At 34.6% G+C, this 66,533-nt stretch overlaps 2 protein-coding genes and 1 long non-coding RNA gene across 13 annotated transcripts; 2 read left to right on the forward strand and 1 right to left on the reverse strand.

The window, feature by feature from the left end:
• The first annotated feature begins 21,207 nt into the window (after positions 1-21,207).
• On the forward strand, positions 21,208-30,215 carry LOC104906950 (CBL-interacting serine/threonine-protein kinase 1). Of its 2 annotated transcripts, XM_010695788.4 has the most exons (12): positions 21,212-21,596; positions 21,772-21,834; positions 27,280-27,351; positions 27,460-27,567; positions 28,119-28,199; positions 28,302-28,481; positions 28,567-28,779; positions 28,890-28,991; positions 29,241-29,357; positions 29,486-29,548; positions 29,685-29,759; positions 29,848-30,215. In XM_010695788.4, exons 1-12 carry the CDS (start codon positions 21,408-21,410, stop codon positions 29,944-29,946), a joined length of 1,362 nt encoding a protein of 453 aa, XP_010694090.2. In that variant the 5' UTR covers positions 21,212-21,407; the 3' UTR covers positions 29,947-30,215. The 2 variants fall into 2 exon arrangements, with proteins under 2 accessions (XP_019108055.2, XP_010694090.2); XM_019252510.3 differs by lacking the exons at positions 29,486-29,548; positions 29,685-29,759; positions 29,848-30,215 and having other exon boundaries at positions 21,208-21,596; positions 28,912-28,991; positions 29,241-29,330.
• Positions 30,216-34,131: 3,916 nt separating this feature from the next.
• On the forward strand, positions 34,132-60,187 carry LOC104906952 (uncharacterized). Of its 10 annotated transcripts, none has more exons than XR_007272600.2 (14): positions 34,132-34,256; positions 34,914-35,147; positions 35,236-35,314; positions 35,397-35,491; positions 36,760-36,864; positions 36,949-37,028; positions 38,160-38,250; positions 40,887-40,994; positions 42,319-42,405; positions 43,622-43,690; positions 43,839-43,994; positions 48,213-50,861; positions 58,134-58,524; positions 59,867-60,187. XR_007272600.2 is itself a non-coding variant. In XM_048641265.2 (12 exons), exons 2-11 carry the CDS (start codon positions 34,914-34,916, stop codon positions 43,968-43,970), a joined length of 1,080 nt encoding a protein of 359 aa, XP_048497222.1. In that variant the 5' UTR covers positions 34,132-34,256; the 3' UTR covers positions 43,971-43,994; positions 59,867-60,187. The 10 variants fall into 10 exon arrangements, 2 of the variants coding, with proteins under 2 accessions (XP_048497222.1, XP_048497221.1); XR_007272603.2 differs by having other exon boundaries at positions 48,213-48,456; XR_007272604.2 differs by having other exon boundaries at positions 48,213-48,451.
• Positions 41,697-42,433, reverse strand: LOC104906951 (uncharacterized). The gene is made up of 2 exons (XR_007272609.2): positions 42,294-42,433; positions 41,697-42,177 (listed from the first exon to the last, which is right to left on the reverse strand). It is a non-coding gene; the product is annotated as an uncharacterized LOC104906951 (long non-coding RNA).
• Positions 60,188-66,533: the final 6,346 nt, after the last annotated feature.

The raw sequence follows: 66,533 nt of genomic DNA on the forward strand, positions 1-66,533 counted from the left end.
ACGTGCTGATTTGCCCCACCTAACACCATCGAAATCAACTTCTAACACCTCGCCTATACCTCCAGTTTTAGTTCAAATGGTTTTCTCAAACCTACTATCCATCAGTAAATTATAAATTCTCGTCCAGAATAGGCAGTTAGTCATGGAAATATTAGAAGGTTAGACGCCCTACCCCCTTCAATCTCCTCTAACATGACCAGGTGATTGTCAAAAGTCCATGGACGACCATTCAAGACTTTATTTTTATCTCTCAGTGACGCAGACTGCACTACGAACAAGCCATTCTCAATCTGCCGAAATAAAGCGCTCTTCGATATTGCCCAAATCTTATTCAACGTGCGCTTTAATGCATCAAAATTAAAAGATCGAGTCGCAATTACTTTCCCAGCCATCGCAAAATCTATTGACTTTGCAACATCGTCATCTAAGGTATCCTCGAGGGACATCAAAGAGTTTTCATCCTCCGTTATTCGTAAATTAGAACACGTGCTAATGATCTCGTCAGCCATACAGCTAATGCAAATCCCAAGGGGGGTTAATCAGATCAAAAATCTAGACAAGGGAGAAAATGCCCTAGACTCCAAACTCAAACCCTAGTTGCCTAGAGAGAGGACTATATTTATTGGCTTTGGTGAAAATATTTTTACTTAACATCTACTAGATAGTTTAAGTTAATCAATAGTTGCAATTAGTTTACAAGACACATATCTTTAAACTGTGGATTATTAGTTATTCCCAATATATATAAAAATTACATAAGGTTGACGTAGAGCGGGTTGTATGTTGGATGAACTAAAATCTGAGATAGAAGTAATAGTTTGATTACTAAATGGGAAAATGACATCCATATAACTTTATACTCCATTTGTTTCCTTTTAGTTGTTATATATACTACAAATGAGTTTATTTTTAAAATGGTAAGAAGAAGGACTATTTTAGACCTCAACCCGCACACTGTTCTTGGTCTAGCATTTGCGAGTCATGCACTTGAAAGAAGGGGATAAGGTAAGGGGAATTTGTACCCCAAGTACCACATTTGGGAGGATTCGACCTTGTAACCTTAAAGCTACAAGGTGAATCCCTAACTAGCTACACTAGGCAAACTTGGTATATACCATAAATGAAAAATTAATTGATAGGAATAATTCCATCTTTACTCGATCTTCTAGAATTGCTCCCAACTTTTCATAATATGAGAATAATCCCAATTTTAGAATAAATCTACCAAAATTAGGTCATTACCTATTGATAACTTGTAAATGCAGGTGTAATACCCTATTTATATAATAAAATTAAAAATTAACTTAAAACCCTAATCATGTTATTAAAAACTAAAAAACTAGAGCACCACCCCTCCTTCCCACCACCACCCCTCCACCCACCAAAAAAAAAGCCCCCAATCTCCTAATCCACCACGGTACCATCTCCTACCTCCCTCACCCCTGCCACCAACAATCCTCGCCTTGTATTCCTCCTTCGAACCCAGCCCTTGCCACCCCATCCCCTTTCTCTTCCACATGGGTATCCTTGAAACAAAACCCCTTACCCCTCACCCTAGCCACCAACCCCCACCTAAACCAAATATTGTGTCAACTCACCCACAAATACAACCCAAAAATCCCTCAAACTTATTTAACACAAAACCAAGTACATTAAATTTTAAAAAACAACAAAAGTCAACAACCTTTTCCTCCATAATTATAAGCAACTTCTTTTGATTCTCTCACCTCTCTCCCAATCCACACACTACAGCACGACTAAATCCAGAATTCAGAATAATGTCTTCTAACCAATAAAATCAAAAACCCACTACATACACAATCAAATCCCACCACCATATCACTAATGTTCGAGTGTTTTTAGCGAAGGGGTGGGTTGGTTCGATTGGGTTGGTGGTGGATTCAAGTGGTGGAGAAATAAAATACTCGTGAGGAGTTAAGAAGAATCGAACTTGATGGTAAAAATTAAGGAAATGAATTTAATTAATAAAATTTAATTTATTCAATAGGTTTTAGGTAAAAAAGACTAATATAAGAAGATAATGTATTCAGAAGGGATTATTTTGAGATTATCGAAAGTTTGGACTATGTTAAGAAGACCATCCAAAGGTGGGATTATTAGAATTAATTTTTCCATAAATGAATTTACAAATCTACTTATCAAATTTTCTTTTTCAGACATGTCGTTCCCGTATTATCCCTTCATATTTTATCATTCCTTTTGTCAACTACTTAGATAAGCCCCTAATTTAACCTGTTTTATATGGATCTATTAATAAAGTAATACCCACGACGACTTTATATTTTACCTAAAACTTTGGAATAAATTGACCAAAATAACCCCTCTTGCTTGGGTTTTTCAAAATAACAATACCTTGCAATAATTTGGAAATAATCAAACCTTTATGGATTATCTTCTTAAATTAGTCCTTAGTGACTTATAACCGAAATAACTAAAAATTCATTATTTTGATAATTTACGCGACCCTTTTCTCTCTAACTGCCACCAGTCTGCCACCTCATCCTCCCCGCCAGATTGCAACCACCACCTTCTCTGTTAATTTTCATAAACATATATATAACCTTCATTGCATCGTAAGCTGAGTAATTCACTTTAGTACACCCATCAATCGGGTTAAGGATTCAAACCATTGAATTCTTCACAAACTCACAACACTCCAAATCATTGAAGCTGGCCAATTTTGACGTGTGTCGTGCTTTATAGGGATATGATGATAGAAATAAACTCATCGACAATGCTTCTGAAGTTGGAAAAAGGTCATACAATGTTGGTTGTGAAAAAGGCACACGCCTCGATGTTGGTGTCGACAGTGGAAGATCTAGGATTTAGAGTTAGGAGTAGCGCAATATTGCTATCAAACGCCAAAAGAAAAATTATCCGCATTTTCATTAGGTATCCCTCTTGAGCATATAATGCCTTGAGATATTTCTATCTTGTTTTTATATTCATGATTTTGAAATATCTTTATACATAATAAAAAAACACAAAATTCACAAATCATCAACTCATTTAGTATTTTCTTACTCGTAGTATAGTTCAACATTCTAATACTAAAAAAAAGGGAAAAAAGTATTTCTTTTGAGGATATAAAAGAGTTATTGTTAATATATGGAATTTTTTTATAATAGTTCAACATTAAGTAAATCATATTGTAAAATGCAAATCTTTGTATTTAGATAGATAATATTCTTTGTATATTGTTAGGGCTTGTTCTCCCCAACTATTTTCAGTTCAGTTGCAATCAGTTCAATTTCACTTTAGTTCAGTAATTTAATTATCTGATAATAAAATAATGATAATTATTATTATCATTATTATAATTACTACTATTAGTCTATTATTATTACTATTATAAATATTAATATCATGATTACAATTATTATTATTATGATAAGTATTTAATTTAGCTTTAGCATTGCAAGTATGTAGTTTGTATTTTTTTAAATTGACAATTGTTAAAATTAATGTACACATCTTATTAAATTGTAACTTTCTTTTTAAGCGTTGGGTGATAAAGTATATTCTATATTTTTATATTCTAATTTTGTTCGTCAAGTTATTAGTTTATCTGTTTATCACTGACTACTCCATCTATCTCACAATAATTTATTATTATTATTTAATAATTTATTAGAATAATTTATTATTTATTTGATAAATTAGTATAATAAACCATTATTATGAATTTATTATTAATTAAATAATATAATATTATATTATTATTACTACTATTAGTTATATTTTAATTCACTTTAGTTTAGTTCAGTTTAGTTGCAATTAGTTCAGTTTATTAGTTTTATTCAGTTGTTATATGCCGAAGAGAATAAGTGATAGGTTGTCGTACACCCGTCAAAAATAATTCCTGCAAAACCTTCTAACAATGTAGTAGGGTAAGTAGGGTCGAATCCACAGAGAGATGGTTGTTTTGATCTAGCTTCTAATATATGGAGAAACTAAACAAGATCAGGAATAATTGAATTAAAGTTCTAAACTAATCAAACAACATAATCAGATTTCTAATTGTAGGTAAGCCTCTAAAGAGTACTATCTCTCGATCTATGACTCGATATAGCAATATTTAATCAGGCAATTGATCAGATTGCAAAATTAACAAGAACAAAACACTAATCAATTACAGAAATCAATAACTAATCAAACCATGAATAAATATGAATAAAATCATAGCATATAAACACAAATTCCCAAACCCTAGAAATAAAAACTACTCTATCATGAAATAAATAATGAAATATAAATCTACAAAGAAAAATATAATCAAAGAAATCAATGAAAGAAACTAATAGAATTCATTAATTAATGAAGAAGAATAAAAACTTGGGTTTACAACTAGAAACTAGAGAGAAAGACTGGAGAGAAAACTAAAACCTAAAACCTAACGTGAGAGGGAGGAGGAGAGAGAAAGAATGAAAACTAATCTAAATAATATTCAAACCTAATATGACTAGGAAAGAATAATTTACAAGATAAGGAAAGTCTTAAATAAATCATTATAGGCGATTAGTATCCGCGCGTACGGTGGCAATTCCACAGAAACAGTGCAATCTTTCGAAAGGCATAACTCCTTGACTAGAAGTCTCCTCGGTACGTGCCACCTATTGTTGGAAAGCTCTTCAAGTATAGTTTTCAAATATGCTGGAATTACTCGATTTTAAGAAGCACATCAAAAGTTATGATAAGAAGAGTAGACGTGACTCTTTCTTCTAATGATTTTCAACTTCGTTTTTGCTCAAACTTGTACTATGACATATCCATACGATCCTTATCATTGTAACTTCTTTCCAAGTGCTCCTAATCCTCAAGCTTAGCTAATCATACTCCAAATACGTTCTCAATGCCTGAAATTCATCAAAAACAAGAAAACATACCGAATAGGAGTAGAATAACATAACTTAAGAATATGATGCAATAATGAACCTACATATGAAACTAAATGCTCTAAAATGCAACCTAAATGCACCTTAAAACTATATATAAAATTGACTTATCAAACTCTCCCAAGCTAAACCATTGCTTGTCCTCAAGCAATAAGACATAGACATGGAAAAGTTAGACAACCTACAATATAGGACTACAACAGGGCTAAACACTTAATTGAAAACACAAGATATATAATCACTACATAAACCAAGCATCGAAACAATCTCAAACAAAGCCACATAGCATGTCATGTATCGCAATCGACTCTCCAATCATACCACAAACCATCTCCCCCAAGCTGGATTTAACAAACATGACAGACCTCACTATAGTTATGTGCACTCAAATCTCTCATGTGTTTAAGGGTTAAATAATGACTCTCAACCTAAATAAGTCGACTCAGATGAAGCAAATACTCTTTAACTTTGACTTTTTGACTCACTTAATACTCAACAATACAATACATAATGATCAAGAGGACTTTTAAGGGTTGTAATGGGGCTGAGGTTAAAGGTATGGAAATAATTTGGGATATGTGGTGGAAAAAACAGAAGGGGGAGCATCATATAACTGAAAACATGACCAAGAAAGTCACAAACAACTCCGTGCAACAACCAACAATCTCCAAATATAACAAACAACCTTTTTCACTCAAGAAATTCAATCATAACCCTTTTTATTTTACTTTATTCACAACTCTTTTTCATTTCATTTTTCCCCTTTTTGTGTTTTTTTTTTCACGAACATTCATTTCAATTTCCAAGCTCACTAAACGTATTTTTCATCCTTCTAACCACAAATAGAGCAATTCAATTCAATACAAACCAAACCAAAACTAATACTCGCTCCCCGAAGCTAGGCTTCGGACAAGAATCAAATTAGGCCAATGGCTTGTAATGTAGGTATCAATCAAACATAGTCAGAAAAGGCTCAGTGGGGCTAGAGGAAGGATAATATGAAAATAAAAATAACTCTGGAGCTAAGATCATCAAATGAAACGCCTCAATCATATCAAAATGTATAAACTATCAGATATTAAGGAGTACCAAGTTAAAGTCAAGATCAATGCAACAAAGAGGAACTAATCACACATGAAAGAATAGAACTGACACAGATACATCAGTTTATAGGCACAAAATGTCACTTAGGTTAAGGTGTCCGCATAGTAATGTTAAATCGAGTCAGAGAGAGATCAATCGATCTTACCACAAACAATCAGTTGCGAAACAATCGTACTATGAAGTATCATGAACAGATGAGTGACACTTAACAAATGTAGTAAAATATCAACAACATTCTCAAAAAGTTTTAGCAGTAGTCCTATAGATGCAACTAAAATGAGATGAAATCTAATATGAGATGAAATATGCTAATGCAACTAAGAAAGCAGTACAATTTTTTTTGGTTACACGTAATCTTCCACTCCTAATAAGTGGTACAAACCGTGCAACAACCTACGAAAACAATTAAATATACATTAAAAAGCAATAAAAGATAGAATATCCCTCCCCCAAGCTAGAATAATGTGCAGTGTCCTCACTGCATGAAACGAGATTAGAGAAGGAACCAGAACCAACCCCGACAAATATCCAACACCAAAGTCACCCACCAACAACCGCAACACCACAAAAACCACACACAAATCCCGACAATCCAATAAGTCAATCAATGTGTTCAAAAAGAATTCTCAACAAGATGACATCCAAAAAAAAATCCAAGCAAAAATTCAGAATGAACATAAACAACGGGGACAGGTGCGAATAGATGTTTACTGCCCAATTAATTGGGGAGAAGAGTCAAATATGGGCAAAAATCATATCATAATGCTTCATGATGGTGAACTTGGACCAATTTGGATTGATGCATACTTGAGAGAATCCTACAACAACAATGAAAAAAATAACTAAAAGTTCATTTGGAAAAAGAAAGTAACAAAAAAAAAATGAAAATCAAAAAGAAAAACAAATCAAATCAAAACAAAGAAAAAAAGAAAAAGAAGAAATAAAAGAACAAGGAGAAACAAAGAAAGAAACGACAGAAAAGAAGGGAAAAGGTGCATGAAACAGGACATGGAAGGATTGGGGTTGGGGGATGGCGGTTGGTGTGTCGAAGGAGGTGATGTGGTCTGGTGGTGCAATGGCTGGGCGCGCGTCAAAAGTTGATAGGATGTCGTACACCCGTCAAAAATAATTCCTCCAAAACCTTCTAACAATGTAGTAGGGTAAGTAGGGTCGAATCCACAGAGAGATGGTCGTTTTGATCTAGCTTCTAATATATGGAGAAACTAAACAAGATCAGGAATAATTGAATCAAAGTTCTTAACTAATCAAAGTACGAAAATCAAACTAAAAAGATCTAGGGTAATGGTTCACCATGTTTATACTTATAAACTATCAAAATATCATCATAGTTCAATTAATCATATATCTAGAGCACATGTTAATTCTTGATCAGGCATTAACGCTCTCATATCAACATATGCTAGTACGGTCGCTCAACATAATCAGATTTACTAATTGTAGGTAAGCCTCTAAAGAGTACTATCTCTCGATCTATGACTCGATATTAACAATATTTAATCAGACAATTGATCAGATTGCAAAATTAACAAGAAAAAAACACTAATCAATTAGAAAAATCAATAACTGATCAAACCATGAATAAATATCAATCAAATCATAGCATATAACACATGGATTCCCAAATCCTAGAAATAAAAACTACTCTATCATGAAATAAATAATGAAATATAAATCTACAAAGAAAAATATAATCAAAGAAATCAATGAAAGAAACAAATAGAATTCATGAATTAATGAAAAAGAATAAAAACTAGGGTTTACAGCTAGAAACTAGAGAGAAAGAGAGGAGATAAAACTAAAACCTAAAACCTAACGTGAGAGGGAAGAGGAGAGAGAAAGAATGAAAACTAATCTAAATAATATTCAAAACCTAATATGACTAGGAAAGTAATTTACAAGATAAGAAAATTCTTACATAAATCATTAATAGGCGGATTAGTAATCCGCGCATACACGTGACAGATTCCAGCAGAAACATTGCAATCTTTCAAAAGGCATAACTCCTTAACTAGAAGTCTCCTCGGGGCGTGCCACCTATCGTTAGAAAGCTCTTCAAGTCTAGTTTTTAAATATGATGGAATTACTCGTTTTTAATAAGCAAATAATAAGTTATGATAAGAAGAGTAGACGTGACTCTTTTTCACATTTCTTCTAATGATTTTCCGCTTCGTTTTTGCTCAAACTTGTACTATGACATATCCATACGATCCTTATTCATTGTAACTTATTTCCAAGTGCTCATAATCCTCAAGCTTAGCTAACTCCAAATACGTTCTCCTTACCTGAAATTCATTAAAAACAAGAAAACATACCGAATAGGAGTAGAATAACATAACTTAAGAATATGATGCAATAATGAACATACATATGAAACTAAATGCTCTAAAATGCAACCTAAATGAACCTAAAAACTATATATATAATTGACTTATCAACAAGCCCTTAGTTAGCATCTCTGATTCGCAGCCTTGACGTGTGTTACTAGTGTTGTACTCTAGTTTGCAATTAAAGAAACAATCAGGCAAGATCCTCAAACTAGTTTGCGAATGGTGAATAATGAGGAATAATGAAGGCGATAAGCGAAAAGGTTGCATCAAAGACCGCGCCACTCAGGTGTTGCCACTGTAGCTACTATTGTCCTCAAATTAGAAAGAGCGGACTAAGCATATGCAACAGCAAATCCATATATTGAATATAGGACAGATGCAATTAAAAACCCATAAATTTTCTGATTTGTAATATCTTGAATAAGTTTGGTGATGTTTCCTGCATAATCAAAATCAACGCGTCAGTGGTCTGCCTCAGATTCTTTAGCCTTGAAGTTTCATTATTACGCTCTTGATTAGGTGCATTAGTCTAAACTATGTTCAATTATACTATTTCCAATGTATTATAAATATTCGCTCAAACATATAGTTTGCGACCGCCTAAGCGGTCGCTAAAATGTTTTGCGACCAAAAAAAGGTAGCAAAAATAAAATTTCTTCCAAAATAGCATATGCTACCCCTTCTTACCAAGTGGCTCTACCACTAGGTGTCGAGTCGAAAGCAACGTTCACTGTCGAGATGGCATTGCGATCATTGCCGAAGGATGATAGAGGTGTTGAGCTGGTTAGGTGGGTAGTGCTAGGAAAGGTTGCTCATGGCTTCGTGGTGAGAGACTTGGGGAAGAGGAAGGATTAATAAATTGAAGGAAAATTTGATTTGGTACCATCGTAGTTTGAGTTTTTTTATTTTGTACCGAATTATTTTTGGATTCTACATGATATCATAATAGTTTGAAACTTTTTCTTTATCGTAACATTCCATTAAATAAAACATTAGTTTTGCGATAAATAGGGTTAGTAGTTTGGCCTTGTGCATCGATAATTGTTCAACTAAGGTTTATGAGTCATGTTGGCTCTTATGGGTCAAAATTGAAGTTGAAATTGGAGAAAGGGACTTAAACCTCGTTTTATGTTTCGAGAAATACCTACTTATTTTTTTTTTAACAAAATACTACCTTAAATTGGATCGTTAAGGACAAAAATAACTCCCAAAACTTTAATTACGCAAAGTTAGACAAACCCCTAACTTTATGTAACCACCAAACCAAAGGTTTTATTTAACATAATGTCATGGACTCACTGTAGAGAATAAGTCCAGACTAAAATGGTACCATATAGAATTAAAAAAAAATTAGGTACCATATAGAAGTTGATGGAAAAAATTGAGGAAATGAATTTAATTAATAAAATTTAATTTCTTCAATAGGTTTTAGATAAAAAAGACTAATATAAGAAGATAATGTATTGAGGAGGGATTCTTTTGAGATTATCGAAAGTTTGGACTATGTTGAGCAGACCATTCAAAGATGGAATTATTATAATTAATTTTTCCATAAATGAATATACAAATCTACTTATCAAATTTTCTTTTTTAGACATGTCATTCCCGTATTATTCCTTCATATTTTATCATTCCTTTTGTCAACTACTCATATAATCCCCTAATTTTACCTGTTTTATATAGAGCTATTAATAAAGTAATACCCACAACGACTTTATGTTTTACCTAAAACTTTGGAATAAATTGACCAAAATAACCCCTCTTGCTTGGATTTTTCAAAATAACAATACCTTGCAATAATTTGGAAATAATCAAACCTTTATGGATTGTCTTCTTAAATTAGTCCTTAGTGACTTATAACCTGAATAACTAAAAATTCATTTTTTTGATGATTTACGCTTCCCTTTTCTCTCTAACTACCACCAGCCTGCCTCCTCATCCTCCCCGCCAGGTTGCAACCACCACCTTCTCCGTTAATTTTCATAAACGTATATATAACCTTCATTGCATCGTAAGCTGAGTAATTCACCTTAGTACACCCATCAATCGGTTTAAGGATTCAAGCCATATAATTCTTTACAAACTCACAACACTCCAAATCATTGAAGGAGGCCAATTTTGACGTGTGTCTTGCTTTATAGGGCTACGTTGATAGAAATAGACTCATCGACAATTCTTCTGAAGTTGGAAAAAGGTCATACAATGTTGGTTGTGAAAAAGGCACATGTCTCGATGTTGGTGTCGACAGTGGAAGATCTAGGATTTAGAGTTAGTATTAGTGCAATAATACTATCAAACGCCAAAAAAAAATTATCCACATTTTCATTAGGTATCCCTCTTGAGCATATAATGCCTTGAGATATATCTATCTCGTGTTTTATATTCATGATTTTGAAGGAGGCCAATTTTGACGTTTGTCTTGCTTTATAGGGCTATGTTGATAGAAATAGACTCATCGACAATGCTTCTGAAGTTGGAAAAAGGTCATACAATGTTGGTTGTGAAAAAGGCACACATCTCGATGTTGGTGTCGACAGTGGAAGATCTAGGATTTAAAGTTAGTATTAGCGCAATATTGCTATCAAACGCCAAAAAAAAAAAAATTATCCGCATTTTCATTAGGTATCCCTCTTGAGCATATAATGCCTTGAGATATTTCTATCTTGTGTTTTATATTCATGATTTTGAAATATCTTTATACATAATAAAAGGAAAAGAAAAATGAAGAGAAAGAAAGTCAGAGAGAGAAAACCTAGTCCCCATCCAATTTCCCCCAAGTCCCCGATAAACCCTAGCTCAAATCCTATGAAAAAATCCCAAATCTCACAGTCTAAAGTTAAATCTTTTCATAATTCCCGCAAATTAAGTTGTTTCTTAGTTCTTCCCATCATAATTTTCCTTCTATTAAGAGGATTATTGAAGAGTGTAGATCTTAATTCAAATCAGCCCAGAAAATTTTCCCAAAATAAGTTGAATTTTTCTCAAAAAAAATTCTTATTTTATGAGAATGATTCTCATAATCTGATTGTTTTAGTGAAGTTATGTCATTCATCTTCCTGTATAGGATTTCAGGTCCAATCTTTTGATTGGGTAAAAGGATTTTTTTTCCTTCCTTTCAAATTCAAAGTTCGATCCACGGCTAGGGTTTTTCGAGGTGTTTTGAATCGGATTCCTCTTTCAATTCTTGGTGTGGGTCAAAGTTTGTCGTTGATGGTGTTGGCTTTTTCGGTTCCCTTTGAGCGGTTGCCGGTGGTTTCAAGTCTTAGAAGTGGTATGGTTTGGATTTTTTTTTCGTTGTTTGGTGAGAATGGATGTCCTTTGAATGTTCTTGATCTTTCGGTGATAAGAATGGGTTATTTGGGGGGTGATGGTGGCTTGTTGTGCGTTGGTGGAAAATTTTATTTCTTCAGTAAAGTCCAAGTTGGTTCAATTACTGGGAAGCTACGTTGTATCTTCCTCTTTTGTTTTTATTCCAATCTTCTCATTTCCATGGCAAAAGGTATGGTGTGCTTCACATCTTATCTTTTGTTCAAGTAAGAAATTGCAACATATTAAAATCCAGTTATCCAATAAATTTAGAACCTTATTCAAGCATTGGTGGTATTATATAATGTCAATTTTGATCCTTTCTCTCAAGAACTTCTTATGTTACTCTATTCTAGGCCCCAAAAGCTATTGGAATGGAGAAAAATGTTCTTCTCGCTCTTTGCCTATAGAAGGCTTCGACTTTTTCTTATGCCAAATCTCTGTTAGGGAAAATGTCAATGATTACCTGCTAATAAATTTTGAATTAGCGTTGCATATCTTTAGTTTGACTGATACTCTCTATTGCTCTCTCTCTCAGAAATTTATGTGGATGTTTAAAAAGTTTCGCAAGCTTGTTCTATGAAAATTTTGTGTCATGCTATGTCACTCCTGTATGGAGATAAGAGTTGTCCCATTTGATCGTTGGTATGATTCTCTCTTTTGCAGCTTCTTCTGTGGTATAATATTACAATTTTCTGTAATGTTTACTCAAGTATGCTCTTGTTTAGTACCAATCTCTACTGCTAAGGTGAGATTAAATCAATTTGTTATTAATTCTTCTAAAGATGGTAGAGATTGCTCCAATTCTAATTGGGTTTTTAACCTGCTAAGCATAATTTTGGTCCTTTTAGTCCAGAATCTTCCTTATTTATACATTGCTGAGAATCTTAGTTATGTTTATGTTCTCTCTCAAAAGATTAGGTGGAAGTTTTCCACTTTAGGAAATTTTGTCAAAATAAAGACTACTTTTATTCTCTGTTGTTCTTGTGTGAGTAAATTAAGAGTGCTATGTTTGGTTTTCTCATATGTAGTTCATATAACATCTCAGACTCTCTTTCTTATAGCTAAGAAAGGTAGAATCTCGTGATTATGAAAAATACTAAGGTTTGTGTTATATTCATAAAAAGGGAAGCTATGAGGGAAAACATGATTATTTTAAGGAGTATCCTCTATAACTTTTCTTGGCTCTTAAAATATTTAGTCATTCTCCTTCTTTGGAATTGGTTAAAAAGCTACTTTCTATCGTCTATGGTTGTTTTAGTTAATAATTCTAGTTATTTAAATATTTTATTATCTGATTTTAGATTGGATATCCATGTAATTAAAAACTCTAATTTAGGTTACAGAAACTATTGGATTGGAATTTTTAACTCCATTCTAGGCCCCAGAAGCTTTTGGAATGGAGAAAAATATTTTTGTCATCATGTGTCAATAGAAGGCTTTGGCTATTTTGTGCAATACAGCTCTATTAAAGAAAAATGCAATGTTTTTATGTTGCAAGCTACTGCTCAATTTTCGATGAATATATACAGTTTGTCTGCTATTCATTATATAATGCAATCATTTAAGGTCAAATGGATGTTTTTAAATGTCGGAGATCTTGCTAATATGAATTTTTTATCATGTCATCTCTGTTTCGAGAAAATAATTGTTATTAGGTCTGGTAAGGGGCAGGACTTAGCCAAGTCTTTCCTTCCATGTAGCTATGTTTTATGATTATTAGTAGTTGGAATATAAGAGGTTCGAGGAGGCCTTTAGCTATGGAAGAAGTGAAAGTTTTCTGTAAATCCAATAAAGTAAAAATTATGATGTTATGTGAGACCAAAGTGCCAATTCCTCCCTCTGAGGGGTGTGTTAGGTATTGTGGCTTCACTCATTTTGACTTTCTTCCTTCAAAGGGGTTAGCAGGGGGGACGTAGATCATATGGAAGAATGATAGTTGTAATCCTTTTGTACTAACACCCATTAGTAAAGCATCTCGTTTTTGGGCTTGTAAAATTGAGCTATTAGCCATTAATTTTAGCTTTATTGCTATTTTTATCTATGCTCCTCCCAATTATAATTTGAAGTATGAATTTTGGGATGAATTAATTGATTTTACTAGAATGCTCGAAAGCCCTTTCATTATATTAGGTGACTTTAATGAGTTAAGTTCCCATTTAGACAAATTAGGTGGGGCTGAATTTGGATTTTCTAGATTAGCTCTTATGAATGATTTCTACTCTGCTATCGAATGCATAGAACTCCCATTTGAAGGGAACCCATATACTTGGCGTAAAACAAGAAGTGGTCGAAATAATATTTTGGAAAGATTAGATAAGGGGGCGGCGAGAATAAGTTGGCTAAATTCCTTCCCAAATGCAAAAATTATCCATCATCTTTTCACGAATTCTGATCACTGTCCTATATCAGTGGAAGTCAAAACTCATAGTAATCTAAAAGCTCCCCCATTTAAATTTGATAAAATATGGACAACCCGAAAGGATTTTGATGTTTTAATTAAGAAAAATTGGTGTCAAAAGTTTCAAGGTTCGAATATGTATTGTCTAACAAGGAAATGTAAACTCTTAAAGGAAAAGGCTAAAACTTGGGTCACTACTAGATTTGGCAATATATATAGACAATTAAGTAAGGTCGAAGGAAAGTTGGCTAGCATTCAAAAACAATTACTAGAAGATAATAATTGCACCCAATTAATTAGACAACAAGATTTGTTTTTAGCTAAGCAAACAAAATTGCTAAAGTTTCAAGACTCTTATTGGAAAATCAAGGCTAAGTCTAATAGTTTAAAGTTTGGGAATGCAAACACAAAGTATTATCATGCGTGTGCTTCGATTAGACGAAATCGAAATTTAATTACATCTATTAAAGATCCGATCCGTCAGATCGATCATATAGTTACTCAACCAAAATTAGTTGAAGAATGTATGACTAATGCGTTTAAGAAAAGATTTACTAAGAATATGGATTGTTGTTTTAATTATGATCTGCTCTATTCTTTATTAGAGTGTATAATTTCTGAAAATGATAATATAGACTTATGGCTGATATATCGATAGAAGAAGTCAAATCTGCTCTGTTTGATCTAGCGCCGGATAAATCCCGGGTCCAGATGGTTTTACTCCTTTCTTCTATCAAAAGTATTGGACTCTTGTGGGAAACTCAGTTATAGGGCTATTAAAGCCTTTTTTCACTCAGGAAAATTTTAAAAGAAATTAATCATACTTTTATCACTCTAATTCCTAAAATGAAGCTCCTTCTAACCCAAATCATTTTCGACCTATTAGTCTTTGCTCAACTATTTATAAAATTATTTCAAAAATTATGGCTAATAGATTGAAAGTAGTGTTGGTCGGATTATTCATCCTTTACAAGGGGCTTTTGTCCGTGAAAGACAAATTCAAGATAATATTTATTAGCTCATGAAGTGTTTCACTCTTTTTAAAATAAAAAAGGAAGAGAAGGGTGGTTAGCTATTAAATTAGATATGGAAAAAGCTTATGATAGACTAGAGTGGGCTTTATTTTGCAACTTTTAAAAAATTGGGTTTTTGTAAAATGGATTAATTGGCTCCATCAATGCATTACAACTGTGTCCTTTTCGTTTGGTAAATGGTATTCCTGGAGATATGTTTTCCCTTCTAGAGAGGTATTCGTCAAGGAGATCCTCTTTCCGTACATTTTTATTCTATGTGCAGAAATTTTAGCTCGTCAATTTTTCAAGCTAGTTCATATAGATTCTAGATTGATAGGGTCACTCTTGGTCATTCTAGAATTAACATTCCTTTTTTAACTTTTGCGGATGATACAATGATTTTTGCAAAAGCTAAAGTAGAAAGTTGTCATGCTATAAAATCTATTCTTAACAAGTATTGCTCAATGTCAGGCCAACTTGTCAATTTTCATAAATCTGCTTTTCAATGTACTACTAATACTCCAGTTGAATTATTAAGTGTTTTTCAGAATATTCTCCAGATGGAAGATTCTCTATCACTAGGTAACTATTTGGGTTGCCCAATCATAAGTAACAATGCAACGTAACTTTTAGTTCTATTCAAGAAAAAGTTTCCTCTCAGCTTACCAAGTGGAGAGCCAATTTTCTATCTCAAGATGGTAGAACTATTTTAATTCAATCTAATCTGGCTTCTAAAGCTAGTTTCCAAATGCAAAGTTTTACGCTTCCGACTTATATCCTCTCTTCTCTGGATGAAAACTATAGGAATTTTCCTTGGAATAAAGACCCGAATTCTAAAGCTCCTAACTCGATAGGTTGGGATACGATTTGTAGACCTAAAAGATTTGGAGGACTAGGGTTGAGAAAAGCTAAAGTTAATAATTTAGCTCTTCAGTTTAAACTTCTTTGGAAAATAATAAGAATGCCTAATAATTTATGGGTAAAACTTGTTAAGCAAAAGTATTTAAAACAAGACAACTTATTCTCTTACAAAACTAAAGCCAATGTCTCTTGGCAATGGCGAAAACTAATGACGCTTCGTACGCCTTTTAAGCAAGGTCTTAGATGGATGGTGGGAAATGGGGAGAATATCTCGTTTTGGAATGACAAGTGGGTGTTCAATTACCCTATTAAGAAGCACTACTCGCCTATTATTGGGTCAGAGGAGTTGATAGTTAACTTTTTCATTATCGATGCTACTCAATGGAATAAAGAACTTCTCTTAAATTATGTTCCGAGTAATGTAGTGGATGATATCCTAAAATTTTTTATCCCTTCTAATGAAATGGCAGATAGGATTTTTTGGGGTCTTACTGCAGATGGAGAATATTCAGTTAAATCAGGTGTTGCTCTACTTCAAGGGTATGGCTTAGATCCACCCAACCAGGTTAGTTTTGCTTGGATTTGAGGTTTGTCCATTCCACCCAAGATTAAATTCTTTTTGTGGAAAATTTGTCAGAATGGTCTTCCTACTAAAAAGAGATTAGAAATGAGTCATATTTTCCTTCCTTTAGAGTGTGTTTTTTGTAACTTCCACTCTGAAGATGACCATCACTTATTTCTTAATTGTCCTTTTATGCATGATGTTTTAGAAATAGTTAATAGTAATGGGGTTTTTCCCCCCTTCTTATTGATAATAATGATCTCTCTTTCATTGAGTATTTTTGTACTCTTAAGTCTTGTTTAAATCTAAAGAATCTCAATTTCTATGCCATTGTTTGGTGGTTCATTTGGTATGCTAGAAATAGTATCTTTTTTCGTCGGGAAAGCTTTTCTCCAGCCAAACTAGGAGCTATGATTAAAGCTTATATGCATAATCTAGATTGTTCCCAGTCTGATTTTTCCAATTTTGGTCATAGTCAACAAGTTGTTAAAGATTCTAAAAAGCCTAGGCCTAACACTAGTTGGTCCCCCCCTCCTCTTGATTTTGTTAAACTGAATTTTGATGGTTTCAAGTTACAGAATGGTAGCACGGCTTATAGCTTTGTTATTAGAGATTCTGGGGTGAATCTTTTGCTTAGTGGTGCTAATGTCATTGCTGACAATAATTCTATTTTAGTTGCTGAGGCCTGGGGTCTAAGAGAAGGTATTAGGGGTGCTCTCTATCTGGGGGCACATAATGTTACTATTGAGGGTGATAATCTCTCGGTTATTCAAGCTATCAAAAGAATCTGGAAAATTCCCTGGTCTATTAATATTCTTATTAATGATGCAGCGGAGGATTTGAAAAAATTTGATAATTATAATATTCAACATGTTTTTAGAGAAGCTAATTATGCTGCTGATTGGATGGCAATTCGTGGCCATTCCACTACTAATCTCAGTTATTGGTTTGAATCTCCTGATATTGCTTTTTCCAAGATCATCCGTAAGGATGCTTTAGGGTGGCCTGTTAATTGGGTTCCTCCCTACTTTCTTTCTTTCTGGCTAAAAAAAAAAAAAAACCACAAAATTCACAAATCATGAACTCGTTTAGTATTTTCTTACTCGTATTATAGTTCAACAATCTAATACTAAAAAAAGGGAAAGAAGTATTTCTTTTGAGGGTATAAAAGAGTTATTGTTAATATGTGGGATTTTTTTATAATAGTTCAGCATTAAGTAATAAATCATATTGTAAAATGTAAATCTTTGTATTTAGATAGATAATATTCTTTGTATATTGTTAGGGTCTATTCTCCCCAACTATTTTCAGTTCATCAGTTCAGTTCAGTTGCAATCAGTTCAATTTAGTTTAGTTCATTAATTTAATTTTCTGATAATAAAACAATGATAATTATTATTATTATCATTATTTTAATTACTACTATTATTATTACTATTGTAAATATTAATATCATGATTACAATTATTATTATTATTATGATAAGTATTTAATTTAGCTATAGCATTGCAAGTATGTAGTTTCTATTTTTTTTTTTAAATTGAAAATTGTTAAAATTAATGTACACATCTTATTAAATTTTTAACTTTCTTTTTAAGCGTTGGGTGATAAAGTATATTCTATATTTTGATATTCTAATTTTGTTCGTCAAGTTATTAGTTTATCAGTTTATTACTGACTACTTATCTATCTCACAATAATTTATTATTATTATTTAATAATTTATTATTTATTTGATCAATTAGTATTAATAAACCATTATTATGAATTTATTATTAATTAAATAATGTTATTATTACTACTATTAGTTATAATTTAGTTCAGTTCAGTTCAGTTGTTTTATGCAAGAGAACAAGCCCTTAGTTAGCATCTCTGATTTGCAACCTTGACGTTTGTTACTAGTGTTGTACTCTAGTTTGCAATTAAAGAAACAATCAGGCATGATCCTCACACTAGTTTGCGAATGGTGAATAATGAGGAATAGTGAAGGCGATAAGCGAAAAGGTTGCAGCAAAGACCGCGCCACTCAGGTGCTGCCACTGTAGCTACTATTGTCCTCAAATTAGAAAGAGCGGACTAAGCATATGCAACACCAAATCCATATATTGAATATAGGATAGATGCAATTTAAAACCCATAAATTTTCTGATATGTAATATCTTGAATAAGTTCGGTGATGTTTCCTGCATAATCAAAATCAATGCGTACGTATAGTGGGCTGCCTCAGATTCTTTAGCCTTGAAGTTTCGTTATTATGCTCTTGATTTGGTTCATTAGTCTAAACTATGTTCAATTATACTATTTCCAATATATTCTAAATATTTGCTCAAACATATAGTTTGCGGCCGCCTAAGCGGTAGCTAAAATGTTTTGTGTCCAAAAAAAGGTAGCAAAAATAAAATTCCTTCCAAAATAGCACATACTACCCCTTCTTACCAAGTGGCTCTGCCATTGGGTGTCGAGTCGAAAGCAACGTTCACTGTCGAGATGGCATTGCGATCATTGCCGAAGGATGATAGAGGTGTTGAGCTGGTTAGGTGGGTAGTGCTAGGAAAGGTTGCTTATGGCTTCGTGGTGAGAGATATGGGGAAGAGGAAGGATTAATAAATTGAAGGAAAATTTCATTTGGTACCATCGTTGTTTGAGTTTTTTTTATTTTGTACCAAATTATTTTTGGATTCTACATAATATCATAATAGTTTGAACTTTTTCTTTATCGTAACATTACATTAAATAAAACATTAGTTTTGCGATAAATAAGGTTAGTAGTTTGGCCTTGTGCATCGATAATTGTTCAGCTAAGGTTTATGAGTCATGTTGGCTCTTATGGGACAAAATTGAAGTTGAAATTGGAGAAAGTGACTAAAACCTCGTTTTATGTTTCGAGAAATACCTACTTGTTTTTTTTAACAAAATAGTACCTTAAATTTGATCGTTAAGGACAAAAATAACTCCCAAAACTTTAATTACGCAAAGTTTAGGGATGGCAATGGGTGGGATTTGGGTCGGGTGAGCCATCACCCGCATCCATCACCCGCATCCATCACCCGGTTAGATTGCTCTCATCCATCCATCCGTCACCCGCTTTACTCATTGCCTGAAATCCATCCATCCATCACAACCGGGTGATTCGGGTGGGTCGGGTGATTAACGGGTGAAAAATCTAAATATCAAATTTAGATTATAACTATTAAAAAAATAATGTACCCAACTTCCACCTACACTTTCCGAAATCATAAATAAATACGCCGATGTTTTTGGCATAAAGAAAAGGTGACGTCGCACCATACAAGTTTTAGGAAGTCGTCTTCCCAATAATAAAGTGTCGACAACAATACTTCAACAATACATGTTTCAACAATAAGAGTTTGAATAATAAAAATTAAACGTTCAATCATTCATAATACTTCAACAAAAAGTGTTTTTGGAGGCTAGAGTATGTAAGAGAATTAAAGGTTAGGTTTAGAGTTTTTAGTTTTTATATTTAGTATATTAATTTAAATTATATTATAAAAAATTAAACGGATGGATAATGGGTCAGGTGCTTAACCGGGTGGTGGATCGGGTGATGGGTGAGAAATGGTCACTCGAATCCTACACATTTCCGTCACCCGATTCACCCGTCACCCGGTCTTCATCCGTTTATTACGGTTTTTCACCCTTTTATTTTAACAGGATGGAGCGGGTTACTGGATATCCACTTGATAATGACATCCCTAGCAAAGTTAGACAAACCCCTGACTTTATGTAACCACCAAACCAAAGTTTTATTTGACATAATGTCATGGACTCACGGTAGAGAATAAGTCCAAACTAAAATGGTACCATATAGAATTAAAAAAAAAAAAAATTAGGTACCAAATGGGAAAACCCAAAGTGGTATATAGTTGAATTGAAAAAAAAAGAGTTTAAAGAAAACCAATTAAAATGTGACACGTGACATCTTTAATCTTTTACCTGTCTAATAAGTTAATTTTGATGAAGGACTTGTTTTAAGAATAGACATTATAAAATTAAATGCAATTAAAAGGGAAAACTATTTTTGAGAAGTTCAAATAAAGGTGGAATTACTCATTTAAAATTGGATTTTTTAACAAGAATAATACAAACTTTTGCTCGTTCTCTCGCAATAATACAAACTTTTGATTATTTTTTAATAATACAAACTTTTGATCAAAATTCCTCTAATAAGGCAATACCGGTTTTTAACTTGTTGTAAGAGGTAATAAGCTGAGGTAGTTCAGGTGGGTGGGGGTTGGGGGATAAGGGAGAAAGAAGAAAGATCATTTGTATTTTTTTTTTTTTGACTTTTCTTACCGGTTACAAGTCAATTTGACCTACTGGAAGAATTTTGATATAAAGTTCGTATTATTAAACAATAGTCAAAAATTTGTATTATTGCGAGAAAATGGTCAAAAGTTTGTATTATTGTAGTTAAAAAATCCTTTAAAATTTTCCAAACTTTATCCCACCTCACAATCTAGGTGCTAAAAAAAATGTCGAAGTGACAAACAATCACCTAATTCACCTCTACTCCGCTGTTTTTTTTGCCCTTTTCCCCATAAAAAGTAAAAAAGTAAAAGTAATTCAACCCAAAAAAGCCTATCCACGTTGCTAATCTCGTGACAAACCCATGTTGTCAATGCTAAATAAAACGACACAACCTTAACACCTTTATTTCTCCTCCCATATTTATACGCCACTCCCTCATAAAAAACTGAAACCACAACATACTCTACATTTCTATAAATCTTCTTCCCTCAAAAAAAATTCAGAAAACTGAAAGATTTCCAGGCAATAAATAGTCTTCATTCCCTAAAATTTTGCCTTTGCAATCAATCATTCATTCATTCCCATTAAATACATAGCAAAAGAGAAAGAGGAGACATAAAGTAAATGGTGAGAGAGGTAGAAGAAGAAAGAGAGGGTAAGGGAATGCGATTAGGGAAATACGAACTTGGCAGAATTCTAGGTGAAGGGAATTTTGGCAAGGTCAAATTTGCTAAAAATATCGAAACTGGAAAACCATTTGCTGTTAAGATTCTTGAGAAAAAGAAGATCCTCAACCTTAAAATCACAGATCAGGTTCATACCCATTAATCATTATGTTGTTAATTTTACTGGGTATTCATTATTTTCTCAATTTAATCTCGAATTTTACCTTAATTTTCCCATTTTTTAAACCTTCTTTTCCCCCTGTTTTCCCCTGTTTGATTAAATTATATAATGTTGAAATTTTTAATTTTGTGATTTGTAACAGATAAAGAGAGAAATTGCCACCTTGAAGCTTCTCAGGCACCCCAATATTGTCAGATTATACGAGGTAGACTCTATTTGTTTTTGCCCTTTATTGATTTTTAGTTTTACTTTATCAATTAAAAATGTCTATACTTTTTCATAAAATTAACACAAAGTGCCAAAGTGGTAGTTTTCTTTGTTTGTCATTCATACTTTTCTTGTTCTTCTCATAAATCTTTAGTACAAAAATCTAAAATAATCTTTCTAAGATAATCGAGAGATTTTTTCTAAGTTTGGATATATTATATTAGTATATACTATAGCTTTGAGTACTACAATGGATCAAAAGAAGAAATATCAATTTGATGAAATTAATAGTACGCATTCACTTTTTACGAAAATTTGCTTTGATCACAATATCTCTCAAATATGATAAGTAAAAATTATAAAAATTATATCGTTGGATTAGTCTTGAAAAATACTATAATAATATTATTTTTTTAAATTTTCTATCAACATAAATTGAGAACATAAATTGAGAGTAATTAACGGTTGAAGTTCAACCTCGAACATCGGTCATCATAAATTCTTTTGCACTTATTTCGGGTAAAAAAACCCAAAATTCTGTTTATGTAGAATCATTAATTATGGGCATGAATGTTCGTGTCATAGAAGTTTGGGCAATTATGTGAAAACCCAAAATATCCTGAACTGAAGTATATAATAGTTGACCGAAGAAAGATTAGAGTTGTGTTTGGTTGGAAATGGTGCAAACTAATTGATTCTTCTGATTTACTTCTCTTTGGAATTAATCAAATAAAAATATGTATATTTTGGTTTGCCTGCGAATCATGAACCAGAATTTTGTTTAACGTAAGTATCATGAATAGGTTGAAATGATCAAATAACAATACCCCACCCATGTGTCTTTGCTTGCTTGTTCGAAACTCACAAATACCCCCACATTATTTAAGTATTCTTGTAATTGAAAAAATAGTTGGAATTAAAAATAATACTTAAATTAAGGGTTATGGACTTTTATAATTGTATTTTTAATTGGAAGTTGTAGATTTCATAGCTTGATGTTAGATGTCCTATTCTTTTGGTGATCTTGATTCTTTTTTATTATACTACTATGATTTATTATTTTATTGGTTGGGTATCTTTTATCAATTTTTATTGATTGGAATAATTGTTCGAGACTTTTTTTATTGTTTTATTTTTTTTGCGAAGTACAATACACCATTTTCCAATTTTGTTCTGATTTTAACTATGAAAATCTAAAATCAATTTGTTTTGTCCAATTAATTATTATATGACTTTTATGTTTATAACAATAAGAAAATCATTTATACCAAACATCTAAAATTTCCTGGACGAGTTAGAAAAATGAATTAAAAAATCATTTTAAGCTTTAGACATTTGTGAATATTGAATATGCATTATGATCATTTACGAAACATAATCGATCAAATATTATTGCACGTTTTGATCTCCATTCTCTCTTATTAAACAATGTTAATCATGATTCATCCAAAAACCCTCTAACAAATGAGGAAATTTGTCCGAAATGACATGGAGATTATTACATAATACTTACAAAAATTGACAATTTACCAAACCAAGAGTTATTTTAGATACAAATATACAATCGTATTCACGTTTACTTTTTAGGCTGGAACTCTAATTACGTGTGTTCCTTACTACGTAGTTGAACAAAGTGAATAGTGTGGAGACGCAACTTTATTAATACTCGTTCGTGCTATGTTTCTTAATTCTGACCAAATATTCATGTTTTCCACATTTTTTATTTTCACGATAGTAAAAGTGTACTCCATGTTTTATCATTTTATTATTAATTTAGCTGCCGTCCCATTAGTTTAGTGTTTTTGGGAAAAGTGGATAGGAGTAATGCAGAAAGAATTCATACTAGGCTAAAGTCTGGCCACGTGGTAAATGCTCATTGGTTATTTATGGGGCCTGGTGTTTATTGGTACATTTTCACATCACCGTCTTAAATAATGTGATTACAACTTGTTACCCTTATAGGCAATTATATTAAATAAAGAGTGCTTCAACACAAATCTACTACCTCTGTTTTTATTTAGTTGCAACATTTTGACTTTTACGCTTGCCAATGTATAATTTCAAATCGTTTTATCTCTAATTGTATGTAAGTAAAAATTATAAAAATTTGATATTATGAAAGCTTACATCGAAACGAATCAAACAAGACCCCACATGACTATATTTTGTTTAACATATAAATCAATAAATGTGGTCAAATAAGAGAACATAAATAGTGCAATTTGTCAAACGTTGCAACTAAAAAAGAACGGAGGTAGTATTTAATTGATTGTGGATAGATATAATGTGATTATTTTTTTTTGCAATATATTACACCATAGGATCTTGCTAATCGGATAGAATCTCTGCAATTTGAAGTTGTCTTTCCGTTACATTTGACTTATTGGCCTCAACAACTTTGTTGTTTTCCCCTTAATCAGAGCATCTAGTTTAGGTAATGAGCTATATTCTCTACATTTAGGTGATGAAACAACTTATATTCAATAACTTTTTTAATCACTTGTTTTTTTGGCATAATTTCTTTTATAATCTTGTTTATAATGGGTTGGGTTGATTTGGATTTTTTTTGAGGTAAACTAATTTTTCGCCAAATACATGTACTTAGTATTTGTTATTGAATTTTGTCAACAATATAATTCAAATAATTGTATCATTTTTGAACTTCGCTTTTTTGCAAAATACTCATTATCCGTTGTTGATCCCATTTTGACGTCTTTACTTTTGTGGCCAAGTATATAAACATCCATTGGCTTACCCTATCTCCGGCCCTAGGCCATGGCCCAGAATTAACACCCCCCAATCCTTCCCCCCACCATTTTGCTGCCCCAGAAACTGACCCTTAGTCTCCTCCATTAATCCATGTCGAAAAAAATAAAATAAAAAAGTCTGTTTTATAAATCTCCTCCACATAGCTAATAAACTTGGAAAGTTTGGTGATAAAATGAAGAAAGTATCGTTTTCTTAAGAGTGGCCCCACCTTAGACGCTAGGACCGGTCTTGATTCGTGATGAGATGACAGAAAAAAAATGAGGTTGTAACTCCTGTAATCTGTATCTCTGTTGGGAAGAGTTTTGTTGCTATTTATGTCTGTCTTTATGTGCTCAATGACGCAACTTCAACTTGGTATGGGAGATCTGGACTATCCGGTTATGGCAGACCAATAATTATAGACCAATACCACCCATTTAAAGTACTCAAGCCGTTAAAAGTAACAAGGATAAAATCTGAAGCCGTCAATTTTCTTTATCCATTTCTACATATGAGATATTCTCGGTTATACTAGTGTTTAATAATAAACTAATAGATGCCATCAATCTTACTGAGTAGTAAAGTCTTGTGAAAGTATTATTGTAGGCTTGGAATTGAATTACGTCTGCACCATTGCGTTAAATTGCTCTTTCAAAACTTATTTTCTTTGCGAATTTTAGTACAATATTTTAATCTTATAATAAAATTTATAATAGCTATACGCCACTTCTATCAATTCCTATACTTGATTAATAAGTAGTATAATTATTGACAAGAAATGCGTCCATCATTTAACATATCTTAAAAAGATCCATTATCTATACAAATATATTAAACGGTTTTCCTAAACAAGGAACGGTGCCATGTGGTGCTCTCCCTAATAGAGTTTAGTTCATGTAATCTATGTACAATTAAAAAAATTAGGATTTGTATAGTATAAGTTTTGATCTTGTGACTTCAAGTTAATATACTAAAGTTTTAACAACTAGACCAAGATGTATTTAGTGTTAACATTTTAAAGTACAATATTAATAAATGAAATTTTTACTCACTTGAGACATAACTCGAACCTAATAACTAATTGATTACATGCAAAATTATGTATACTTCTCATATATGCCTATTTCATTAGGCAACTTTTCTAATATGGATTATTGTTTAATAATAATAAAGTGCAAATTAGTGGGAACCACGACGAATTCCGAGGTAGCGTGGAGTTTAAGAATTATTAGGTTAATTATAATGGAGTACTATAAAACACTTCTCATGAACTATGAAAGGTGGTGGGATGTGGAATTGTGGATAATGCATGTGCTATGTTGGTCCAATGGTGGATCCCAGTAAATATAAGACAATTGCAATCATCCAATTGTTGTGGCCAAAGCCACATATCATGTATGTGGCTCCCACTTGTCTGTTCCTTTCCCATGGATGAATGGTGGTTGGAATTTGCTATAAATTGGTTGTGCTAATTAAGAAAATTGCTATCATTTGGATATTATTTCTTATAAATACTTTTTTTTTTAGCAATGTCAGCTAGTTTAATTAGTAAATATTTAGAGTTGATGATACAGATCATAGTGACACATTTGTCAAAAAATGACTTTTACTTTTTTTTTTTTTGGTGTTATTTGATTGAATTTTATTAGCATCTCGTCTTCAAAGACGATGATTCTTTATATACAGATAAGAGGAAAATCAATTTTGAATTTAATTCTATCTAATTACTTGACAAGTCTATATTAAATTCTTAAATATAAATGGTGAGATTTAGCCAAAAATTGACATTTATACGAAAATGAAGAAAAAAAAAAAGGAATATGTCTCATACAAACAGAGATACTACGGGGTCAATATTGGTCCATACATATATATAAGTTGGGGGTAGCTATGTGGGTCCTGTTGAAAGACGTGTACTTTTTTGAACTTATTTGGTGTAAACTGAAATGTTCTACCTGGGGAAGCTCTATTCAGCTAGGGGGTACTAGGCTAACAAACATCCAAAACAAATAATTAGAGCAAACTGCCGCATATGTGTTATTAGATGGGACCCAATTATGTTACAACTTGCCAATAGTATCTGTTTTGGATTTTTTTATCAATAGATCTAACATTTTAACTATTCCATCCTTTCTTTTTGTTCTCACTATGAGAAATGTGGGAAGAATCAAGAATGGTAGATATGGAGTAATATGGATTATTGTCCAAGTGAAAATCATTAGTTGGGCAAATACTTTCTCACCCTGAGCAATGATATTCCCATATTAGATATGGGCCAATCTCACCCATACCATTTACTTGATATGATTAGATGTAGCCCAGATATGAAATAATAGCTAACTGATATGATAAGATATTGTTAAGATATTAGCAAATCAAGTGGCATTTTTTGTAATAAAGATTTAGATAATATACAATCAAAATGATTAGATATCCCGTCTATCATTGTTCTTCAATTACAGTCATAGTTGGTTAATATGTAATCGGAAATTTTCAATCGACACTTAATCATATTCATTCTTATATAAGTAGTAAATTTATTAGAAACATTATGCTCGCATGATGCTCCAAAGTCCAAAGTATAAAATTTAAGTGCGGCTATTTGTAGGTTAAGCTAGTCCAACTCATGCTTTACAAAAGCTAAATAAGACCATATCAAAAATTGGCTGGACTAACCATTGGTGTTACATTGCAGGTCTTAGCAAGCAAAACAAAGATATACATGGTCCTAGAGTATGTACATGGTGGAGAATTATTTGATAAAATTGTAAGTAATTTGCGCACTAGAATGCAATGTAGCTCAAAACGACAGCCATATATATATTTCTGTTTTGAAGCGTTTTACTATTCCTCAAGCAGTCAGTGTTATTTGTAGGCATCCCGAGGAAAACTTCCAGAGAAGGAAGGCCGGAGGCTTTTTCAGCAGCTAGTTGACGGTGTCAGTTATTGTCACAACAGGGGAGTTTTTCACCGAGACCTTAAGGTTAGATTGCTAGCTGAACAATCACAATGATGGAATGGGTGTTAAAGAAAATTACTCTAATGTCCTGAATTTCTGATCATAGAAGTTTCACCTACTTCATCTGTCGTAGTCTCGTAGAGGCTTCTAATTGAATTGCATAATTGAGCTTTTGTTAATCTCTAGGATTCTTGCTTTACATTTTATGTCTTGCTGAACCGATTTTTTTTTTTTTGTTGAACCTGATTTTTTTTTTTCAACAAGTTGCGAAAATCAAAGCCTCTTGTAGTAATTGAGTTTTGTGAATCTCCAGGATACCTGCTTCACCTTTTTCCATTGATCTCATAATTTTTTCAAAATCCATATGAAGTTTCTATATGATCATTTTAGTTTGCCACTTTCCAAATTCTCAAATGACTGAGCATTTGCAAGAAAAGTAGAAAACTATGGTTCAATTGACTAGATAAAAGACAACTATGAAGTTTTTTTTTTTGTATCAGATGAGTGTCATGACATTACTACTTGGCCTTCTTACATTTTATGCCTTGTTAATCTTTGGTTTCTCAAATTTGCAGCTAGAGAACATCCTCATAGATGGTAAAGGAAACATAAAAGTATCAGATTTTGGCCTTAGTGCGTTACCCCAGCATTTTGGGGTAAGTAATTAAGATAACAAATGCTCAACTCTTGGTGCCGAATACTCTTTATCTTTTTACAGCTTCTGAATCTTTGGTAGCTTTTCCATTCTCTTTTGCTAGAGTGACGGATTACTACATACAACCTGTGGGAGCCCAAATTACGTTGCACCTGAAATTCTCGCTAATAGAGGATATAATGGAGCTACAGCAGATGTTTGGTCTTGTGGTGTCATTCTCTATGTCATTCTCACGGGTTATCTTCCTTTTGATGATAGAAATCTCGCTGTCCTTTATCAAAAGGTATTTCATTTAGTAATAATTAACTACTATTTTACTCTACATAATCTGTATTTAGATCTAATGTTCTATATTGTTGATACTTCAGATCACTAGAGGAGATGTACAGATACCAAAGTGGCTCTCTTCTGGTGCACAAAAGATGATAAAGAGGATTCTTGATCCGAACCCTGTCACTCGAATAACGGTATCTGAGATCAAAGCAGATCAATGGTTTAAGCAAGGGTATGTTCAATCAAGTCCGGATGATGAAGAAGAAATTGTATATATAGATGAAGAGGCCTTCTCAATCAATGATGAGGTAATGTTCGAGCTTTATATTTTGCTTTGGGTTCTCATAATTTTACAAGTGTGTATTTTGTGGAAGAAACTAAAAGTTTACTGTTTGCTGTACAAATTTATATGAACCAGTCTAATGGAGAGAAAATTCCAGGCTTTCCTACACTTATCAATGCCTTTCAGCTGATTGGAATGTCCTCATACCTTGACCTCTCGGGATTTTTTGAGAAAGAGGTGAGTACACCGAAGAACATTTCTTTACTTAATTCTAACATGAAGATCTATGTAGCACTTAAACTGCCGGGGTTTGGGAGAAAGGGGAAATCTCATGTTTTTAGCCATTTCCAAGCTTCATTAGCACATAAATGAGTAGGGTTTCAGAAAGGGTCCGAAAGGTTTTTGTGCTTCATAGATGAAAATTTTATAATTTTTTTAGAAAAGTCTTAATATATAAGTTAATATTTGCTAATTGAATGATTGTAGGGTGTCTCGGAGCGAAAGATCAGATTCACATCCAATCTTTCTCACACGGAGTTGCTTGAGAGAATTGAGGATATTGTAACAGGAATGGGATATTCAGTTCAAAAGAAAAATGGGAAGGTATGTTTTACAATATGTTAATTTGGCCCCTTAGATTCTTTCCTAACAGGTAGACCACATTTTTGGTCTATAGTATCATTTTATGGACAAGTATTCATCCTTAAGTTTCAAACTATTTTGTTTCTCAGCTAAAAGTGGTGCAAGGGCAAAGAGATCAGAGAGGTCCAGGAAGCCTTTCAGTTGCAGCAGAAGTAAGTCGAAATTCTTTCACATTGATAAAATGCTTTGTCTTTTAAGCCTATCAACAAATTAACGAGTTTCTCATTCAACATTTCCTGCTATTATAGACGCATATATCATTGTCTAATTATGTTCATGATGTTACAGGTGTTCGAGATCAGTCCAGCACTATATGTGGTTGAATTGAGAAAAACCTATGGAGATTCTTCAATTTATCGGCAGGTCAGTGTCTAATCTATCTCCTTAATGATAATGCTTATATTGATTCCATAAGATACAGAACTAAATGAAGTTTCTCTGTTTTTATCAGTTGTGTAATAAACTATCGAATGATCTCGGCGCATCAAGAAGCCAGGAGTTGTTAAATGCAGCTATCTTGAGTGCTGAAACTGTATCAGAGGTTTGTTAGATTAGAAGAAAAATATACTATATTGATTTGTAAGTAGTGTCATATCCCAAAAAGAAAGAAAAAAAAGCTCCAGGAGTCCTCTTAGGCTCTTAGTTTGAAAATTTTAGTATTTTGTAATTAGTATTTTTTTTTGTACTTTGCACATTGTGAATTTCTTGCAAAAGGAAGGAAAAAGGGGGAAAAAAAAAAAAGATGCAATGAATTGAGCTTCAAATATTATGTGAAGTTGTACAGAATTTCTTTATATTGAGGGGTGAAGTTGTACAGAATTCATGTGTCATTATCTTAATTTTTTTAAAGGGCTAATCAATTGATAAGAACTTGTTATTAACCAAATTGGCCTCCAAGTTTTCCTTCAAATAAATGATTAAGCTTGGCCCCCCAAGTTCCGGATCATATTGATTCTGATCCTCTTGCTATATAACTGAAATTGGCAAAGATAAAAGATTCAAGGAAAAGTCAAAGATCAGCAAAACAACAGCAAAATGCAGATTTTTGTGCAAGCACTAAAAGGGACAACCGTAACCCTAGGGCCTAGAGGTTGAACCAAAAAACACCATACACGAACTTAAATTAAAGATTGAAGAAAAAGAAGGAATCTATACAAATATATTAAAAGGCGTGTGTAACAATGTATACACGTCACGTGTCAATTCTATTACTACACTGGAATTGTCCAATGTGTACATAAGTCATGTTAATTAACAAAAGTAAAAGTAGCTTGCAACAAAATTTGAACCCATGACCTCTTGATATTATACATGAAACAATTACCATCTCAACCAACTTTTAATCATGTTTTAAGTGTTTACATTATTCTATTTGTACCTTTTAAATGTTGAGTTTTCCTTAACAGTATTTCAATGGGAATGGAAGGGAAACCAATCTCAACCCGGAGGAACAGCCGGACCCAAAAACTAGTTGTAATATCTAAACAATGTCTTCTTTTTGGTAATAAAGAACTTTATGAAGATGGCAATGATGAAATTGAAGAAAGTCTTCATAAAGTGGCTGCTCTTTGGCAGTTGGCACATTATAACATTAGGTTCAACAATTTATCCCACGTCAAGGCTTGGTGGTGGTGGCATACATTGTTTTTCATTTTTGAAAGTACCAAGAAACCTTGCGACTTTGGCTTACCAAAGGAAGCTTAATAAGCAGGTGTGTTAGAAGTATTATGCTCGACTCTCACCTCGTGCTACTGATTGCCGCAAGAAGAAGTGTGGTCATATAAACCAATTACACCCTAAAAAAGTTTGGGGATGTTTGGTAATCCTGATAAATAGAATATTATCATTTTATATATGCAAGGATCATATAACAAAACGTTTCTAGTTGTAGCTAGAAATATTATATAGAGAACGTATTGTGTCAGACGTTTCTTGTGACCATAACATATGGTCAGACCGCTTCATGCAATTTTCAGTTGACACATTAATTCTTTCATTTAGCTTTATTTTTGTTTAATTTAGCTCTATTCTGGTTTCATTGAGCTCTATTTTTGTTTCATTTAGCTCTATTCTGGTTTCATTTAGCTCTCTAAATGAAACTCAAAGAGAAACTAACTGAAACTTAAATACATCTAAATAAAAACTAAAACTTATATACATCTACCTTCCTCGTGAAAACCCGCAACCCAGACCCCTTGAATTCTCTCTCGCATGTGCTCCTGCCTCGCCGGCGTTCCCTTAAGCTCGCCGGTGTAATCTCGCCGGAGCTTCTCTTTGCAGCTAGTGTTCCTCCATTTTTTTTCCTCGATGTTGTGTGTGATGCGTGGTGCTGCTCGCAAGCCACCACGCTGTTGTTGTTGGTTCGTCGCTGCTGTTGTTGATATTCCTGCCGTCTCTTTCGTCAGAGCTTCACTCTCCCCCGCTCTTGTTGTTGTGGGTTGTTGTTGTTGTCCGATCGAAAAGTTTCGGTCAAACCGTCTGATACAATACTTTCACTATTATATAATATATGATGAATTCGTAAATCGTTACTCTTATTTTTTGATACTATATACTTTAAATTAAGAGGGGAATTATCTGATCTAGTAATTGGACCATTCACTCATTGGATTGAGCCAAGAGAGCTAAAAAAGTGTTCTTTTTGCAATATTCCAAGTACTAAACTCTCCAATTATTAGAGACTAGGGATGATCCTGACCCATAAGTTATATGACATCATTAGTCAAATAGAACTAGCTAGTGGCAGATCGTTTAATCTATGATACATATTGCATCATGTACAGTTCTAGGGGTGTGCACCGGTCCAAAACCGGTTGGACCGGTGAACCGGAATTCAAATTATTTTGGACCAGGACCGGACCGAAATATTCCCGGTTCAGTTCGATTTTGGATCGGTTGGACCGGAATTTGTAATTCTTTTATTCAAAAAAAATCTTTTTTACTAAGGTTTAAACATTTTATTAATTCGATAGTTTTAAAACTAATAATATAAAAAGCAATAATCTTAAAGACAATAAAGATGAGGTTTTAACTTACTAATTTTTCTAAATTTTAAACTTTTTTTTTAACATTCAAACCTATTTTTGTTTTTTTAAAAATCCGGTCCATTCTGGTCCGGACCAGAAAATTCCGAAGTCGGACCGGACCGGAAATCCGGAATTTTTCGGTCCATTCCACTCCAATCCCGGTCCAAATTTCGATCCCGATCCAAAACTACACACTCCTAATGTACGGTGCAAAGGATGGGAGCTCTTATTATTTTAAAACAATTGCTAGTTTGCTACTACTAGGACAATTGTGCACCACCACTTGCTCAACTTTTATCCTAATTGACCGATCATGAATATAATAGGAAATTCTACCTGATGACTTTCTATTGTCAATTTTTCTATTTGGTGGCAGACTAAAAAAACGATTTATACTAAGTGACATCCTAGTTTAAGCAATTATACTTAGGGTGTGTTTGGTTCGTATAATTTTGATATGAGGTATTGGTTTAGACTTTAGAATAAGCAAAACTCATCCCTAGTGTTTGTTTAATAAATTGATAGATTTAAAATCCATACCTCAAACCTATAAGGTATGGAGTTTAGAAGCCTGAGGGCAGAAGGTGGGTATGACTCATACCAGTTAGATGTCAAATAAAAGAAAATTTCCATTCTCAAATAAAAACCAAATTTTCATAGATAGGGAGCAATGATATTCCCATACTAGGTATGGTCCAATAACATGGCATGTCAGTAAATTTTTATGCCAAAAATTAGTATTAAAAAACTATAATTTTTTTTTGAAAAAAGTTTCATATATTTTTATTCGGGGATTGTTGAAATCTAGTTGATGTATTAGATGACTAGTATATCATATCTTAACACTATCTTAGGATATCAGTTAGCTATTATATAATATCCTGGCTGCATCTAATCATATCGAGTGTTACATTGTATCAAGTTGCTAATGAAATTGCTAAAATGTCATGGTATAGGACAAGTTGTCCCTTACCGGTATAGGAGAATACTTCCTCATAGATAGGAGTACTTGTGGGTTGAAAAATGGTGCCTAATAAACCCTGGGTGTTGCCTTGATTGACCGCTTCGTCACAAATAGTGTGCAACATTCAAGCAAACTTGCTCAATCGTCTTTCTAAATCTGGTAAAGTAGAAAACATGATTTGTACTTGATCTGTGGGGTAATTTTTAATGTCTATGAGAGCCTCGTGGGCACATTCAAAACGACCAACTAGAGTGTTTTCAGGTTGACGACTATTGAAAAAAAAAGATTTAAATTCATGGACAGCAACCATTGCGTGGGTAAATGAGAACAACACAAACATCTAGGAGTTAATGAAAGTCCTAGCCAGCTCGCCAGTCCAAACTGAAGCAAAAGTTATCCTGCAATGCATTGAGTGCTTGAAGACAGAAACACGAGCAATATCGATAAAATAAGATTGTATGGAAGTCATTCTAGCTCTTAACTCTACAACTCAGGCGCCGGTGGAAATAAGGAACATTATAGACCATAAAGAAACGATCATCCCACCTGAATTTTATTTCATGTGTTAAACTTAGAGAGGAAGTTTCTAAGACTCACTCCCTAGCCTCTAAAGCCAGAAAAGAATGGCATAGTCCTCTTTATTAGCATTTGTCATTAAAAAAAAAAAAACAAAAAGTAAAAATAAAATGTCTATTTTTTTAAAAAAATAGAAAGAGTTTTTCTAAATGAATAGGAGGACTATTAGTTTGTCGACTAGATTGACAGTTGGGAGTTGGGACAAGTGACTCTCACTCTCGTCCCACACTCATTCTCTTTGATCTCGTACTGCATTCCGCTCTTTTCTCGCCGAAAACTCAGGCCACGGGCCAGGTAATCTTCATCTTCCTCCTATCTTTAATATCTGCAATTTATTTCTTATAATCTTAGGGCTCATTTCAGAAAAAAGAAAGAAGTGTTCTGTGTCTGCTGTTGCTTTACTGCCACAGTAGGTAGTTTTGATGATATTTATAGATTCTGATTAATAATGTATTTCCAAATTGATATTATTTTGTTTTTACTTCTGCTTTTCAATATTTAAATTACAGCATTCAGAATTCAATATCATATATCTTTTTTAGTTTTGGATTGTGATTTAGGAATCAGATTTCAAATTCATGCATTAATATTAATTTCAGATTCAATTTAGTACTCCCTCAGTTCCATATTGTCTATGTATTATGTATGATATTGATGATGCATTACTTGTCAAGTTAATATCATAGTGTAATACTATCTGTAAGTTTTCAATACTAACGCTGTGCATAAATTATTAGTATCATAGTATGCTGTATAAATTTGAAATTGTGTTTACAATGAGTTATTCCGTCCGTTCTTTAAAGCTCATTTCGCTTTCCATTTTAGTACGTTCTGCAAAGTTCTTTCCTTTTTTGCTTTATTCCTTATTTGGTGAACATTTCTTTTCGTTTCTACCCTACATTGTCCAACTTACTGGAATACTGAACTGCTGGTAATGATTTGATAACTCAGATGGAGGATGATACGCAACATCCGGAGATGAGAATTGAGGAGGAAATGGAGAGAGTGGTGGACCAAACAAAGGAATTGCAAGAAGCAGCAAGATCATTGATTTCCAAGTCATCGAGGGAAGAGAAAGACCTTCAACAACGCGCTCGTTCACTTTATACATCCATGGATGAGCTTCGTTCCTCCATCATTTCCCTCACTTTTGATGGCCACATGGATCATAGGCTAGCTGAAAAGGTTCTTCATTGATTGCCTTAGAGCGGAGTTGATTTGGTAGTATTGATGTTTTTGGGTAAATTGAAACTTTAATCTACTTTTTGTGCAGTTAGAGGATGAATTGAATAGAGCAAAATGCATCCTTGTTGATGGAGATGCTTCATATTTTCTTGTTGGCAAAGTTGAGAGTGCGTGTATTTTGTTCTCTCACTTTGGGTCTTCTTTAGTAGCTAATGTGTGGTGAATGATTAGGAGATATTTTCTTTATAGGCTGGTTCTTGAAGAGGTTTCTTGGTCCCATTAATGTGCGAGCTATTCGGAAGGATGTGCAATTGAAAGTCAAAGAGGAGTATAATAGTTACAAAGTAAGCTCTTTTTGCTGATCACATTTTTTCATTTTTTGGCATATATGTTATCCTTACATAAGGAACTTGGTAGGGGACTTAGGCTTAGGTCTAAATGCATCATTATCTTTGGTATTGCGTTAAGCATAACCTAACATACCATGCCAAATTGTTGAATTTGAATTGTTGGAGATAGACGAATACCGAGAGCTAAGCTTGTCAAAAGCAAGAACATAAGCAAGATGCAAAAAATTGAGTGATGAGAAACATTGGAGATGACAATTTCGAAAAAGAGAATGAGGGGGTTGGGGGAAAGTCCCAGGTCACTTTGTGTCTTTCACCCATTGTTACATGGAACGCAGAACGTTCCGGAACATGATACGGAAACAGGAATGCGGAACGCAACTTCTAAAGTAAACCAGATGGACTCCTAGACCACGTACCATGCTTCACGTTCCAGCCTCCAGCGTCCCCTGAAACGTGGAACATGGCCACGTACCACGTTCTCCGTATCAAAATAAATTCACCACTCACACTTGGGTGCTGAAAAGGTGCTTGCTTACAGTTGGTAGTAGCCTCTGTCTTACTTAGTTTTTAGTTTTAGTTCTAGTTGTTGAAACATTCTTGAATATAATTTGCGGAATTTTCGTTTTTGAAAGGTTGTATAAAGCTTAGAGGGGAGGAAGTTCTCACTCCTATAGCGAGTAGTAGAGAAGTAGATGATAATGAGTAAGTGGCTACATAATTCAAAACAAAACATTTTGTTAAGCATTTAAGTATATAGTTAAGGACCAAGGACCAAAAGGCAACGGACAGTGGTGGTGACTGGTGAACCAAGGGAAGTTATCACATCTAGTAGTCAACCACTAAGAGGTTCATATGTTGGGGTAGGGAAGCTCCGATGATTGTATCTTATTCATACAATTGCAAGAGGTTTCCTCCTCTTTTCTTAGAACTCCTAATTGGAAAAAAATTTAATTGACCTACTACGTAATGACAAATGAGAAGCCAAAGGCAACTAGTGATTGATTTAACTTAACCATAAAGTCTGTAATGTGGTAAAATATCCATCATACTATAGTGAATTGTTTTTTGGTTTGTGTTTTTGTATTACTATATGTCATGTGTAAATACCAATCTTTCCATGGATGGCTGAAGTGACGTGCTTAATGCCTCCATCTAGTTTTTTTTTTCCCTTCTGCTTTTCCTTTTCTTCTTAGCCTTTCCTTCCTTTTCTTCGGGTTTTCTGGGTAAATCTTAATAATTATACCACCGTTCGTTTTGAGCAGGATAGAACTACCTGGTTGTTTCTTCTTTTTCCATCAATACTACTGTTTCTTAGATCTTGGATGTGGGATGGCTGCATGCCTGCTTTTCCAGTTCAATTGTACCAGGTATGGCCTACACATGGTCGCAAAACATTGAATATGTTTTACTTTTAGCTTAAGTTATTCACTGCTGTTTTTGTACTTTGTTAGGCATGGCTTTTATTCCTATACGCAGGTTTAGCTTTGAGAGAGAACATCTTGATAGTGAATGGGAGTGATATTCGTCCATGGTAATTGCTTCTTAGTCATTAATTTTTTGTAGTCTTGTTATTTTCATATTTCCTCCGTTCCTAATTAAGTGTTACATTTAATTTTTCACGTAACCTAATGTGCTTCTTTGATCATTAATATATCTAATCACGCACAACTAAAAATTATAAAAGCTTGATATTTTGAAAGTATACATTGAGACGAATCTAACATGATCTCACATGAATATATTTTTCTTTATATAATAGCGAGAAAATAGAGTCAAAAGTTAGTTTATAAATAATGTCAATTTAGTCAACATAACACTTATTTAGGAACAGAAGAAGTATTTTTCTTTTTTTTGGCAGTGTTCAAGTTTCTATCTTTTAGTTTTTGCATTGTATATAGAACATAATAGTATATATAGGGGGAAGGATCCAATAAAGCATTTCTTAAAATGAGGAGGATGAGAAATACAAATGTGCATCTCTTTTAAACTAAATGTGCATTTTTATTTACCGAATATGCTCAAATTACAAGTACATCTTCTTGGAAAAAAAGATGCACTTTTAGTTCAAAAAATATGCACATGATAAAAAATATGCATATTCAGTTGCAAAAATATGCACATTTAGCTCAAGAAATATGCAAAAAAATCCTCCTCATTTAACCCTAAATCTATGAAGATAGATATGTACACAAGTAGATATATAAATTTTTCCTAGGTAGATAAGCTGATGTCCCTTTTAAGTAAGGGGGAGGGAGTTGGCGATTAGAGATATGCTAACATCACTTGGTGAACATCTACTTTTCTATGTAATTATATATATGTATATATGTAGACATATGAAGAGTGGTTAACGTTAAGCGAAAATGTCCATTAATCACCCAATATATGCAAGTGAGCTTGCTTTGTTGGTGTTCAATCAATACTTTGTCTTTTTTCTCTCTTTAAGGTAATCTTGAAGAGCTTTGTAGCTCATCTCATCAGCTTAATGGCCAACGATTTATATTCTTTCTACTGGAAGCATTTTTCTATTATTTGTGTTCCTTGTTTGTATTGTTTTCATGTTTCCATGCCCCTCTCCTTTTGTGTCCTTGTTACCTCCTCAAAGTCCTGACTTAGGTAATGGTTTAAACAATGACTATATGAACTTGCTTAAACTTTGCAGGTGGATATATCATCATTACTGTGCAATGGTCATGGCTCTTGTGAGCCTTACTTGGGAAATAAAAGGTCAACCTGATTGTGCTCAAAAGCAGGTCAGTTTTCTTGAAATGCTTCATGGTATAGACTATAGACGATAAAATTTTATACTTAAGCATAGCCATAAGTGAAGATTTAAGTGTCATTTGTATTAAATCAATTTGATCAGCTGCAGCCTGCATTAATGGATACTAGCTTTTTCTCCACGCTATGCGTGCGGTAACATTTTAGGCTTAACTATTACTCGGTATAAAAAAAAATAAAAAATAAAAATATGAAAGTACGTATCTACGTTCACCTTCATTTGGTGAGTAAGAAATATTTAAATACTTACAAATAGTATCTATAAACATTTTTAAAGTAACTATAAGTGGTAAATTTGCATATCCAAGTAATGAAAAACTGAATTTTTTTTGAAGTGTGTATTTGTGATTAATTTTGTATATGAGTTGTCTTTGTAATGAGAATGCCATATTTTTTTTATTGTCTGTGGTATTAATTTTTTGTAAGTTCTTGATTAAGAATTTTTTTAGTTGATTGGATCTAAATTTAATTTGAATTAATCTTTTTTTATTGGCAAGTTTATGTGATTGATAATTATATGAGTTGATTGAGTTTAATAGTGATTTGATTGAATTTTTTTTGGTAAGTTTATGTGTGTAATGGTTTTAACTTTTATGTTGTGGAGGGGTGAATATGTAAATTCAAAAGGGGACACCATTACCCCTCCCGTGGCTTATATAATAGAGATACATCTGCATATAACTACTTTCTTCATTTTTAATATCTATTAGTGGCAATACCCTTGACATACACTATATAAGGTAAAAAAGAAATGAAGAAAAAAAAAAATTCACAAAGGCTGAATGTCTCACGTATCAAAATTTCATTTGAAATCTTTTGTTGTTAACTTGAGATCAAAATCTTACTAGCTTCTAGAAGACCAAGTCTATGTATGAATATATGATTGTTGCAAACTTGCTGTTATCTACTTGTAAGTACTCCCTCCGTCCCAATTTATTTGCTACATTTTGCCATTTAGGTGTGTCTCAATTTATTTGCTACATTTGCAACTATTTCCATATATAGTACATAGGTCCCACACTTTATTTACAAATTTGCCATCACTCTCACTCCCTCCTTGGTTTTTGTAAATATTTCCATATATAGTACATAGGTCCCACAATTTACCTATTTGTTTTTTTTGTTAATTCTTGTTATGGAATGGTCCCCACTCCCTCCTTGGTCTTTGTGATAAAGCAAATGTAGCAAATAAATTGGGACGGAGGGAGTAACACATACTAAGAATCTAAAGCATAATAGAGCTTTCACCCTGAAGTTTGAGCTATAATTCTCAAGTTTCTTTCACGGTAAACAAAAATTATTTGTGATGGGAACTCTTGATCTCAAAGGTGCAAGGAGCTTTATGATGTGATGGGAGTATGCTTAACGGGGAAGTGCATGCATTTATGTGAATGAGATTAAAAGTAGCTATTAAACCATAATTGGTATATGATGAGGCCATCCAGCAAACTACAATTCTTGAATCTTGCAAATTGAACAGTGACATGGTTATGGATATATTACACCCACAATGAATGGAGTTAGGTCTAATGGCAGTAATTGAACCAGTGTTAATAGCTGCTTCTGTACTCCTAATTGTGTTAGGAATTGCCTCTTTAAGTTCCCAATCTTTTGTTCCAATTTTTCATTCCTGTGTCATTTCAGTGTTGCTTAGTTTCAGACTATTAAATGTACTCATAAAGAGATGTTGCTCAAAACCTCCAATACACATGAGCAGCCCTGGCTATGATGAACTATGAATTTCAATATATTGTGTGGTTTCCTCTAATTTGAATTTCGTGTTACACAGTTTAAATCTATAAGATGCACTGAAAAAAGATGTCCATCCCAGTAACTTTTAAAAGCGTATCAACAGCCTATGCTAGTATAATTATTAATTTCAATAATTTTTGTGTGGGGTATTCTTATATATCTAAGGTTGTTTAGAACCTGAGAACAAATTAATTGATTCTCTGAACGTGTAGGACCTTTGAGTTATTCTTGCTCAATAATTACTAGCTTTCGGCATAGTTTTATTTTTTTCTGGGGTGATAGTGGAAAAGTCGCCCCCCCGCCCCCCCTTCTCATAGCTGCCCAAAGAGGGTCCAGCTCTGCTTCAATCACCACTGAGTTACTTCAAATAATGGAAATCTATCATTTTTTGTTCTCTTATATTTTTTTGCTTTTGTTCTTGTAGGATGCATATTAGGGACATGCATAACTTGGATCTGTATGTGTGGAGATTCTGCTGCTTTTCTATGTGAACTATTCATGAAGCTCAATTTAACATGTTACTATGTTTTGGATTATGAAGGAAACTACATAAGCTAAAAGTTTAAGGCCAACTATATTGTTTCCTCTAATGGCCAAACAGTAGATTTCCTATCTTCAGAAAGCTACATTGTGTTTATTAGCAATGGTGGAGGGAAAGGGAGGAGAATGAAAGACAGGACAGGGGAAGGGATGAGAGCGGAGGGAGAAGTGGGGATTGTTTCCCTCCAAATCTTTCCAATTTTAGAAGGATTTGGAACTTTAGAAGGGCTGAATTGCTGATCATAATTTGCAACCTGTTTCTTTCGAATAGGACTGTTTCTTGTTCATTTCATAACTTACGTTTAATGTTATGTAGAGAGGGGTAGAACTTTTCCTTCAATGGGCTATGATGCAAGGAGTCGCAATGTTATTGCAAAATCGATATCAACGGCAGAGGCTATATACTCGCATTGCACTTGGAAAGGTGTGTGCCTTATAACTTAATAAGTGCTCATGTAACCTTGAATTTAGTCTAATTAAAAGCTCTCAGCCTTACATATTTGGGCTATTAGCTCAGTCTATAGAGTTAGATGTTCAAGATTCAGGAGTTTGTATGTGGCATGAAACTTGGACGTCCGTTGGATCTTTATTTTCTGCATCAGTGCACTGTTAACTCTGTCTTGGCTCCATGAGTACCTAGGAACAGGCTACAAAGACCAAGTCTGCAACCTCAATCATTCTTAGAGTGGTTGTTTCAAAGATGCTCCAGCTAACTTACCATAGTAAAACTATCAATTTGAATGGTAATTCGTAATTCTGATAGTTGAATGAGTAAAATGCATGTTTTCATCGTGGTTTAGTGTGATGGACCCGTTGCAACTATATCTATTGATGTGAGGATAAGTGTGCCCAATCTTTGCAAGACAATGAACTTCCCATTGGATCTGCTACAATGGTTCTGATGGAATGTTCTTCTCATAGCTTGGAGACTACATTTTCTCCACATATCAGACTGCTTTTGTAGTTACAAACTTGACCTACATTTTTCTTCGTGAGTATAGTGCAGCTGTCAGAAAAAAAAAATAGTGGTTGCAGTCATGATTGTGGTAATGGTTGTGGGGGTTGTGGAAGCAACGTCTCAGCTGTTATGTTTTATGTTCTGGCTGTCACAGCTTGAATTGACAGATTGGAAAAAATTCAACTTCATCATTGTAATTCAAGTGTCTTGGAATAATTCTTTAGACTACCATTGTACATGTTTCTACAATTCGTTATTTTGTGCAGAAATGAGCAGTTAATGATGTGACTATAATCTGGCCCTAAAATGTGAATATCACTAGTACCAACATGCATGACGAGTTCAATGTTTGATTATAATGGCTGGTTCAGTAATACATGCTACAGGATGGCTCATCTCAGGATGGCAAGTTGAAAATCTTAATGAATGGCCTGAATTAATACCATGACTGTACTGGTATGAACCTCACTAGATTTGCGAATTTTTGTACATCAATTTCTTGGCACCCCACTGTTGAAGTGCTAGGCTTGGAGGAGTTATTGATCATTGTCTCCATACTCATACTAAATTTTCAGCATAGATTTTCCCTTGGGATTATGTCAAGCATCCCCCTCCCTCCACTGAAGTAATGGTATGGTGAAAATCTTCTCTGAAAAAAAAAAAATAGATAAGAATTAGGGAGGGAAAAAGATATAATGAGTAAAGAGACAAAAATTTCGTCCTTCTAATAATTACACTGTATGTGTTGTGTTGTAGCAGTCTTACACTGTTATGTTCTGATTTATTTCAGGCAAAAAGAATGGATGTTGTGTGGGGAGAAACAGCTGGAGAGCGTGGCCAGCTTTGGCTGCTTTGTCCTATGCTTTTCGTTTTGCAGGTTGGCGGGTTTATGTTTTTTTGCGTTGAAAAGGAGAAGTTCAATTTTGCTAATTGCTGCAGGATTTTAGAATGTTGCATATTGCATGATAAAGAACTAAAACTCATATGGCCTGTTTGGTAGGCAGTGCTAAATATTGGTAATAGCATGATATAATATGGAATTTGGAAGAAAATCTTATACTCATTACCATGGTAATGAAATCTCATCCTGAAGCATGTGATTCTTTCCACAAACTTTTATTCCCACTCAATACATTTAAAGTATTCATTGATGGTAATGATAATGGTGAGAGAAGCACATCTTTGGGAATGGATTCTCATTATGATAAAAATGGACAGAAGTTTTTTCTTGCAAAACTAATTTTTCATTATTATTACCAATATCTATAAGTTATAACCACCTACCAAAGGGGCCAATAATGCCATCTGCGTGTTTTAGTGCTTGGAGTTCTGAATATAATAACATGTTTTCGACTTGAACTTTGAACGAAAAAAGGGTTGACCAATTCGGCTGAGGGTTTTGGGGCTTGGTGGGGGGGGGGGGGATGTTGAAGGATTGCATAGGAAGGGAGCATGACTAGAATAACTAGCCATGGGATCTGGAATTATTATATCCTGTTCACTTTACCCATGTCAACCCAAAATGGTGGAACGTGGGGAAAATTAACCATATTTGGAGGCTTTTTAAGCCTGAAATTTGGTTGACCTATTTGACTTGAGCAATAGTGGGTGTGATAAGGATATAAAGATTTGCAACTGAGTGGATGTGGGCTTTTGTTGGAACATGGAAGTGAGGAAGAAAAAACATTTGTACTTCATCATGGGACTGAAATAGGAAGAAAAATGGTAGTTTTATCTTATAGGAGAGAATGTTTTTTTGGGTTCTAGCACTCCACTCCCAGAGCCAGTATAGGGATCTGCTATCTTTCTCAGTCACATGCCTTGTCAATTTTGGTCCTTTTGAAGTTGTTGAGTTACTGTGGGAATTAAAACTTCAAACAGAAGACAATTAAGTCTACATCGATAGTGAAATTGACACGAACATTGACATATGCTTGAAATTGACACGAACATTGACATATGCTTTTGAAGAGATAACCTGTTACCAGCAGTGCTAGATTTGCTCATAAAATCTGTTGAATTGTAATTGCCAAGATCAAACTCTATGCAGAGATTATGCTCATTTAATGTATGTACTTTGCAAAAAAATTCAGGGTTTTGAGGCATATGTTGGATTATTGCTGCTTCAAACCACAGTTGTCGGAGTTGTCTCGGAATGGCAGGTGAGCTACCCTGTCCATTTGTGCGTGTTGCAGCCTTCCTACTTTCCCCATATAGCAGAGAGAAGGGTTGTATGAACAATTCTGGTTAATACTTCTGTTTAATATTCTTAGATCTTTACGAAAAGTTAGTGACAAGGACCTTTGGCAGGTTGTTTTTTGTGGAATTCTCCTGGTTTTGATGGCACTTGGGAATTTTGTAAACACAGTGCAAACTTTACTCGTCAAATCTCGGTTCAAGGCGAAGATGAAAAGGACCAAGAGTAAGCAGCAGTTAGATTAGGGAATAGGGATGACTTGAATAAAGGTTTTGAATTCTCACTCCTTTTCTTCAATTTTCTCCATTTTCATTTTTTATTTTTTCAAATTCATTATATGTATATCCTAGGTTTGTTGCCTATATTTTGGTTCGAACTGCAAATGTGTTGAAGGTTTTAGTCAGCTGATTAAAGGTTTGAGCACATTGTTTTAGTAATTGCAGTATCTTCCAAAGGGGAAAACTCATTTGCTAAACGACGCCCTACAATTTCCTATTAACGCCCTAAATACAGTACTGTATTTATATACTTCCCTAAACCCTCCTCCAATTTGAAAAGTTCACTTCCCACTACACCACCACCACCACTACCACCTTCTTCTCCACGGCACCACCAACACCATCGTACCCCAACACACCACCACCACCACCACCATCATCTTTTTTTCCACGACAAAATTGTTCCAATGGAATTTTGACCTTGTGAGATTCTTAGTTCCAATTTATTCGAAAATGGAAAGAGATTTTATGGGTTTGCTTCCTAAACCTTCATCATCAATTGTGAAGCAAGAGCCCGATGATGGAGATGAACTCATTAATTCAGGTATTATATTTCTATATTTCACTTTATTCACAAGGTCAATTTTTTTTTTATGGCGTAGATTTCCTTTTTCGAATTTTTTTTTAAAAAAATAGGTAGGCGTCCACCATGGACGCCTACCTATTTTTTTTTTTAAAAAAAAATTCAGAAAAAAATGGGGTGCCTGTCAAGTGCTGGGGCGTCCTTGGTGGGTGCCCCATTTTTTTAAAAAAAAAAATTTAAAAATGAAGAAAAAACAAAGGAGAGAAGAGCGTGGTGGTGGTGTGTCGGGATACGGTGGCGGTGGTGGTGCCGTGGAGAAGAAGAAGATGGTGGTGGTGATGGTGGTGTGGTTGGAACTTTTGAAATTGGAGAAGGTGGGGTTGGGGAAGTGAGTCAAAGGGAGGAGAGAGAAAAGAAATATAAAGGTATAAATACGGTATAAAAATACCGTATTTAGGGCGTTAGTAGGAAATTTTAAAGCGTTATTTAGCAAAGCCCGAGGAAAAAGGACAAAAAATAGAACTTGTTTATATACTTGTTACCACAAGTTTTGACGTGATTATTACAACATTTAAATTTCTTTTTGGGGAACCTACAACATTCAATATGATGTATAGTATTCCATCAAGAAATTTCAAGAGTCCGTTTTTGGAGAGACGATTTCACGTTAGTGTTAACGTGAGACCACTGATGTCATGCTGACATCACACACGTTCATCAAACCAGCAGTAGAATTAGTTAAGCGCTTGCACCTATTGTTATGCTAGTCTTAATTGATTCTGGATGAATAGTAGGTTGAAGTATATAGTTAGTCCTGAGTATATTAGTTAGTCGCTGGAGTATATTAGTTAAGTGCTGAAGTATATTAGTTATATCATAAAAATCAAATTATAATGCAGTTATTGGCAATAACTTCAATATCACGCATAAATAATTATGTCTTTCTCAAAAAAACTAATGCACTAGTTCTATCATAAACCCTCCAATACAAACCCATCATGTTCTTCTATAAGTCAGACAACAAAGAATTGCAACAAACCAAACTAGGGCAAAAATCACCATCTTTAACACACAAAAACACATTAGCAGCTTCAATCAAGAAATCCTTTTTCTTACAAATATTGATCACTATATCAAAGAAGAACTACCAAAATTGAGAAAGAAAACAAATATTGATGAATACCCAATTGAGAATGTGCCCAGTTGAAGAAACCCAAAAGTTTAGTTGGAATTGTTGTGCCATGGATGAAAGCCTCATGTTGATGAAAATAATATATGTGAGTGTCGTGGGTGGGGATTTGATAATTCTTGATGTTGATGGTGGTTCATGAAGGAGTAAACATCGGTAATGAAGGAGAGAAAGATGAACGATCAATTGAAGGAGGGAGTTTGAGTTTAGATGGGATGGGATGGGTAGTGGGCCATGAGCAATTAAAAGTACCAAATAAATATCAGCTTAGGTTAAGTCATTAACCTTGGTTGAGCAATTAAAAACAAAAAAAATCTAATTTAACCTTTAATCAGCTAATAAGGCTAAATGGTAGGATAATTAAGAATCTTGGATCTATCACATGTAATTGCATTTGAAAAGTGCTACCATGTAGAAACTTAAAAACCTTGGGGCTACCATGTAGAATTTCCCTAAAATATTTCCTCCGTTTAGAAATAGTTACACCATTTCATTTGCCAATGCATTATTTCAAATATCTCTAATGATCAATGAGTAAAAATTATAAAAAGTTAATATTAAAAAACTATACATTGAGAGGAGTCTAACAATGTCTTATATGACTATGTTTTTCCTAAAATATAAATCACCATATGCAATATGCAAATGGTGCAACTATTTCTAAACGGAAGAAGTAGATGTTACACTTTTTTTATAGGCAATGATCTCTCTTATTTTTCTCCTATCACATGAATTCCTTTTTTCTTTGTCCCTATCTCTCTCCTCTTCAAAATATTACCTAGAAAAATATGATCTCTCGAATTTCGATCGAGTAGCATACAAATCCGTGCTAAGTTTGGACGATAACTCAGTCGGCCATTACCCCAAGCAAACATATACCCAAAATTGCACCTTCATCCAAAATAGTCAATAAATCATGCATATGAGTCACGTAAATGCATAAGATGTTTTTTATGGCATTATCCATATATTATGTTCTAATTATTGCTATAATCACGTTGTAATTTAATTAGATTCGTCTTAATAAATATTTTTGATACATTAACTTTTCTAATATGTACAAATACAAATTAAAAATATTAAGACTTTAATTTTTTATTAGTTTTCTTAAAATATCGAATTGTAGCAATTTTGTTTAGACAAAAGGAGTATTATCTATAACGGTTTTTCAACAAATGCTCCCGAGTTTTCCCTTAATTCACAATAGACCCTCCAATTTTTGGATATTCATCAAATACCCCGACTTTCATACCAATAACACAACATGCCCTTTTGACTAATGGGAGGTTAACACCGTTAGTCATTAGCTCCTATATAAACCCCGAATCTTAATCAAATTGACGACTTTTTCACCATATATACCTGAATTTTTTTTTATTTACCAAATACCCCTAGACTCTTCGCAATTCACCATATACCCTTATATTCAAAAAAATTACAAAAAACCCTTGTGGTTGACATACGTTAAATCTCTATTAGCGTTTATTTACAAATTTGTCCTTATTTTTATGGCGCAATTATGATTATGTTGGGGACATAACCTCACTTAATTTTCGTGTCAAGAAAACCACACCCTTTCAACTTCCCGTTTGCTCTGTTATCCATCGAGTTCAATCATCCATGATCCATGGAACCCTAAGAATAGGACTACACTACTATCTTGAAGTAGGTGTTCTTAACTAGTATAATAATTGCTTATCACTGCGGCTGAATTGCTGCAATTTTATCGATACACAACAATAAACCACTTCAAAAGAAAAGAAAAAATCGAGAATCAACCAATTGCTGCGATTTTGGGTAAAAATCGCAGCAATATATGTCAACGAGAATTTTTTAAAATTGTTTGATTGGTTTGGTCAGATTTATTACTGTAGTTTTCCCAATTAAAACTACAACAATAGATTAAAATATTAATTTTTAGAAAAATCTTAATCGCTGCAGACTGAAGCAATAGCTAATATAGGGTTTTCGGCTCTTAACTATAAAAAAACTCAAATGGACCCGGTGCACACTTAGTGTGCACCGGGTTGGTAAGATATTAACCTGATATAGTGAATTCTATAGAGATATATTAAACTTATATACAATATAGTATATTTCATTAACGGAAAACATAATATGAAATTATACACAATATAATACAGGAATTTATTAAAATGTTTACAGGAAGATCTAAGTTGCGTAGTATATATCATGACACGTGTTCTAACATATGAAATGATTTAGTTTCTCCATGATATAATGAGTGTCTGAATGATATAGTGAGTTTCTGCTTGATATAGTGTGTGTTTGAATGATATAGTGAGTTTTTGTATGATATAGTGTGTCTTTGAATGATATAGTGAGTTTATGTATGATATAGTGAGTGTGTCTGAATAATATAATAAGTTTCTGCATGATGTACTGTGGGTCTGAATGATATTGTGGATTTCTGCATAATATAGTGGGTTTTCGCATAATATAGTGGATTGTCAGTAATGATATGTTATTTTGCCAGGTGCACACTAATGTTAACATGAACCGAGTCCACACAAGTCAGATTGTCATAACTATAGTTGTGCTCATATCCCTCCCAAACATTTTCAGTATCTTCTCTCTTATCCTTCATCGTTTTTCATCTTCTCGCTTCTCTTCTCTCTCCTCCACCATTTCTGCACGCCTCTCTTCTCTCATCCTTCACGTTCTTCATCTTCTCGACTCCACAACACCGTTTCGTTCGCCTTGCTATCAACATTCGTAAGGTCTTCGCCTTCAGCCTCGCCTCTCTTAGGTGTCGTCGGTGGGCAAAACATGGTTGGTGGACTAGAGACCACCTTCCTCTACGTGGTCCTACTTCAAAACGCATCACCTTGAATTTAAAAGGCAAATTTGAAAAAAAGGAAATTAATTAAAAAAAATGATATAACTCCCAACAATCCCGGCTGATAACTCCCCATGAATTCCGGGATACCGCTGGAACACCTACAATTTTCTATCTACTTTTGGTACCACAAAATATCTATGACATTTCTTCTGCAGATTAATGACTCTGATGGAATTTTGAAAAAAAGGAGCAAAAGAAAACAAAACAAAACAAAATGGACACTCAACTTTTGCAAACATTGATATATTTTATTTTAGTTTGACGTATTATTGACACTAAATTTAGGAAGTATTGGATTAACTCACTTTTGCCAAAAAAAATTACATCAATAATGGTTGATTGTGAATTTGGAGATGATTCGGATTGTCGTTTTATAGCTTCGGATGACATTAACAATGACGAAGATATATTAGATGGAATCCACATAAAAGGAGAAAATATTTTTATATTATTTCATTGCTCCCATTTTTCCTATTTTTTGTTATTATTTGTTATAGAAAATTAAATGTGATGACGTAGAAGATGTAGTTTTGTTTGGTATTTGTGTATGTTCTTTTAAGATTTTGATATATTCAATGTTATTTTCTATGTAAATCTCAATTTTTTTTGATAATTTATGTAAATAAGAATATAAGATGTAAAAAAGAACATATGACTCATGGAATAAGAGCATAATAGTAACTTGTAAATCATCCAATAATAATATGAAGATCATATTGCCAGTTTAATTATAATATGGTATCGACTTGTAAAAAAGTATTATATAGTTGTTTGGTAAAAGGTACATATGTAATCATTATGAGAAAAAGAACGTATGACTCATGGAATTATAACATCATAGTAACTTATAAAGAACATATAATAATAATATAAAGAACATATCACCGGTTCAATTAGAATATGGCGTTGACTTAGAAAAAGAAATTGTATAATTGATTGATAAAAGGTACATATGAAACCATTATGAAAAAAATAACGTATGATTCATGGAATTATAACATTATAGTAACTTATACAGAACATATAATAAGATTATAAAGAACATATTGTCAGTTCAATTAGAATATGGTATTGACTTGGAAAAAAAATTGTATGATTGATTGATAAAATAAAACATGAAACCATTATGAAAAAAAGAACATATGACCATGAAAATAGAGCATGATAGTAATTTATAAAGAACATATAATAATAATATAAAGAACATATTGCCAGTTCAATTAGAGATTTTTATACTTCCTCCGTTTTTTTTAGATGTTACACTTTCTATTTTAGGAAGTTTTAAATTAGATGTTACACTTTTATTTTGGGTAATAACTCTTCTCTATCTCTCTCCTATCACATGTTCACATGGAGTCCTTTTGTTTTTCATTCTCTCTATCTCTCTCCTCTCCAAAAATTACCTAGGAGTCCGTGATTTGAAAAGTGTAACATCTAATAAAAAATGGAGGAAGTATTGTCTTTCTTTAAACATCAGTTTATATTATCTAATTTGTACAATCTATGGAGTAAATATCTCGTTTTCCCCTCAAAAAAAAAAAAATCTGAATGATTTGAAAAGTAGTAGATAATAGTTATCTTAATATCCTCATGTGTCAGTTAGCCAAATTACTTGGCGACAATTTGTGGAGGAAGTGATTATTACTTTTCTCTTTTTTTAAATAATGAAAGCTATTTGAAATTAGATTTTGAGCGAGTCAAGGGCAGCATTTTGTTACTTGTGGTGTGCGTTTTATTCCAAGAGCACGTAGCTCTTTGTGGTCTCGAGTGCACGTAGAAAATTGCGATAGTTCATTTCTTCAACAAGTTTAGTAATGAGCATAACAACCCTGTTGTTCCGATGGAGAGAAGAACTTATGATTAGCTTTTCGGGAAATTTCCAAACGAACAATTTCAACGAAATCTTTCAATTTCTTATTTTACTATGTTCAACTCTATGTATTCCTCCATCTGTAGAGTACATTGAATGCTCAGAAATGGTAAACAAAATTTCAGATTTAATTTCGTAGAACTGAAATTTCTAATTGAACTATTTTTTGATTGTTGTTGTGGTGGTGGATTTTTATGACCTTTTACGAAGAACTGAAATTTTGATTGAAGATGGAATACGACTGAAATTTCGATTGAAGATGGAGTACGACCGAAATTTCGATTGAAATTACGAAGAACAGAGGCGGCGAAGGTGTGCAACGGGTATTTCAAATCTTCCACCGACTGCAATTTTGTACGTGCACTCGAGACCACAAAGAGCTACGTGCTCTTAGAACAAAATGCACACCACAAGTAACAAAACACTGCCCTTGACTCGCTCAAAATCCAATTTCAAATAGTTTTCATTATTTAAAAAAAGAGAAAAGTAATAATCAATTCCTTCACAAATTGTCGCCAAGTAATTTTGCTAACTGACACATGGGGTTATTAAGATAACTATTATCTACTACTTTTCAAATCATTCAGATTTTTTTTTGAGGGGAAAGCGAGATATGTTACTCCATAGATTGTACAAATGAGATAATATAAACCGATTTTTAAAAAAAGATAATATAAAAATTTCTAATTGAACTGACAATATGTTCTTTATATTATTATTATATGTTCTTTATAAATTACTATCATGCTCTCTTTTCATGGTCATATGTTCTTTTTTTCATAATGGTTTCATGTTTTATTTTATCAATCAATCATACAATTTTTTTTTCCAAGTCAATACCATATTCTAATGAACTGACAATATGTTCTTTATAATCTTATTATATGTTCTGTATAAGTTACTATAATGTTATAATTCCATGAATCATACGTTATTTTTTTTCCATATTGGTTTCATATGTACCTTTTATCAATCAATTATACAATTTATTTTTCCAAGTCAACACCATATTCTAATTGAACCGGCGATATGTTCTTTATATTATATTATTATATGTTCTTTATAAGTTACTATGATGTTATAATTCCATGAGTCATACATTCTTTTTCTCATAATGATTACATATGTACCTTTTACCAAACAACTATATAATGCTTTTTTACAAGTCGATACCATATTATAATCGAACTGGCAATATGATCTTCATATTATTATTGGATGATTCAGAAGTTACTATTATGCTCTTATTCCATGAGTCATATGTTCTTTTTTACATTTCTATTCTTATTTACATAAATTATAAAAAAAAATTGAGATTTACACAGAAAATAACATTGAATATATCAAAATCTTAAAAGAACATACACAAACACCAAACAAAACTACATCTTCTATGTCATCACATTTAATTTTCTATAACAAATAATAACAAAAAATAGGAAAAATGGGAGCAATGAAATAATATAAAAATATCTTCTCCTTTTATGTGGATTCCATCCAATATATCTTCATCATTGTTAATGTCATCCGAAGCTATAAAACGACAATCCGAATCATCTCGAAATTCACAATCAACCATTATTGATGTAATTTTTTTTTGGCAAAAGTGCGTTAATCCAATACTTCTTAAATTTAGTGTCAATAATACGTCAAACTAAAATAAAAGATATCAATGTTTGCAAAAATTTAGTGTCCATTTTGTTTTGTTTTGTTTTCTTTTGCTCCTTTTTTTCAAAATTCCATCAGTCATTAGTCTGCAAAAGAAATGTCATAGATATTTTGTGGTATCAAAAGTAGATAGAAAATTACGGGTGTTCCAGCGGTATCCCGGAATTCATGGGGATTTATCGGTCGGGATTGTTGGGAGTTATATCAATTTTTTTAAATTAATTTCCTTTTTTTTCAAATTTTCCTTTTAAATTCAAGGTGATGCGTTTTGAAGTAGGACCACGTAGAGGAAGGTGGTCTCTAGTCCACCATCCATGGTTTGTCATCTTTCTTTTTCCCTTGTATTTTCTTCTAATTGTATTATACTTGTCCAAAAGAAAAAATTCAGGTTTCTAGTTAAAGTTAATTCAGGTTTCAAGTTTTATCTTTCTAATTTCCTTATATTTTTTTCATTCGTTTATGAAGGGAATTTATTTTTAGATGTAGGAATTTTCCCCCCTTATTTGTATAAATATGTTAGTATTGTTGATGTAATAAATTAATTACTTAATTCGAATTTAGTTGTATTTACTATGTTTGTTTCTTTAAAATTGTGATAAGATATTCATTTGGTTATTCGAATTTAGTACAACAATTCAATGGAAGCAAATAGAATTACGCTAAAAGCAAAAAAAAAAATTTTGTTTGACAACTCCCTATTGTTGTGGGTTTGGCCCACAATCGCAGCAGTGGGTAAATACCTATTGCTACAGTTTTCGAACCGTAACAATATATATTTATCTATTGCTGCGCCTTTATTTGCGGCGGCGCGAAATCCGCAGCAATAAGCCACTTTCAAACCGCAGCAAAACACACTTATATTACTAGTGCTTTAAAGTCCCAAAAAACACAGATTTTGCAAATTTCAAATTAAGAGGGTTTGAACGTTGAAATTGTGTTATGTGAGGGTTAGTGCGTTTTAGGGTTAGATAAAATGTTAATTGTTGTTCGATTGTGTGACGTACCTATGTTTTATCATTCAAAAATTTGAAATTTCTTGTTTTTGTCGAACGTGCTAGTTCTATTCGTTTGGTTTTTTTTTATTGTTGGTTGCTTGTATAGGATGGCTTCAATTTGGTTGCTTTTTCATAATAATGGTATGGATTTGATTAGAGGGTGGAGGATAATGACTTGCGTCATTTGATGGGCTTGTGTGAAGATTTTTTGAGGAATCTGTTAAACAAGATGTTTATCATCCCCCAAGGCCTGTAGAAAATTGGTCCATAAACCTAGGACTAATTGGAAAATGGATATAAGTAGTGATGTTGATTTACGAAAGGTATGGTTTTTTGGGAGGGGCACTAACACAATAAAGATGTGAGTTGAGGAAACAAACAATCTAGGGAAAGTTTTTAGGGAAACAACTAAGGAAGCAGGCGGAGAATTTTAAGAGGATGCAAGAGATACTAAGAAACAGAGGGAAGAGGGAAAAAGCAAACAAGCAGAGGAAGAAGAGACACGGAGGAAAGAGGAGGACGAGGAGAGTGAAGCTGAGAAGACTAGGAGATTGCTAGATTCAGTTGAGGTACTTGTGCGGTCAGTTGATGATATTACCATTTGTGAGTACATAAGGGTCTACTCTAATCAGGAGGTAGATGAGTTCTTCCCTGGAGATTCCGAGCCTAATCCTCCTACGTACCCAACAATCCACATCTCCATCTTCACCACCTCCAAAACAATAAACACCATCTGCTTTACCACTAGGAATCCAACCCCTACTACAACAGCACATAGGAACCCCACACCTACCCACCTTCTTCACCACCAAACAAGAATCCAACTCCTACCATAACACCACCTAGATACCCCACCCCAACACCCGCTCTTACCTACAAGAGACCCTATAAGAACCCAAACACCACTTTCCTCACTTTGAGGGATCCCATTAGAAGCACAACACCCCATGCCTCACTTGTAAGGGGCCCAACTCCACCCTAAACACCACTACTTCACCTTTAATGGACCATGCTCTATCCCCAACACACCATGCTTCACCTTTAAGGGACTTAACTCTACCCCTTAGCAACCAAACCAACTCCCAACATAATCTAAGTGTACAACCAAGCCCACTAGTCCCTAAGAACAAGACTAGTAGTTTTTAAAGTACCTAAAAGCACATCAAAGACATCAGGGACACATGTGCTTAAAGGGAAGTACGGCGGGAATAGGCGAAAAGGTACAAAGTAGGAGCAGGGGCAAAGATCATGTGTTTTCAGATGAGGCTAGCATTGTGAGGATGAGGAAGAATTAGATGAATATTTTGAAGTGGATGAAGGTGAGAGTGAATCAGATGAAGAAGACAATTTCAATTCTAATTTTGTTATAGAAGAAGAAGCTTTTATTAAGGATGAGATTGACGAGCATGAATTTGAGGATTGCTTAGATGACAGTTCCTCTAAGTATAAGATTTATTGTAATGGAAAATATGGGCTGAAGCTCCAAAGCGATCCATCAAACTAGAGCCAAGGTTGATATTCACAACCAAAGATGATTTGATGGATGTTCTGAGGAACTTCTGTATACAAAAGGTTTCCGCCATCACTGTTTACAAGGCTGATACATAGAGGTTTACAACATCCTGCATAATGGAGAATTGTAATTGGAGAATACATGCCTCAAGGTTGGAAGACAAGGTAAGTTGGGCAATAAAGACTCTGAAGGGGAAGCTCAGTTAATGTGGAAGGTTAGAAGAGAATCACATGATCTCCTCTAACTAGTTATGCAAGCGTCTATCTGATGACATCAAATGACACAAAAGAACTGACCCGATTTCTCCTAAATTGGATCAATTTACGATCAACTGATCCAGTTAGAAAAAAGCTCAGATCAGTTAAGTGGACCAGGCTCTCGTTAAAAACAAGTTTGCCTCGCTCACTGACTAACAGATTTGGTTGGAAAAAGTTCGGATCTGTTTGGGCTGGGGTTTATTTACAAGCACGAACCCTCACCCCCCCCCCCTTAGGGTTTATAAGGTCCATTTTCCCTCTATGCCCATCAACCCTTACCTCTCTCCTCCCTCTCCTTTCTCGCTTAGCGCACAAACCTTAAAACCATAAAACACCACCATGAAAACCACCAGATCTCCCAACCATAACTAAATCTCAATTAAATCATGTCACTTTTTCCGATCTCTCATCGTTGCACTTCGCTTACCACGAACCGCCACCAGATCTCTCATGCGCTACACTAACCCTGACCTGCTACCTCAGTCCACAACCCTCCTCTCTTATCTACCGGCGAAGCGAAGAAACCCTAATCAATCGAAGAGGCAACCTTACTCTCTTCTATCTCCACTCTTATCGTCGACGAAGTAGAGAAATGTGAAGAAAGAAGCGCTGAAATGATTCATCTACGGAGAAAATAGATCTGAAACATTTCAATTTTTCTATTAATTTCTTTTTTTATTTTCATTTAGATTTCTGTTTTTCATGTAATTTGTTTCAATTAATTTTATGGTTTAATTATTGGTTTTATTGTTTTATTACTTTTATTTTTATATTATTTTAGACTAGATTTTTGTTCTTTGGTAAATTTTTTTTATTTTCATTTATATTATTTTTTTAGGTAATTTTCGTTTTTATTTTCTTTATTAATTTCATTCATACTCTTGCAATGTGGTTGATTTCGTTCATATTTTGTTGTAATTTCGTTCATATTTCTCTTGTAATTTCTTTCATATTTTATTTGATTGTTTTTCTTTCTTCCGTTATAAGTTGCAAATTTGGGTTTAGTTTTGTTTGTTGAATGTTTTTTTCAATTTCAATGTTTTTGTTGGCTTGTTCATGTATGTGGAGCTGATTCACTTTTATGTGGCGTGGACCCAAATTTTTTTCACTTCACTTCCCATCCCATCCAAACTGATTCGATTTTAGGTGATAACCGGATATGTTTAAGGTCAGCTGATCTGATTTTCACCTAAAAATCGCACCAGTTAACTAGTCCAGTTTTTAATGAAAATCGAACCAATTGACTATAAACTAACCTGGTTTTGAACCGGATTAGTTCAAACCTGTCAACCGCTCCTAGTCCACCTGTTTCGGCCCAATAACGGATCAGTAACCCTCATATTGACGAGATTCGGTAATATTTTTTTTTGCATTAGTGTACAAGAACCCAAACACCACCTGCCTCACTTATGAGGGATCCTACTAGAACTCCAACATCCTATGCCTCACCTGTAAGGGGCCCAACTTTACCCCCAACACCACCTGCATCACCTTTAAAGGACCCAGCTCCATCCCCAACATACCATGCTTCACCTTTATGGGATCCAGCTCCACAACCTGAGCAACCAACCCAACCCCCAACATAATCTAAGTCTAGAACCAAGCCTACTCGACCCCAAGAATAAGGTACATATGTGCCTAAAGGAAAGTGCAACAAGAGTAGATTTTAAAGTACCTAAAAGCATATCAAATAAATTAGGGACATATGTGCCTAAAGGAAAGTGCAACAAGAGTAGGGGAAAATGCACAAGTAGGAGCAGGGGAAAAGGTCTTGTGTTTTCAGATGAGGCTGGCATTGGTGAGGATAAGGAAGAGTTAGATGAAGATTTTGAGGTGGATGAAGGTGAGAGTGAATCAGATGAAGAAGACATTTTCAATTCTGATTTTATTTTGTAGAAGAATAAGCTTATATTAAGGATGAGATTACTGAGCATGGATTTGAGGATTGGTTAGATGTCAGTTCCTCTAAGGATAAGATTTACCAGAATGAAAAAATATGGGCTAAAGCGCCATATGGATCCATCAAATTGGAGCCACGATTGATATTCACAACCAAAGATGCTTCCATGGATGTTCCGAGGGACTTCTGTATACAAGAGGGTTTTCCTATCACTATTGACAAGGTTGAGACTATGGATGTTAAGGACCCTAGATGGCTCGCAAACTATTCGAGTTTGGCTCGAAATTTTATGGAGTCTAGCATAGCATAGATCGATTTGAAAAGCTGGTGAGCAGGCTTGAAATATGTTAGCTGTATTATTTTCCATATTATAGAAACTAAATGAAAAGTTATACTTAAATTGTTCATAATAATTGTCAAAAGCTCAAAGTAAGTAATCTAATTTTTTAACTCAAGTTGAGTTTTAAAGTAAATTAAACTGGAAAATTTAAGCTCGAAAAAGCTCGAGATTTGGCTCGAGTTCGAAAAGTGATGTGAGCCGAGCCGAGCTACTTGAGGTTTGGTCTCGGTTCGACTCGTTAACACCCATAGCTGACACATAGAGGTTCATGGCGTCCTGTATAATGAAGAATTGTGATTGGAGGATACATGCCTCAAGGTTGGCAGACAAGGTAAGCTGGACAATAAAGACTTTAAAGAGGGAACGCAGAACATGTGGAAGGTTAGAATTGAGTCTCATGGTCTTCTCTAACTGGTTATGCAAGCATCTCCCTGATTAGATTGCTGCAAACCCCTAATACCAGTTGAAGCCCTACAAAAGCTTGCTTTAGAGAGGTTCAGATGAAGAAAAGGCAGATTCATGGAGGGTTTGATGAGGCCTATGGTTTGCTGCCAAGATATGCTGAAATCATTAAGGAGACTAACCTTAGATCATATGCCTTGGTTTCCAAATTCAAGGCATGCTTATTTTCCTTTGTTGCATAAGTAAGGGGGTTTGTAAGGGGATGCAGACCCATCATAAGCCTTGATGGGCTCACCTTCGTGGATATTTCAAGGGCATAGTTCTTTCAACACTAGGTATTGATGGAGATAATGAGATTTTCCTCATTGGCTATAGTATTGTTGACACTAAGAGTATGACTAGCTGGACATATTTATTTAGGAACTTGAGAATTTGCTTTGAAAAAGACAGTTGCAATAGAGATGACTAGACATTCATCAGTAATAGAATGAGACTAAGTACATAAAATTACTACATTGCTATATCACTTACATTTTGTATTATTGCATTACGAAGTCACTTTCTTTCAACATGGTTAAGGTGTTGAATTAACACTGTATGTGTGTTCCAGAGCAACAAGAAGGATATGCTGTCAACACTTATACACGAACTACAAAAATGCAGGGTACAGTGGGGACAACCTTCCACAAGATATTTTAAACAACTGCTAATACATACAATCACTGTGTGCTCAACAAAGCATGAAAAAGATTGAGGAATATGATTCTGAAGTTATGACTTATCAACATAATTGCACAGAGCAGTGGTCCAAGCATGTCTTCGATCCACTAGTTTGTTGCAATCATAATACAAAAAACTTTATGGAGAGCTTCAATGCATGCACTAAACCGCATAGGGACCTCCCTGTTTTCACATTGCTGAAGGAGACGAAGGTGGTGATTATTCACAAGGCCTTTAGACTACAATCGAAGCGTTCTACTACATTCCTCTCGAAGAAAAAGGTAACTAGCATTATTCTAGTTCGATAGAGAATAGATTGTGAACTTAGGTTGTTAGAATCGCTTTAGAGAACTTAGAATCATGCTAGGTGGAACTTAGAGGATTGTATGTTTGTAGTTAAGCGTAGTATCATGGTTGTTAGTGTTACTTTTCATATGTTGGAATGTCATTATGATCATCTTGTTAGTCTCGTTGATTAGTTTGTCAATTTGATGATTTGTTGTTATATTGATTTGGAGTCACTTTGGTTAATATTGGAATTTTGAGTAGTTGGATGTTGTTGATGATGTTTAGCCTCATGTTAGGGTGATTAGTGTTGTGATTGGTATGAATTTGGGTTGATTTGGATGTTTGAGAACAGACCTAAGTAATTTGGACGAGGCAAGGGGCGTGCGAGCACAGCCCACAAGCCACGAACTACAGCGGCTCGCGACTCGCGACGGCCAGAGGGTCGCAACTCGCAACAATCGTCGCACCTCGCGACGAGGGTCTGTTTTTCCTTAGTTGCGTGTTTTGTTTAAATTCCAAATGGTTTACATCATGGTTATTTGTTGATGGATGGTCTTAGGCATGTATGTTAAGCATGTTTGAGTAAGTTTGGGTTGGTTTGAGTTATTATATTAAGGGTATGTGCCCTATTTTGTTGGGTAGCCTATGGTTGTTTGGTTTGGAGTATGTTAAGGACCTATACCTTGTCGCGTTTACTCACATTTGAACCTTGTTGGTTAGTGGGATTCGATTTGCTTGTATACCTTGCTATGTATACCTTTGAATGTTAGATTAGATGGTTTTTGTGTATACCTTGTCGTGTATACTTTGTACTTTGTTGAGTTTGATTGATCCTATGGACAGTATGGTCCTAGGAATTTGGGTTTGATGATCCTAAGGGCGGCATGGCCCAGGAATTTGTGTTTTATTATCCTATGGGCGGTATGGTCCTAGGAATTGGTTACTTAACCTTGGGCGATATGGTCCATTGGTTCACTCACGAGTGGTATGATTTGTTGAGTTTTGCTATTCGGAAAGGGCGGCATGGTCACCGAATATGCAACATAGGCCTTGGGCGGTATGGTCCAATGAGTCTACTCACAGACGGCATGGCCTGTTGTGTTTGAACTTGTTTGACCGCATTTGTTGCATGGTTTGACTGGGATTTGTTTAACATTGAGCTTTCTTATTTGTTGCTTATGATTTGTTGTATCTCGTTGTGAGTATAATATCTTGGTGATGTATTTCTTTGGCGTTGCTTATAATTTCTTTAAGTTTATTATCTGTTCCTATTTGGGCTGGGAGAACTGCTAGTTACTCCCCACTAATTGTGGAAGTTATTGATTTAATATGCAGATGTTGATGCTGTGTAGGATCGTTACGGTTTGGACCGGGATTGTGCGGTTTGACCTTGTGAGCAAGGAAGTGGTGCTAATCATAGTTTACGAGCATTGTGAGACAGGGATTAGGACTCGTTACTTAGTAGGACTTAAGTAGCTTTCCTTTATTTCTGGCCGTATGTTGAACTACGGATTTTAGTTTGTTCTTTGGATTTGGATTTCTCTACTTTGAGGTTTTCTTTGGAGTTCTCCATAGTTGTTTTTTTTTTTGGAACTTTGTGGGAATGAGGGTATGGAACCTCATTTCCCTTTTTATATATGATTTCGGAGTTTAATATTCTCTTTGAAGGATTATTTCTTGTTTATAGTTTAAATTCTACTCCTTAGAGTAGCATCTCCGTCTTAGTGGTATTTTCGCTGCCACTAGTTGCATTATTTCAATTACTTTTGTCTCTCTCCTTCTTTGTATAAGACGGGATGTTACAGTTGGTATCAGAGCAAAACGTTCCAAAAACTCTCTTTGAGTTACTACTTATTTCACGTGAAATAGGTATTGTAACTAGGATTACTAGTGTCTTGGGCTTCAAGTCTAGTGCTTATTGAGAGTTACTTGGGTAGGAAAGTAAACCTTGGGAACCATTTTTGTTAATAGTATTTGTCGATTAAATGCTATCTTATGTGAATTTAGTTGACTAATTTAAAAGCTTCTGTTGTAGAATGCCTCCACGACAACAATTGGCTGCTAGAAAGGAAGCCGCTCGTCGTCACTGTGTAAGCCTTGAAAATGCATTCATATCCTTAGCTAATAGAGCTACTACTCTCGCTGTTGGGCAGTCTGCATTTGATCGATTTGACCGTCATAGGCCCCTACTTATGATGGCGCAGCTGACCCTGTGGCTTTGGAAAATTGGTTAAGGGAAATGGAGAAGCTCTTTATGGCAACAAATTGTCCCGTTGCTGAGATGGTACCTATTGGGACGTATTACTTGAAGAAAGAGGCTGATAATTAATGGGGTACGGTAAAGGCTGCATGTATGGCTATTGCTGGATTTGGGTGGACTCAGTTCTCCGCCAAGCTGAAGGAGAGGTTCTACCCTGATGAGTTACGTTGGCAGAAGCAGGAAGATTTTCTATCTTTGACCCAGGGGAACATGGATATCCAAAGGTATACCGACCGCTTTACCGAGCTGTCTAAGTTTGCTGGTACTGTCATTCCCACTGAAGCTAAGAGAGTTAAGAGGTACATAAAGAAGATGGATCCTAGGGTAAGGACCCTTGTGCTGTGTTCGGGAGTTACTACTTTTCAGGCTGCTTATGAAATAGCCCTGAGTGTCCATGCTTTAATAAAGGAGAAAGAAACTACTAAGGCTACATCTGTGAGGAAGCATGTCCCTTCTTTTGCTTCTGGTCCGGCTAAGAAGCCGAGGTTTGAACCGAATTTCCGTGGTAGATATCAGGTTCCAGTTCTAGGTCGAGTTTTGATCCATCCAAGTGTCAGAGGTGTGAGAAGCCTAATCATCCGGGGGAAGAATGTGATGGATCTAGCATTGTTTGCTTCTACTATAGGGAGGCGGGTCACAAGACTTATGAGTGCCCTAAGAATCCGAGAGCTACAGCTAGACCTCCTGTTCCTCCTAGTCATTCTGCTTCGCCGAAGAATCGAGTTTATAGCATGACTCATTCTGACGCTGATGTCCATCCCCACGTCATCACTAGTACCTTTCTTGTTAATTCTGTTCATGCTTTCGTGTTGTTTGATTCTGGTGCTACAGTGTCGTGTGTGTCTAACTCATTTGTTAAGAAAGCTAACCTGTCTTCGAGTTCTCCTCTTCGAACTCTTATATCTCTTCCTTCTGGTGAGAACTACCCTTGTCATGTTGAGTACCGTGATGTGACTATTTCCTTGTTGGGTACTAATCTCCATGTTGATCTTAAGGAATTTTCCATGTCTGAGTTCGATGTCATTCTGGGTATGGACTGGTTGTCTAAGCATCGTGCCCATATTCATTGCCGTGATCAAAAAGTGACTCTTCGTAGTCTGTGTGGCAAGCGTATCTCCTATAGTGGAGTAGGGTTGAAGAAAGGGGTAAAGATCGTGTCTGCTCTCAAAATGCAAAAGCTTCGTCAGAAAGGGGAACAAGTGTTCCTTTGTATGGTCAAAGATTTGACTCAAGAGGTGAAGTTAGAGGATATCCCCGTTTTCCGTGAGTATCCGGACGTCTTCCCTGATGAGTTACCAGGTATCCCTCCTAAAAGAGATGTCAAGTTTAGCATTGACCTCACTCCTGGTACTGCTCCTCTATCTAAGGCCCCGTATAGAATGGCGCCTGCTGAGTTACAAGAGTTGAAGACTCAGTTGCAAGAACTGAATGATAAGGGATTCATTAGGCCGAGTGTCTCACCGTGGGGTGCTTCTGTTCTGTTTGTCAGGAAAAAAGATGGGAGTATATCGATTACTGTGAACTGAACAAGGTGACTATCAAGAATAGATATCCCTTACCCCGCACTAAGGATCTATTTGATCAGCTGAAGGGTGCTGGAGTTTTCTCTAAGATAGATTTGAGGTCGGGTTATCATCAGATTCCGGTGAAGAAGGAAGATATTCCTAAGACCGCTTTCCGTACAAGATATGGGCATTATGAGTTAGTTGTTATTCCCTTTGGTCTTACAAATGCTCCTGCTGTATTCATGGACCAGATGAACCGCTCTTTCCATGAGTTCTTGGATACGTGTGTGGTTGTCTTCATTGATGATATCCTTGTGTACTCTAAGAATGAAGAAGAGCATGAGAAGCATCCGAAGTTGATCTTGGATATTTTAAGGAAGTAGAAGTGGTTCGCAAAGTTCTCTAAGTGTGAGTTCTAGCTTAAGGAGGTGTCGTTTCTAGGCCACGTCATCAGCAAGGATGGTGTTATGGTAGACCCTTCCAAGATTAAAGTTGTTGTGGATTGGGAAAGTCCTAAGAATGTTTCTGAGATCCGAAGTTTCCTAGGTCTTGCTGGTTACTATCGGAGGTTTGTTAAGGATTTCTCAAAGATAGCTCAGCCGTTGACCAAATTGATGAGAAAGCAGAGCAAGTTTATGTGGTCCGAAGGGTGCAAAAAGGCATTCCAAGAGTTAAAAAAGTGCCTCACTATTGCTCCAGTTCTGACCTTGCCTATTGAAGGGGTTGGGTTTGAAGTTTATAGTGACGCATCGAAGCACGGTTTAGGTTGTGTCCTTATGCAACAAGGAAAGGTTGTGGCTTACGCCTCTAGACAGTTGAAGATGCATGAAAGGAATTACCCTACTCATGATCTAGAGTTGGCTGCTGTGGTGTTTGCCCTTAAAATTTGGCGACACTATTTGTATGGAGTCTCATGTAAAGTGTTTACCGACCACAAGATTCTTAAGTATATCTTCACACAGCGTGATTTGAATCTGAGACAGAGAAGATAGTTAGAATTGATCAAGATTACGATCTGCAGCTTGATTACCACGAGGGTAAAGCTAATGTGGTTGCTGATGCTCTCAGTAGTAAGTCGAAGCATTCTCTTAGTGCGGCTAGAACCCTGCCAAGGGACCTGTGTGACGAATTTCGGAAGCTCGAGATCGAGGTTGTGCCTCAAGGTTTTGTAGAAACTCTTTGTGCTATGATTGTTGAGCCTCTCTTGTTCCAAGAATTGCGAGGGAAGCAGAGGAATGATCCTAAGTTAGAGAAGATCCGTGAAGCTAAGCCTCAAGGTCGAGCCGAAAATTTCGAAGTTGATTCCAAGGGAAGTCTGAAATTTATGGGTCGTTGGTGTGTGCCTAATGACCTAGAGCTTAAGAAGAAGATTCTCGAAGAAGCTCATTGTACTCCCTATTCTGTTCATCCTGGGGGTGATAAACTTTACAAGGATCTCAAGGCTAATTTCTGGTGGCCTTGTATGAAGAGGGAAGTGGCTGAATTTGTGGCTAGATGTCTGGTGTGTCAAAAGGTCAAGATCGAGCATCAAAGGGCAGGTGGATTGCTACAACCATTGCCTATTCCCGCACGGAAGTTCGATTCTATCTCGATGGACATTGTTATGGATCACCCGAGAGCTGCTGGTGGTAAGAATGTCGTATGGGTGATCGTAGACCGTTTGACTAAGGTCGTTCGTTTATTCCGATGAAGAATACTTGGTCTATGGAAGAGTTAGTGGAAGCTTATGCTAATGAAATCATCCGATTGCATGGTATCCCGAAGGATATAGTCTCTGACCGTGATCCTAGATTTTTGTCTCATTTTCGGGTTGCTCTGCAAGAGGCTTTTGGTACTAAGTTGAAGTTGAGTTCCGCTTTTCATGCTGCTATTGATGGGCAAACTGAGAGGACTATTCAGACTCTGGAGGATATGCTCTGTGCTTGTGCTTTGGAATTTCAAGAGTCTTGGTTGAAGTCGTTGAATTTGGTAGAGTTCTCTTACAATAACAGTTACCATGCTAGCATCCAGATGGCTCCTTATGAAGCCTTATATGGGCGAAAGTGTCGTAGTCCTACTTGTTGGAGCGACATAAGTGACTCTTTGGTGTTGGGACCAGACTTGATTCAAGACACCGTTGAGCAAGTAAAGGTTATTCAGGCTAGAATGAAGGCTGCTCAGGATAGGCAAAAGTCTTATGCAGGCCTGCGTCGGAAGCCTATCTCGTACGCCGTTGGGGATAGGGTGCTGTTGAAAGTGTCTCCAATGAAGGGTGTGGCGAGATTTGGACAAATGGCAAGTTAAGCCCGAAATATGTGGGTCCCTATGAAATCCTTGAGAGAATTAGGGATGTAGCTTACAGATTGGCTATGCCACCCGATTTGTCAAGGTTGCACAATGTGTTCCATGTGTCGCAGTTGCGGAGTTATCGCAGCGATCCTTCTCATGTCATCCCTATAGAGTCGGTCGCTATTGAGCCGAATTTAACTTTCGAAGAGCGACCTGTCCAGATCTTGGACCGTCAAAATCGTGCCTTGAGAAGAAAGGTGATACCCTTGGTTAAAGTACTTTGGAGAAGCCAAAAGTACGAGGAAGCCACTTGGGAAACGGAAGAGTCGATGAGGCTTAAGTATCTCGAGCTATTTGTCCCAGGTATTTCCTTTGTTATTGTTGAGCCAATATGGTTTTGATGATGACAAACTAAAGTAATAACTAACAAGGTTTACAAGTTTTATGTGTGCAAGGTTTATGAATTAACAATGGTGCTTTATAAAGATAATAAGTGAAGTTTCTGTGTTGGAACTCCAAGAGAAGAAGAGCTTTTTTACATAAGGGTGTAATTAGGTTTCTTATGTAAGAAACAAAGATCTTCATAAGGTAATGAATTGGAACTATGGAGTTGTTCCTGTGAATAAAGGAACTGTTCCTATGGAACTATGTTAGTGGAACTAGTATAAGAAACATGTGTCTAAAACAATGAACTGACTAAAATTATAAAATAGTGTTTATCAGTTCCTTTGTAAGGAACTGATGAACTGGCACTGTTAAGGAACTAACGAAATTAAAGAAACTCGACAAGTATTATATTGTGCAACAGTTATAATGTGTCAGTTGAATTGTTAAAGGCTAAAATTTAGGAATCTGTTTTGTGTTTGTTAAAAATCTGATTTTAAGGAAAATATTTTTAAAGGAAAGATTTTATCTTTATTGAAAATAAAATCTTTTTCGGTTTTTGGATAAAATATTTTAAAAGATATTATTTTGATAAAAGGATTTAATTTTGGTTTTATTATTAAAATACTTTTTAATTAAATCAGATTTTTGGTTTACTGCATAAGTGGTTGCTATAATTAAGGAAGCAGTAGAATTTCCATAACACACGTTTAACGTAGATCATGGAGATCATGGGTGTCAAAAGGAACGTGTTCCTCTGGTTAAGGAACATCATGGGAAAATGTTTTTACCCACTAACACATGATCTAAACCACGTTCATTAAACTTACTGCTATTTAAGACAAGCACTTAATTGAGTTCAAAGTGTGTCTGACAAAGTGATAATTAATCTATAAAGGTATTAACTTGAGTATAACTTTTATTGAGTCAGTACCACCAAAGTTCAAAGTTCCAAGTTCCAAGTTTCATTACCATATGAGTTTATTGTTTCATTAGTACTTTCAATCATTCTACTATTTTGTATTTCCAGTTGAGAAAAGAGTTGAGAAGAACTCTTATTGTTTGAGTTTGGGGAAAGGGTTTGAGTGAATCCTGTAAAGTGTGAGGCTTTGAGTGAAGCAAAGAAAGAGAAAGGAACTTCGAGTGAAGTTCGAGAGGAACAAAAGTTAGAGGGAACTGTTGTTGGGACTTGAGTTTGTAGAGGAACTCAAGGAGTGGCCCGGGAGATAATAGATTTGTAACAAAGCTGTTGTGGCCTATTATAGTGAAAGAGTTGAGTTTAAAATCCCTAGTGGTCAAGGTTGTTTCTTCTTGTTGGGCCCAAGAAGTTTTTCCTTGTAAAATCTCTTGTGTCTTTCTCCTGTTCCTTTCATTGTTTTATAATTCCGCGAAAAGTTACGTTTATTTCTCACACATACAATTCACCCCCCCTCTTGTAGTATTCCTATAGAAATAACAGTTATTTTAAGTTTCGAGGACGAAACTTTTCTTAAGGAGGGGAGATTGTAACACCCCAAAATTTCTCTGAAATTTTCGCGCGTTAATTATTACTATTGAGTATTAAATTATATTTTACTAATATATT

Source organism: Beta vulgaris, chromosome 3 (genome assembly GCF_026745355.1).
Source record: "Beta vulgaris subsp. vulgaris cultivar EL10 chromosome 3, EL10.2, whole genome shotgun sequence".
NCBI classification, from domain to species: Eukaryota; Viridiplantae; Streptophyta; class Magnoliopsida; order Caryophyllales; family Amaranthaceae; genus Beta; species Beta vulgaris.

Excerpts from the sequence above, each read along its gene's own strand:
- LOC104906950 (XM_010695788.4), top strand. The coding sequence starts at position 21,408 with ATGGTGAGAGAGGTAGAAGAAGAAAGAGAGGGTAAGGGAATGCGATTA. Across the intron at positions 28,780-28,889 it reads CCTTCTCAATCAATGATGAG|TCTAATGGAGAGAAAATTCC; the intron begins GTAATGTTCGAG and ends TATATGAACCAG. Across the intron at positions 29,549-29,684 it reads GCCTTTCAGTTGCAGCAGAA|GTGTTCGAGATCAGTCCAGC; the intron begins GTAAGTCGAAAT and ends ATGATGTTACAG.
- LOC104906952 (XM_048641265.2), top strand. The coding sequence starts at position 34,914 with ATGGAGGATGATACGCAACATCCGGAGATGAGAATTGAGGAGGAAATG. Across the intron at positions 37,029-38,159 it reads GGGAGTGATATTCGTCCATG|GTGGATATATCATCATTACT; the intron begins GTAATTGCTTCT and ends TAAACTTTGCAG. Across the intron at positions 42,406-43,621 it reads CTATGCTTTTCGTTTTGCAG|GGTTTTGAGGCATATGTTGG; the intron begins GTTGGCGGGTTT and ends AAAAAAATTCAG.